This window comes from Bufo gargarizans, chromosome 9 (assembly GCF_014858855.1).
Source record: "Bufo gargarizans isolate SCDJY-AF-19 chromosome 9, ASM1485885v1, whole genome shotgun sequence".
Taxonomy (NCBI): Eukaryota; Metazoa; Chordata; class Amphibia; order Anura; family Bufonidae; genus Bufo; species Bufo gargarizans.
The window spans coordinates 182,028,853-182,099,743 of record NC_058088.1 but is presented as its reverse complement, the minus strand read 5'-3'; the positions used below and the strand labels follow the sequence as shown (position 1 = coordinate 182,099,743).

The window sequence follows — 70,891 nt, the reverse complement described above, 5'->3', positions numbered from 1 at the left end:
GCCGCTGCGGTTGATAAAAAATATCAAAACTGATTTTTTTATCGCCGCAGTGCGTGTAAAGTGAATGTGCAGCGATCAAAAAAAAATTTTTTTTGTCACTGCGGTGGGGCGGGCGTGGGCGAACGCACGTGTGGGCGACCGATCAGGCCTGATCGGGCAAACACTGCGTTTTGGGTGGAGGGAGAACTAAAGTGACACTAGTACTATTATAGATCTGACCGTGATCAGTTTTGATCACTTCCAGATACTATAAAAGTACAAATGCTGATTAGCGATACGCTAATCAGCGAATAACGGACTGCGGTGCGGTGGGCTGGGCGCTAACCGATCCCTAAACTACCTAACCAAGGGGCCTAAACTATACTGAAACCTAACGGTCAATACCAGTGAAAAAAAAAAGTGACAGTTTGCACTGATCACTTTTTTCCTTTCACTAGTGATTGACAGGGGCGATCAAAGGGTTAATTGGGGTGATCTGGGGGCTAAGTGTGGTGTAGTGGGTACTCACAGTGATGATGTGCTCCTCTGCTCCTCTGCTGGAACCAACCGACCAAAAGAAGGAGCAGAGGAGCACAGCAGCCATATAACCCCATCATATTTACTAATATGTGGGGTTAAATGGCTGCTGATTGGATTTTTTAAAAATCAGCAGCCTGCCAGCCAATGATCGTGGCCGGCAGGCTGCTGACGAAATACTTGGCTACGAAATGCCGGCCCGCGATGCGCATGCGCGGGCCGGCTGTGACGTAATCTCGCGTCTCGCGAGATGACGCGCCGATGCGTCCAGGAGGAACAAATCAACCACCTCCCGGACGCATCGGTGCGTACAGCGGTCGGGAGGTGGTTAAAGGGAACCTGTCACCTGGATTTTGTGTATAGAGCTGAGGACATGGGTTGCTAGATGGCCACTAGCACATCCGCAATACCCAGTCCCCATAGCTCTGTGTGCTTTTTATTTGGAAAAAACCCGGTTTGATACATATGCAAATTAACCTGAGATGAGTCCTGTCCCTGACTCATCTCACGTACAGGACTCATCTCAGGGTAATTTGCATATGTATCAAATAGTTTTTTTTTACACAATAAAAGCACACAGAGCTATGGGGACTGGATATTGCAGATGTGCTAGCGGCCATCTAGCAACCCATGTCCTCAGCTCTATACCCAAAATCCTAGTGACGGGTTCCCCTTAATGACCAGGCCACTTTTTACACTTCTGCACTACACTACTTTCACCGTTTATCGCTCGGTCATGCAACTTACCACCCAAATAAATTTTACCTCCTTTTCTTCTCACTAATAGAGCTTTCATTTGGTGGTATTTCATTGCTGCTGACATTTTTACTTTTTTTGTTATTAATCGACATTTTTCACTTTCAGTTGTATTTTTTTTTTTTTAAACTACATTTCTATATAAATTTTTCGCTAAATTTATTGTTCTACATGTCTTTGATAAAAAAAAAATGTTTGGGTAAAAAAAAAAATGGTTTACAAACTATGGTACAAAAATGTGATTTTCCGCTTTTTGAAGCAGCTCTGACTTTCTGAGCACCTGTCATGATTCCTGAGGTTCTACAATGCCCAGACAGTACAAACACCCCACAAATGACCCCATTTCGGAAAGTAGACACCCTAAGGTATTCGCTGATGGGCATAGTGAGTTCATAGAACTTTTTATTTTTTGTCAAGTTAGCGGAAAATTATCATTTTTTTATTTATTTTTTCCTTACAAAGTCTCATATTCCACTAACTTGTGACAAAAAATAAAAACTTCCATGAACTCACTATGCCCATCACGGAATACCTTGGGGTGTCTTCTTTCCAAAATGGGGTCACTTATGGGGTATTTATACTGCCCTGGCATTTTAGGGGCCCTAATGCGTGAGAAGAAGTCTGGAATCCAAATGTGTCAAAAATGCCCTGTGAAATCCTAAAGGTACTCCTTAGAATTTGGGCCCCTTTGCCCACCTAGGCTGCAAAAAAGTGTCACACATGTGGTATCTCTGTACTCAGGAGAAGTTGGGGAATGTGTTTTGGGGTGTATTTTTACATATACCCATGCTGGGTGAGAGAAATATCTCTCTATAATGAAAACTTTGTATAAAAAAATTTGGAAAAGTTGACGTTTAGAGATATATTTCTCTCACCCAGCATGGCTATATGTAAAATGACACCCCAAAACACATTCCCTAACTTCTCCTGAGTACGGCGATACCACATGTGTGACACTTTTTTGCAGCCTAGGTGGGCAAAGGGTCCCAAATTCCTTTTAGGAGGGCATTTTTAGACATTTGGATCCCAGACTTCTTCTCACGCTTTAGGGCCCCTAAAATGCCAGGGCAGTATAAATACCCCACATGTGACCCCATTTTGGAAAGCAGACACCCCAAGGTATTCGCTGAGGGGCATATTGAGTCCATGAAAGATTGAACTTTTTGTCACAAGTTAGCGGAAAGGGAGACTTTGTGAGAAAAAACTAACAAAAAATCTTTCATGGACTCAATATGCCCCTCAGCAAATACCTTGGGGTGTCTTCTTTAAAAAATGGGGTCACATGTGGGGTATTTATACTGCCCTGGCATTTTAGGGGCCCTAAAGCGTGAGAAGAAGTCTGGAGTCTAAAAAATGTTACGCATTTGGATTCCGTGAGGGGTATGGTGAGTTCATGTGAGATTTTTTTTTTTGTCACAAGTTAGAGGAATATGAGACTTTGTAAGAAAAAAATAAATAAATAATCAATTTCCGCTAACTTGTGCCAAAAAAAATGTCTGAATGGAGCCTTACAGGGGGGTGATCAGGGAGTGTATATGGGGTGATCAGGGGGTTAATAAGTGACAGGGGGGGGGGGGTAGTGTAGTGTAGTGGTGTTTGGTGCTACTTATTACAGAGCTGCCTGTGTCCTCTGGTGGTCGATCCAAGCAAAAAGGACACCAGAGGACCAGGTAGCAGGTATATTAGACGCTGTTATCAAAACAGCGTCTAATATACCTTTTAGGGGTTTAAAAAATCGCATCTACAGCCTGCCAGCGAACGATCACCTCTGGCAGGCTGGAGATCCACTCGCTCACCTTCCGATCCTGTGAACGCGCCTGTGTGCGCGCGTTCACAGGAAATCTTGCGTCTCGCGAGATGATGCGCCGGCGCATCAAGGAGGAATGAATCGACCGCCTCCGGACCGCAATCCTGTGTTAGGCGGTCCGGAGGCGGTTAAAGGGGTTGTTCACACTCCATTCAGCTCGGAGATTTATCAAACTGATGTAAAGGAAAACTGGCTCAGTTGCCCATAGCAACCAATCAGATTCCACCTTTCATTTTAGACAGCTCCTTTAGAAAATGAAAGCTCGAATCTGATTGGTTGCTGTGGGCAACTGAGCCAGTTCTACTTTACACAAGTTTGATAAATCTCCCCCTATGTATAGAGCTGAATGGAGTCCACTCCATTCAAGCAGGCAGCATGGGCCCTCTTTTTGTGATCGTCGGGGGGCCAAGTGGTCAGACTCCTTTAAGTTGCCTTAAAGGGAACCCGTCACCAGGATTTTGTGTATAGAGCTGAGGACATGGGTTGCTAGATGGCCGGTAGCACATCCGCAATACCCAGCCCCCATAGCTCTGTGTGCTTTTATTGTGTAAATAAACCGATTTGATACATATGCAAATTAACCTGAGATGAGTCCTGTATGTGAGATGAGTCAGGGACAGGACTTATCTCAGGTTAATTTGCATATGTATCAAATCGGTTTATTTACACAATAAAAGCACACAGAGCTATGGGGACTGGATATTGTGCTAGCGGCGATCTAGCAGCCCATGTCCTCAGCTCTTTGCACAAAATCCCGGGGACAGGTTCCCTTTAAAGGAGTTATCCGACTGTAACTGATGACCTATCCTCTGGTCAACAGCATCTGATCAGTAGGGGGGTCTGACACCTGGGACCCCCACCGATCAGCTGTATGGAAAGGCCCCGCTTTCTTCTTGCTGTTTACCCCAGGCCAGGGATGTCACGACCACCAGTCACGCGACCAGATCACATTGGCTCCAGTGTCTTCTCAAACAGCTAGAGAACTGCGAGTGATCTGTCAGCTGTCTGGTCACATGATCTGCCCTCAGTCACGTGACTAAGCTGCCAACGTGGGGCAGAACCCCCCCCCAATAGGATAGTTTATCAGTTACAGTCAGATAACCCCTTTAATTGAACAACCCCTTTAAGGGTTCATGCACAGGAACGTATTTTATTTCCGTGTCCGTTCCATTTATTTTTATTTTGTTGTGGACCATACGCGGAACTATTCATTTCAATGGGTCGGCAAAAAAAAAACGAAGTTACTCCGTGTGCATTCCGTTTCCGTATGACCGCATATCCGTTCCGCAAAAAATATAACATGTCCTATTATTTTCCACATAATGGACAAGGGTAGGTCTGTTCTATTAGGGGCCAGATGTTCCGTTCTGCACTGATGTCACACGGACGTCATCCGTATTTTTTGCGGATCCGTGTTTTGCGGAACGCAAAATACATACGATCATGTGTATGAGCCCTAAGGGTGTGAAACTACAAATCCCAGCATACAGTGGTCCTTGATGAGTAGTAATTTGTAGGCTCATGCACACGAACATATTTTTTGTCGTTTTTTTTTTTTTTTTGTGGCCCATATGCAGAATCATTCACTTCAGTGGGTCAGTAAAAAAAACGGAAATGACTCCGTCTGCATTCCGTTTCCGTATGTCCACATGACTGTTCCGCCAAAAAATAGAACCTGTCCTATTCTTGTCTGTTTTGCGGACAAGGACTGGCATTGTCACAAAGGATCCACAAAAAACAAATACAATACGAATGTCACACAGACGTCATCCGTATTTTTCGCAGATCCATGTTTTGAGGAGCGCAAAATACATACGATCGTGTGAATGAGCCCTAATGCTAGGGGCGACATTGGCAGGAGGACATTACCATTGCAGCCATCACATGATCGGTGCGGATTCCAGTAGCTGGACCCTCACTGATCTAATATTTACCCCTTAGGGCCCTTGCACACGACCGTATGCCCTCCGAGACATACGGTCCCGTGCGCACAGCATCATAGATTACAATGATGCTGTGCACGTCGGGCCGCCCGCGAGAATATTGTCCCGCACTCATGTGATCTTAGTGCGGGACAATAGTCCGCTCCCGTGCGCACAATCAATGCCGCTCACAGACCGTATGTCTCGGAGGGCATACGGTCGTGTGCAAGGGCCCTTAACCACAGGAATGCCCCTTTAAATCCCAGCCTCACAGGGAAGGTCTGTCTATAGGTCTATAACCAATTTAAAAGGTTTGTCTCCCCACAGACCGCCCTTACCATATTAGAGGCGCTGCAGCAGAATCAGGTCATCAGCGGCATCGGGCGCATGCGCAGATGACGCCGTAGACAGTATACTGCACATGCGCCCAAAGCCGATGTTTAGAAAGCTGGTGTTTTAGTGGTTCCAAACTAGGGACGAGTTCCCTTTAAGGGGTCCCCCAAGGTAAAATCAACTAAGGTCCACAATGCATTTTGCATAAAAAAACGGAAGGCCCTCACTCGCCAGCGCTCAGTTTCAGTGCTGAGGGTCTGGTCCCGTCCATGGCTACATGCACCGCTGCCACCATTCACAGGCCTCGGTTGTCACAAGAACAAGTGAACATCTTTCTTTTTTTTAAGGCCCTAATGCACACGACCGTTGTTGTGTTCCGTTCCGCAAAATGGGGTTCCGTTGTTCCGTGATCCGTTTTTGTTTCCGTGTGTCTTCCTTTATTTTTGGAGGATCACCAGACATGAAGGAAAGTAAAAAAAGTCTCAGGTTTGCAAATGATAGGAAAAAAACGGACGCGGAAGCACGGACGCGGATGACAATCTTGTATGCCTCCGCGTTTTTTTTGCGGTTCCATTGACTTGAATGGGGCCGCAAACCGTGTTCCACGAAAATAATAGGACAGGTTATATTTTTTTGACGGACTGGAACCACGGATCACGGACGCGGATGGCAATCGGTGCATTAGCCGAGCTTTCAAGTCAATGGGTCCGCAGAAAATCACAAAAAACGGAACAACGGACACGGAATAAAGCAACGGTCGTGTGCATGAGGCCTAACTTAAACACGTTCCAGGTCTGAGTTGATTTTTACCTTGGGGGCCGCTGTGCCAGATATACGTTGGAGTTAGTAGTGACCCATATTAGGCCTCAAAACACACCACGGTCGTGTGCATGCGGCCTAAGGGTGGTGCTGTTTATGGACCTAAAAAGCCATGTTTTTCTAAGGCTACATGCACACGACTGTATGTGTTTTGTGGTCCGCAAATTGCGGATCTGCAAAAAAAAACGGATGACGTTCCGTATGACATCCGTTTTTTTTGCGGATCTATTGTACTAATGCCTATCCTTGTCCGCAAACTAGATAAATAGGACATGCACTATTTTTTTGGCGGAGCAACGGAACGGACATACTGATGCGGACAGCACACGGTGTGCTGTCCGCAAAACGGATCGGACACGGAAACAAAATACCGTCGTGAGCATGAGGCCTAATCCTGGACAATTCCTCTAAAATCAACCACCAGGGGGATTACTAAACATTCCTATGCAGCTAACTCCCTCTAGTGGTGGCTGCCTACACAGCAGGTAAATGACAACACACAAGCTATGGGGGGGGGCGTGTCCTGGAGTGTATTGCGCTGAGGACGTTGGCAGCTTAGTCACGTGACCGAGGGCAGACCATGTGACCAGACTGCTGACAGAACGCTCGCTGTTCTCTAGCGGCGCTGACCACGTGACCCTCAGTGAGGGAAAGAGCGCGGCGGCACAGTGGAGTCCCCTAGCGGCCGGGGGCTCCCCCAAAGAGGGGGTTCTGTGGGTACAACACCCAGCTCCCTGACACCCAGACCCAGGAGCAGCCTTCGCAGGTAGTATAAGGAAGGAACTGCAGCAGTCTGCCCTGCTTTACAGCCTGCACCCAGGTTGTGTCTGCATAAGTGAAGTGCAGTTCTGAAGCACACCACCCACCTTATGCAGGGGCTTAGTAAATATTGCATTTGCCCCTGTAAGTATAAGGGCAGTAGCCGGACCGCTAAGGATGGGCCCTTGGTGACCCCCCTTATTCGGTGAGGATACGTCCTCGGTGCCCCCTTCACAGTAATGATGCCAATTTAGTGCTCCCCAACATAGTATAATGGCCCCATAAGTTTGATGCCCCCTTAGGTTCCCTCAGCGGAGTGAACCCTACTCAGTATGAATACTCACCTACTCCACGATGAGCAGTAGAACATGTCCGCTCCGCTCTTCTGCTTTGGGCAGGCGCGGTGACATCGCCACACCACCGGCTGCCAGGGAGCGGTAGAGAAAAGCTGGCGGCTCCTTGCTTCAATGTTGTACTCAACTGCATCTTCAAGACGCAGATACAAGTGAAGTAGGGCAGCCGCCTTGGGACCTTGGGACAGACTCCAAATTTGGGGACTGTCCTGCTGGATCCGGGATGGTCGGAAGGCATGGGTATATAGTAAAAAAAAAGAAGTGTACTGTGCGATATGTTTTACAATGCGACTCCTGTAGGGACTATCCTCCTGTACACGGTAGGACGGGGTTGGCAATCTTCGGCACTCCAGATGCTGCTCTGGAACCACAACACCCAGCACGGACGCTTGCTCAGCTGTTCTTGGGAATTCTGGGGTGCCACAGGTCGCTGATCCCTGCCGGAGGTGAAATGTCTGATTCCAACCGCTTCCTAAAATTCTTATATCAGAAAATGTACATCTGCAATATGTGCCAGTAAGTGTTGTCATAGTACTGCCACAAAGCACATGGTAGAAGAGGCAGTACAAGTGACTTGTGTTTAGGGAGGAGGTGGGGATTGTTCCTCTCCTTAATTTTTCCAGGACCCATTGAAAATGAATGGGTACAGAACTGGTCCAGATCTGTTCCGCATAAAACGGAACAGATCAGGAAAGAAAAAACAGACGTGTGATTGGACCCTAAGGGTACATGCACACGTTCAGTATTCATGTGCGGAGAATCTGCACTGAAATCCGCAGGTGTTCGCAGGCAAATCTGTGCGGTCAATCCGCATTAATTGGTGCGGATTCGGTGCGGATTTTTCTCAAGTGAATGAAGAAATTCCGGTCAGGAAAAATAAAATAAATTGACATGCTGCAGATTTTAAAATCCGCACCGCAGGTCAAAATCCACGCGGAAAAAATCTGCATCATGTGCATTGAGAATTTCAAATTCTCATAGAATACAATGTACATGACCTACGGTGCGGATTTTCCGCACGCAATCCTGATCGTGTGCATTTAGCCTTACAATGTCGTCTTTTCTTCTCTCTCTCTTTTTACCTAGAACTCCTCTGGGAATTAGAGGAAGATGCAACAGCGGATTTAAGTCACCGGTAAGTATGTCGTGACACCATGATAAGGGCTCACGCACACGACCGTATGCCCTCCGATATGTCCCGGAGCGGCATACATCGAGCGCACAGCATGATAGGTTACTATGATACTGTGCGCATCGGGCCGCCCACGGGACTATTGTCCCACACTGATATGATATTATGAGTGCGGGACAATAGCCCCGCGGGCGGCACAGTGCGCTCCCGTGCACACAATGTATGCTGCTTCGGGACATATGACCCGCTCACGGACCGTATGTCTCGGAGGGCATACGGTCGTGAGCCCTAAACCTGACAGTCAACATCTTCCATGACGTATTTTAAAGAAATAAAGAGGCCTATTAAAGGGGTTGTCCGGCTGTATAAAATTTCCCACTACTTTGCGGACCCTCTCCACATAAAGGCAGTGGCCGCTCAGCCAATCACTGGCCACAGTGGTGACCGACCTCAGCAGTGATTGGCTGAGTGGTCATTTCCTGTGTGTTAAAGGGGATGTCTGGTTTCAAGAAGAAGCCAGACCCCCCCAGGGGATGTAATAAAGAATCATCGGAGTTGTCCCGCTTCAGGTACAGTCACATCCAGGGGGGACTCCATTGATATCAATGGGCCTGTTTTTAATGGATGCTTAGAAAAAAGGAAATTACAGGGGTTTAAAAAAACAAACAAAAGAACTCACCTCCTTAACTCGCACGTGAGGGAACACCTGTTCTGCGCTGGATGTCACATGGTCACACTGGGAGCGTCGGGTCCTGCAGCGGCTGACAGTGTATCCGTATTTAGCAGCCGTCGTGAGCATGTAACCTTCCTCTTGAAACCAGACAACCCCTTTAAGAGGGACCAGAAGTAGAGACCGAGGAGGGGAAACTATGAAGACAACCCCTTTAAAAATTTGTGGCTTTGCTGTGGATTAAAGGGAGTGTACCAGAAGCGCCATCGTATTTGGCAGCCTGGAATCTCCTGTGTAGAATAACCTGCTCGCCTGAGCTGAACACGGCATTGCTGGGGCTGATGGATGTGATATGTCCGCGGCCAGGAGCTCCCCCGCGTGTGATCCGTGTAACAACCTCTTACTTCCCATTTATCTACAGGTTCAGTCTCCAAGTGTCAGCAGAACGCCCGCAGCTCCTGAAAAAACCCTGCAAAGAGATATATCAGAACTGAAGCAGAAGGAAGCCTCCTTAGATCAGGAAATAGAGCAGCTAGAAGCCGAGTAAGTCCCTTCTTATCTGGACAGTACATCTGATCCTTAGTATGGGGCTGCTCTTTCCATATCCCGTATATAGGGGTGACCTCACCTGATGCATGTGTTGGGTACTGGTCCTATATGAAGGGCGGTCCACTGGTGACCACAGCCATAGTGTCTAGCACATGTATAGGTTGGGTGGTCACCCAGACAAGGCTATGAGGAGGACATCAGGAATATAATAGCGTCACAATATATGATAGATCATAATAGGAACTGCTCATGTTCTCTCTCCAGTGGCTGCTGTATAGAAGAACTGGACCGGCACATCTCCCTTCTTCATGAATACAATGAGTTAAAGGATACAGGACAGATGCTGTTAGGCCAACTAGGTAAGGATTCAGCCTAAGACTTTTTTAGGTAAGTGGCTTTTTATTTTAAGCAGGGATGCCCAACTTGCTGTCCTCCAACTGTTGTAAAACTACAACTCCCAGCATGTCCGGACAGCCCTACAGCAAGGTATGGTGGGAGTTGCAGTGTTACAACAGCTGGATGGCGGCAGGTTAGGCATCCCTGATTTAAAGAGGTTTTCTTGGTGTAGAATATTGATGACACATCCTCAGGATAGGTCATCGGTATCAACTCCCAGAAAACCTCTTTAAGTTGCTGTCACGTACCAATGTGAGGAAGTGACATTGACATGATCGGAGGTGTAGATAATAGACACGCGGCACTCACCAGGGTCGTTTGGATGCTTTATTTGCGGTACAGCAAAGTAGACTTGGTGTGCACTGGCTGGGGAGCGGACAGGTCCAGGTGTGTGTAGGCGGTGACGGCCGTTTCGCGCAAGTCGCGCTTCCTCGGACCGCTGCTCATGTGCAGGCGCACTGACGTGCTTTTTAAGGGCTGAACCAGGTCATCGCCATGACGACCATGGACGCTCCCCAGGTGCGCACTGTGAATCAAACAGAAGGGGATCATTACAATGTTATACAAACTGGCTGCAGATTACTGCAGCATGATACTTTGTAGCACACCCTTATGTCAAAAGGAGGGGACAAATTGCCCTAGCATGAAGGAGAGAACAGTGAGTGCACTAATAGGGGAGACATACACTTAAACTATTGTGCGGGAGCTGGTTCCACATGGAGGACAAGGTGAAAGAGATTAGAAATAAACGCCTGGAAAAGCTAATAATCAAGTTATAGTGGGTATGCAGAATCTTTGCTAATGGTAAAATATATTGCTGCCTAACCTGTGAAAAATAGAGATTTCAAAGGAAGACAGCCATGTCGTTTTTGTCATTTAGACCGTGTGGTCCCATAGCTCCCGTTTTGATGATCCATCGAGCCTCCCGCTGCAACAGAAGGCCTGGTCTGGTCGGGCAGCGAAATTCAGTGTGTGCAGTTTGTGGAATATATCAATAATATTAACCAGATGAATATGAAATTTACCCTCAACTTCGGAGGTGACAGTCTAGAATTTCTGGACGTCAAGGTCTCCGTGGTGGATGGTATCCTACAGACCACAGGCTTCCGTAAGCCCACAGCCACCAATTCGCTGCTCCACCAGACCAGTTTCCATCCCCCTGCAGTTAAGGAAGCTGTCCCGTACGGGCAGTTTATACGCCTTCGTAGGATAAATAGTACAGAGAAGGACTACTTCAGGCAGGCCCACCAACTCAAAGAGAGGCTGCTTGAAAGGGGATATTCCAAGAGAGACGTCACTGATGCGATGTATTGAGCGGCCCTCCGCCCTAGACATAGCCTACTTAGTGACCAGATCCACAAAGACAACGAAGATAGATTCACTTTCATCTTCAAGTTTAGTCCAGCGGCAGATATTGTCAAACGAGCGGTACTCAATAACTGGGACCTACTGAAGGGTGACCCTAGCATGGGAGACATAGCCTCCCAACGACCATTAATTGCCTTTAGAAAATGTCACACCTTAAGAGATAGGTTAGTCCACAGTACATTAGGACGGTCCCGACAGCCCAACTGGCTCCAAAGTAGGAGACCTAAAGGTAATTTTAAGTGTGGGATGTGTTCTTTCTGCCCCTATAACTCACAGGGGAAATCCCTGTCTCTGGGAGGCGTCACACACAGAGTGAATGACTTCATTACATGTCGCACCACCCATGTCGTTTACGTCATATCTTGTACCTGTGGCAGGTTTTACATCGGTAAAACCATCAGGCCCCTATTTGAGCGCATACGGGAACACCTCGGTTCCATCAGGACAGGACATGGTTCTCCGCGCCTTGTCGACCACGTACGCTCAACCCACAATGGTCATCCATCGAGCCTCTCCTTTGCTGGGATAGAGTAGGTGGGCCCCATCCCTAGGGGTGGTGACCGCCACCGCCTTCTGTTGCAGCGGGAGGCTCGATGGATCATCAAAACGGGAGCTATGGGACCACACGGTCTAAATGACAAAAACGACATGGCTGTCTTCCTTTGAAATCTCTATTTTTCACAGGTTAGGCAGCAATATATTTTACCATTAGCAAAGATTCTGCATACCCACTATAACTTGATTATTAGCTTTTCCAGGCGTTTATTTCTAATCTCTTTCACCTTGTCCTCCATGTGGAACCAGCTCCCGCACAATAGTTTAAGTGTATGTCTCCCCTATTAGTGCACTCACTGTTCTCTCCTTCATGCTAGGGCAATTTGTCCCCTCCTTTTGACATAAGGGTGTGCTACAAAGTATCATGCTGCAGTAATCTGCAGCCAGTTTGTATAACATTGTAATGATCCCCTTCTGTTTGATTCACAGTGCGCACCTGGGGAGCGTCCATGGTCGTCATGGCGATGACCTGGGTCAGCCCTTAAAAAGCACGTCAGTGCGCCTGCACATGAGCAGCGGTCCGAGGAAGCGCGACTTGCGCGAAACGGCCGTCACCGCCTACACACACCTGGACCTGTCCGCTCCCCAGCCAGTGCACACCAAGTCTACTTTGCTGTACCGCAAATAAAGCATCCAAACGACCCTGGTGAGTGCCGCGTGTCTATTATCTACACCTCCGATCCTGTATACTTGCACCACGCTGAGCACCACACTATCTGGGTCTTTATAGCCGCAGGTCTTAGGAGTTCCCGATTACAAGAGGCGGGAGGGCGTTGCCAGCGGGAGCAGTGCCGCTGTCTTCCTTTGCTTTTCTCCTTTCCATTTGCTTGACATTGACATTATTGGAGGGGGGGGGGGGTACACACTTTTCTATGCAAAAATGTAAGCCATGCCATAACTATGTGGCACCACCCTTAAAGGGTTATTCCGGTTATAACAAGTTAGCATTTAGCCACAGGATAGGGAATAACAGATCGGTAGGGGTCCTACGGCAGGGACCCCCAGCGATCATGAAAACTGGGGCCTCATACCCAGTGGAGAGTGGAGCCCCCCCCCTAAAATAAACAGAGCAGCTGGTTGGAAATGCACGCTGTCGCTCCATTCTTTTCTATGGGAACGCCGGAGATGGTCGAGTGCTGTACTCGGCTATCGCCGGTGCTCCCATACAAATAAATGGCTTGCGTTTCCAACCAGGAGAACTCGACAATAGGCCCATCTTCCTCTATTTTTCCTTTTGATCATTGACCCTTATAAGTAAGCTCTATATCCTATATCCATTTTTATGATGGCACCTGTCAGTTCCTATGAATGTGGGATAAGGAATTTTTATGTTTCCATATCGTACATATTGCGTTGCCGAGAGTCGTAGCCCTGTGGCCTACTTTGGCAATAATGTCTGAAAAACAAAAGCTTAGGGCAACTGGGTCAGAAGCCATAAGTATTTGGATTCACTGACCCCCTGTTGATGCACGTTATTAACTTGTGCTTTGTCCACAGCTGTTCTTCGAGGAGTCACCACCAAAGATCTCTACGCAGAATTTGGTCTAGACTTGGATGATTGAGGAGGACAGATGATGAATTTCATCTTTACCCCAGTTCACTGTTGTAGTGAAGCCTCCTGAATGAGGACTGTACGTACTATCTATGCCAAAGGTTTTTCATGCCCATGTAAACAGATTGCCCTTTTATCAGAGCAGCTCCCATCAATTTCAAAAATGGGTGTGCCTGTAGTATTCAAAAATAGTACTGACGCAAACAGCCATGGTTATGCAACATCCTAGCCAAGTTTCATTTAGTTGAATTTAATGCATCCTTACGGTACTTTCACACTTGCGTTAAACTTTTCCGGCATTGAGTTCCATCCTAAGGGCTCAATACCGGGAAAAAACTGATCAGTTTTATCCTAATGCATTTTGAATGGAGAGCATTCCGTTCAGTATGCATCAGGATGTCTTCAGTTCAGTCACTGTATGGTTTTGGGACGGAGAAAATACCGCAGCATGCGGCAGTATTTTCTCCGTCCAAAATCCTGGAACACTTTCTATTGAAATGCATTAATGCCGGTTCTGGCCCCAAGTGTTCCAGGAAAAACTGATCCGGTTTTGCGGTAAAAATGTGAAAAAGATAAATACCGGATCCGTCTACAAATGGTATCTGTTTGCATACAGATTGCTAGATCCAAGAACGCAAGTGTAAAAGTACCCTTATGGGATTGGCGGTCACGTGACGCCACGTCAATGCCTAACCATGTCCGAATTTGTTGGATAAGCCCCTATTATTGGCTGTGGTTAGCTTCTGAATGTCTGACCCTATAGGATAGGTGCTGCTAGTTTGCACATTTTACCTGCGGTCAATCTTTCGAGGCAGGTTATACTGAAAACCACATAGAAATGTAATAATTTATAGGTTTGTTAATTAAAATAAATTATTTATAGTTGATCGGTGTCATTTGATGGGTTAAAATTGGATAATATGATGTCCACAGCGATGAGAAAAAAATTAATAATTTGAACATGTGCTTCCCCTTTTCGGCCACTGGGCGGCAGTAGCAGTCACAAGGTTACGTAGATCTGAGGATGGAAACATATACTGTACAGTGTATAGGACTATTCATGGGGGGTATACAGACCCCCAGATTCTTTTGTCGCTTGTGCAAATTATACTTACAGGAGTCTCAAGCAGAGAGGACCCCTATTTACCCATTGCAGCATTTTAGGCTATCACTTGACCAAAAATCAAACCAGTCACTGGCTAAAAGATTGCACATAAGTGGCACGAGATTTCTCTCTGCTTGGGACGTCTGCAGCTGTAATTTGCATTGACAGTAGGAAAGATTTTTTGGGCCCGGCCTTCTAACCTGACGGCAGGGGCTGATGTGGATTGTTCCCCTCACGCATTGCACCCGCGCGGAATTCTCACCTGTGTGAAAGGGGCCTAAGAATGGCTTCCTAAGGGCCAGTCTCTAGCTGACTTAGAGGATGGGTCATCCGCCGTGACGGCATTATCTCACCTTGTCATTGGGTATGGTGTTAGCTGACACATGGATGAAAACAAGAATTGGCAGGGGATGAAATGCACCAGATTGTTAAACCTCAGTGCAGTATAAATGTTACGATCTTAAAGGGGTTGTCTGAGTTTTGAAGAAAAAAAAATAAAGCATTGAAAATCTGATGGTCAGTAATATAAACATACCCTAAGCAAGTTTTAGGCAAAAAATATATATTTCCTGATTTCCCTAGTTCTGTTCTGGCCCCTTTGTTGACATGCAGTTGCAGAGCTGTGGGGGTGTGTGACAACAATCTCTGAGGTTTTCCTCATGAATATTTGTGGGTGTCAACAAAGCCTGCCTTTCTCCTCCCCCTGCACTGCAAAAGGGAGTGAATAAAAGTGTTGTCTGACTGCTGGGATACTCATGTTGTGTGTGTGGGACTACAAGTCCCAGCTGTACAGTACAATGACATTGCTGATACGCACAGGATCTTCCCCCTACCTGTTCTTGTGCAATGTTCTGCAGAAGAGTACAGAGGAGTGAACTCCTGTCTCTGTCAGCTCTGTGTCTGCAGGGTGAGGAGGGAGGATCCTGTGCAGAGCATATATCTCTTTACTGCCTGGAGAAGAGGAAGCCCTACAGCTGCTCAGTACGTGAGGCAGAGCCTCCAGCCCTGAATCTGTGCTGCTGATGGTAGAAGGGGTTAAACTTTGCTGAAGAATCCAGTGGGAGGAGACATAGAGCAGACAGCAGATCCAGATTGACACTGTAGGGGGCGTGGCTTGTTGCTCCAACCAGCACAGCCCACAGTGACTTTGGTGCAGAGAGGCAGACCTGCTCCCTTCGGCTTGTGCGCGGAACGTCATCAGAGCAGGGAAACGAGATGACATCACAGGTCTTGTGACCCTCAGCTAACTAGGCGAATGGGGCCACTGCAGATGAAGTAAGTGAACTCAAAACCCCTTACATTTGCTTAGTTAAAAACTTACAAAAAAAAAAAACTTGGACAACCTCTTTAACCCCTTAACGACCCTTGACATACTAGTACATGACTTGCTGACCTTTGACGTACTAATATGTCGTCATGATTGGGCGGGCACAGGAGCTGTGCGCGCCTGATCGGTGCAGGGACCCGGCTGTATCCGCAGTAAACGTTGAAGTCCCTGTGCTGGGAGAAAAATAGTGTGGGGGGAAAAAAAAGTTTTATGAAAAAAAAAATATATATATATCTTTCCCTTTACCAAGCAATTTTTTAATAATTAATAAAAATAGACATTAGATATCGCCCTGTCCATAACGAGCCGCTCTATAAAAATATCACATGACCTACCCCCTTAGGTGAAAGCCAGGAAAAAATAAAAAACTGTGACAAAACTTGCCCCAAAAAGTGTAATATTGAACAATCAAAAATAAATCTTATGTACCCAAAAATAACATCAACTCTTTCCGCAAAAAACTATCTCCTACACAAGATGATCAGCAGAAAAAATACTAAAAAATATGGCTTTCAGAAAGCGGTCTTATTGAGGGATGTAGTTTATACAATGGGGTGATTTATAGGTGGTTTCTATTATGGAAGCACCAGAAAGAGACTTCATAACTGAACTGGTCCTTTAAAAAGCGGGTGTTGGAAATTTTCTTAACAATTTAAAAAATTGCATTTTAAATTATACCTCATCTAACATAAAAAAAAAAAAATAACATAAAGTAGACATATGAGAAATGTTAAAGTATTTTTTGGCGTGGTATCGCTCTCGGTTTTAAAAGCAGGGTAATAGAAATTTAGAAAATTGCTAATTTTTCTACTTATTTTTTTAATAAAAAAAAAATGAAATATATTGACTCAAATTTACCACTGTCATGAAGTACAATGTGGTCCTTAAAGTGATAAAAAATGGCTGTGTCCTGAAGTGGTTAAAGGGCTTGTGTCTAAAGCACAGAAGATGCAGCAGCGCTTCTCAGCTGATCTGCGTCTTCCCTCTGCTCTGCTTTTTGCAGCACGTGGAGTACAGATCCATAGAAAGTATATAGGACTATATACCGTATTTTTTGCCCTATAAGACGCACCCAAAATGTGGGGGAAATGTCAGTGCGTCTTATGATGCGAATACCATTATGGAAGCTCTCATTAGTACAGGACGATGGTGAATCCTGGGCTCTGTACTCACCGCTTCCTGGTCCTCGGCCACTCTGAGCTGTGACTGCGCACAGTGTGAAGACGTCGGCGCTCTGTGACCTCATGCTGTGCGCGTCGAGTCACAGCGCGGCAGGAAGAAGAAGAGAGCTGGATCCTGGCAGTGGCGGTATCAGGAGTGGAGAGGTAAGTTGTTTTATTTTTTTTGCACTGAGGCATTAGGGTTTCATCTGAGGTATGGGGGTCTGATCTGAGATCTGAATGGGGGGTTCTTATTTATATTGGGTCTCTTAGGTGTTATTGGGGTCTGAGCTGAGATCTGATCAGGGTCTTATTAAAATTGGGGCTCTGAGCTGTGGTCTGATTAACATTGGGGGTCCGATCTGAGGTCTAATGAAAAATATTTTTTTCTTATTGTCCTTCTCTAAAACCTAGGTGCGTGTTATAGGGTGATGTACTCTGCATGCTGCCAGCAGAAGGTGCAGATCGCTCTTTAGGTACCCTTTAAAGTTATCTTACCTGGAACAACGTCAGATAGGTGCTGGTTGAGGTATCTCTTGAACTGATTGCCCAAAGTTTGGGACAGAGCACCCACAGCCGCCCTCCCTCCATTCATTTCTATGGGAGTGCCGAATATAGCAGAGTGGCATGCTCAGCTATTTTCGAAAGTCCCATAGAAATGAATGGAGGGAGGGCGGCTGTGTGTGCTCTGTCCCAAACTTTGGTCAATCAGTTCTAGAGATACACTGAACATTGGTGGCAATGGTTGTTCCAGGTGAGGCAGCCCTTTAAATATTGATGACCTAACGGGATAGGTTATCAATATCGGATTTGTGGATGCCCAACTCCTGGCACCCCACTGATCAGCTGTCTGAAGGGACTGGGACCACTTTATAGTTCCCTAAGCACAGCGCCGTACATTGTCTAGTGGCTGCGCTTGGTATTGCCGCACAATCCCATTCACTTCTTGGGACTGAGCTGCACAAAGGCCGTGTGACGGATGAACGTGACGTCACTGGGGATAAGGAGACAGCAGCGCTCCCTCTTCCAGCAGCTAGGGTCAGACGCCCACTAATCTGATACGGATAACCTATCCTGATCATAGGTCAGCAATATTTAAATGCCATAAAACTCCTTTAAAGGGCATCTGTCAGCAGTTTTGTACCTACGACTCTAGCTGACCTTTGGCATGTGCGCTTAGCAGCTGAGGGTTTTATTATATGCAAGGAGCAACGGGGGCGTTACCATTACACCTGGAGGGCTCTGCTCTCTCTGCAACTGCTGCGCCCTCTGCACTTTGACTGGATCAGGCAGGGTAAAAGTGATGATGCCTGCCTGGCCCTGTCAATCAAAGTGCAGAAGATGTGGCATTTGAAGAGAGAGCAGAACCTCTAGGTGTAATGGTAACGCCCCCGTTGCTCCTAGAGGCTCATTTGCATATATTAAACATAATTATTCTCAGCAATGCGGGCACATATGAACATGGGACCAACACAGATGCCTTCAGCTGCCAAGTGCACATGTAACAGGTCAGCCGGTGTCATAGGTACAAAACTGCTGACAGATGCCCTGTTCACAAGATGGGGGATACCTATCAGATTGTTGGGGGGTCCTACCTCTGGAACCCCCACCGATCACGAGAGTGAGTTCCCTGGGACACCATGAAATGAATAATGGCAGGTGGAGCATGCGCACTGCCGCCCCATTCATCTCCATGGGAGTTCCGCAAATGGTGGAGTGCTGAACACGGCTGTCCCTGGAAGTCCTGTAGAAATGACTGCAGCGAGGGGGCGCATGCCGGACCAGCTGCTCTGTTTGTTCCAGGGGGTCCCAGTGTTAGGACCCCCAACAATCTCAGTTATAGAGCAGGGATGCTCAACCTGCGGCCCTCCAGCTGTTGTAAAACTACAACTCCCACTGTGCCCTGCTGTTGGCTATCTGGGCATGCTGGGAGTTGTAGTTCTGCAACAACTGGAGGACCACAGGTTGGGCATCCCTGTTATAGAGGATAACTTGTCACAACCCCAGGGACCTACCCTAAGTGGTCGGAAGCCCCCTTATTAGGGTGTGACCACTTTGTAAATCAATAAAAAAATAAAAAATATTAAGAATCGACTTTAATACAAAAAGACCTGATTTTAAAAGAAAATATTCATTTTGTGCCTGCAGCTCCTGTGCAGACTTAAGTGTCTCCATGGTTACATGATATAAACCAGCCCTAAGCAGTCCGATCCAGCTGATACTACTGTCCTCTAATTGTGAGCATGCTGGGAGTTGTAGTTGTACAGAAGCTGGAAACCACTGCTGTACGTGAAGCCTTTTCTAATTCTCAGTACAGTCTAATATGACACGCTGCTCCTCAGTCTGGCCATCTGCTATCGATTAGTCAGGTCTGACCACGTTCCCGCCGTGCCTTGCGCGCGCCGTCTCTCGACAGGTATTGAGGGGGTACAGTAAGTGGGGTTCGGACTACACTTCCCAGCGGATCTGGTCGGCGGCGTCACGTGATGCGCGGAGGGCGGGGCCTGCGGTTTGTGTCTGTATGAAAGGGCTGCTCCCGGAAGACCGAGCACACCGGAGGAAGAGTCCGCAGTCTCCCGGCTGGGAAGGGCATTGGACAGGAGGCTGGGAGTTGTAGTGCTGGCGGATCGCCGGCTTCTGCCGCAGGTTAGTGTGAGGCTGTAAGACGTGGAGGGTGGGCTGCCCTGTGAGCCTCCAGCTGTGGGGGCACTGCAAGTCCCAGCATGCCTCACAGCTTCCACGTCCATACATCCTACCAGTCTAATGCAGTGACCCCCCCCCTTCTATATCTATATATATATATATATAATACCGGTCCATGTACTGCAGAGGAGGCTGCTCTGTCTGTCTGTAGTATAGGCTATCCTCTGCCTCATGTCTGATTCCAACAAGCTTTATTGGCAGGACAATACGTATTAGCATAGCCAAAGCAAAATCTGTCTTGTATCTCTCTGGACGTTGCCTATGATCTCTGGCACTGTACAGGGCAGATTATTATTAGTGTGCTCCAGTCTTCTGCTCCCTTACCCCGGCCGCTCCAGTCTTCTGCTCCCTTACCCCGGCCGCTCCAGTCTTCTGCTCCCTTACCCCGGCCGCTCCAGTCTTCTGCTCCCTTACCCCGGCCGCTCCAGTCTTCTGCTCCCTTACCCCGGCCGCTCCAGTCTTCTGCTCCCTTACCCCGGCCGCTCCAGTCTTCTGCTCCCTTACCCCGGCCGCTCCAGTCTTCTGCTCCCTTACCCCGGCCGCTCCAGTCTTCTGCTCCCTTACCCCGGCCGCTCCAGTCTTCTGCTCCCTTACCCCGGCCGCTCCAGTCTTCTGCTCCCTTACCCCGGCCGCTCCAGTCTTCTGCTCCCTTACCCCGGCCGCTCCAGTCTTCTGCTCCCTTACCCCGGCCGCTCCAGTCTTCTGCTCCCTTACCCCGGCCGCTCCAGTCTTCTGCTCCCTTACCCCGGCCGCTCCAGTCTTCTGCTCCCTTACCCCGGCCGCTCCAGTCTTCTGCTCCCTTACCCCGGCCGCTCCAGTCTTCTGCTCCCTTACCCCGGCCGCTCCAGTCTTCTGCTCCCTTACCCCGGCCGCTCCAGTCTTCTGCTCCCTTACCCCGGCCGCTCCAGTCTTCTGCTCCCTTACCCCGGCCGCTCCAGTCTTCTGCTCCCTTACCCCGGCCGCTCCAGTCTTCTGCTCCCTTACCCCGGCCGCTCCAGTCTTCTGCTCCCTTACCCCGGCCGCTCCAGTCTTCTGCTCCCTTACCCCGGCCGCTCCAGTCTTCTGCTCCCTTACCCCGGCCGCTCCAGTCTTCTGCTCCCTTACCCCGGCCGCTCCAGTCTTCTGCTCCCTTACCCCGGCCGCTCCAGTCTTCTGCTCCCTTACCCCGGCCGCTCCAGTCTTCTGCTCCCTTACCCCGGCCGCTCCAGTCTTCTGCTCCCTTACCCCGGCCGCTCCAGTCTTCTGCTCCCTTACATCGGCCGATCCAGTCTTCTGCGTCCTTGTCATCCCCCGGCCGCTCCAGTCTTCTGCTCCCTTCCCCGACCGCTCCAGTCTTCTGCTCCCTTACATCGGCCGATCCAGTCTTCTGCGTCCTTGTCATCCCCCGGCCGCTCTAGTTTTCTGCTCCCTTACCCCGGCCGCTCCAGTCTTCTGCTCCCTTACCCCGGCCGCCCCAGTCTTCTGCTCCCTTACCCCGGCCGCCCCAGTCTTCTGCTCCCTTACCCCGGCCGCCCCAGTCTTCTGCTCCCTTACCCCGGCCGCCCCAGTCTTCTGCTCCCTTACCCCGGCCGCTCTAGTTTTCCTCCCCGCAGTCTGTTGAACCCTACACATGGTAATGGCTGTGGTGGCTGTATACCCTCCAGAAACAGAAACCCTTTAAGGGAGCAGTGGAAAGGGACAGGGGACATTAATGAAAGCTGTTATTATAGGGTAATTACAGATCTTTTGACAATCAGACAGACTAAGGCCCCTTGCAGACGAGTGTGTCCGGATGCGTCCCGGTAAACCCGCACGAGTAGGTACGCAATTGCAGTCAGTTTTGACTGCAATTGCGTTCCGTCGTTTAGTTTTTATCGCACGGGTGCAATGTGTTTTGCACGAGCGTGATAAAAAACTGAGTGTGGTACCCAGACCCGAACTTCTTCACTGAAGTTCAGGTTTGGGTTCAAGGTTGTGTAGATTGTATTATTTTCCCTTATAACATGGTTACAAGGGAAAATAATAGCATTCTGAATACAGAATGCATAGTACAATAGCGCTGGAGGGGTTAAAAAAATAATAATAATAATAATTTAACTCACCTTAGTCCACTTGTTCGCGCAGCCGGCATCTCTTCTGTCTTCTTTTGTGAGGAATAGGACCTTTGATGACATCACTGCGCTCATCACATAATCCATCACCATGGTAAAAGATCATGTGATAGACCATGTGATGAGCGCAGTGATGTCATCAAAGGTCCTATTCCTCAAAGAAGAAGACAGAAGAGATGTCGGCTGCGCAAACAAGTGGATTAAGGGGAGTTCAATTTTTTATTTTTTAACCCCTCCAGCGCTATTTTACTATGCATTCTGTATTCAGAATGCTATTCTTTTCCCTTATAACCATGTTATAAGGGAAAATAATAATGATCGGGTCTCCATCCCGATCGTCTCCTAGCAACCGTGCGTGAAAATCGCACCGCATCCGCACTTGCTTGCAGATGCTTGCGATTTTCACGCAACCCCATTCATTTCTATGGGGCCTGCGTTACATGAAAAACGCACAAAGAGGAGCTTGCTGCGATTTTCACGCAACGCACAAGTGATGTGTGAAAATCACCGCTCGTGTTCACAGCCCCATAGAAATGAATTGGTCAGGATTCAGTGCGGGTGCAACGCGTTTAACTCACGCATTGCACCTGCGCAGAATACTCCCCCGTGTGAAAGGGGCCTAAGGCCTCATGCACACGGCCGTTGCTGTGATCCGCATCCGAGCTGCAGTTTTGGCGGCTTGGATGCGGACCCATTCACTTCAACGGGGCCTCAAAAGATGCGGACAGCACTCAGTGTGCTGTCAGCATCCGTTGCTCCGTTCTGTGGCCCCGCACACAAAATATAACCTGTCCTATTCTTGTCCGCGCTTTGCCGACAAGAATAGGCAGTTATATTAAAAGCTGTCCGTGCCGTTCCGCAAATTGCGAAACACATACGGACGCCATCCGTGTTTTGCGGTTCTGCAGTCTGCGGACCGCAAAAAACAGAACGGTCCTGTGCGTGTAGCCTAACTCAGTTATACATGCCTAGCTCTAATAAACTAGCAAAAAATATATAAAAATGAGTTACACTTTAAGACGTTGGTTTCCAACCTGCAGCTCTCTAGCCGCTGTAAAACTACAACTCCCAGCATACCTTAATGGCCTGGTCAGCAATTCCATAGCGCCGCTCATCACCCACAGGGCACTGGTGAATTCCTTTCATGTCTACTGGTCCATTCACCAGACCATTGACAGGATCCAGACCTAAATAGGTTGTACTGGTGGGGAACAGTGCCACACCTGTACATGGGCTGTGCCTGGTATTGCAGCTGTACGCCTTAATACAGGGTATATGGTGCCGAAAGCAGACTTCCTTTAAAACTCAGCTTTATTTTTATTTTTTTAGATCATTGACCTCAACCTTTGACTTCCTAAGCACTTGTAAAGCTACAACTCCCAGTCTGTGGCTGTTAGGGCCTGCTGGGAGTTGTAGTTTTGCTATAATAAGATATAGGGGTTGTCCAAAGCAGACCCCATTTTAAAACGGAGCAATTTCTTTACGTCACTGGTCTCCTCCTTTGCGCCAAGCTATTGCAAAAGTACAACTCCCGGTCCGGGCATGCTGAGAGTTATAGTTTTTCTATAATATAGGTTGTCCCTAGCAGAACCCCTTTTGAAATAGAGCAGTTTCTTTAGGTCATTGGTCTCCTCCTTTGTTCTAAGCTATTGCAAAACTACAACTCCTAGTCTGTGGCTGTTGGAGCATGCTGGGAGTTGTAGTTTTGTAACAGCTGGCGAGCTGCAGGTTGGAGACCACGGCTGTCAATTGCCAGCCTGCCAGCCTTTGACAGCAGTTATAAAATGACAGCTCCCAGGTAATGTTGAGAGTTGTAGTACGGCTGCACTGGAGCAGTCGGTATATTCAGACTTTGACCTATCAGGGGTTAATTCACTTGTGTTGGGGGAGATTATCTCTGCCAGGTACAACCAGTATGGCTTCCAGTATGGTCACCCACCTTTCCAAGACGACGCTTACTGGGGGACACTCGGCCACTCTGATTTGGGGGGACATCCAACTTTGCCGGGTCCCTGTGGATCATTAGATAATGACTGTGTCTCTCGGGGGGTTAATAAGGGTCAACAAGCTTTCCTTCTTAAGTTTCGGTCATTGCCTCCGTGCCAGATTAACCTTTTAATACCCAGCGCCCTCCGCAGCTGCTCAGCGAATGGCCCTTTCCATGTTTGCCCTGGCATAACCCGGGCAGTGCGTGGCTCCCCGCCGTCACCTCTCGCCTACTTTAGTGATGGCGGAGACCCGCTGACTGTGACTCATTAACCCCTCATGTGCGTGTTTCGCAACAGGCGTCGCACAGTTCAAAACCAATGTGAACTCTCACCTAGATTTTGCAGAACTAGTTGAGAGTTGTCGGCCCAAAATAGTTAATCGCCTCCGGTGTGCCATTGTAACGAGGGCTTGTCAGAATATTTCATAAGAGCACCCCACCCCACCACCCACGGCCTTGTCTTCCTGGGAAAGCTGGGTGACAACCAAAATGGCCGACATACAGCGAATACAAGCCTGCCTGATGACCTGTGGAGGAAAGCACACTTACCTGCTGTGTTCCAGCTCCTTTAGTCCACCATTGTGCTCCGGTCCCCGGCTTGTAGACTTCCAGCATGGATAGGGGTCACGTGTGCTGCTGCAGTCAATAACTGGCTGCCGCAGTAACATGTCCCCAAGCGACACATGACCCAGTGACACGCCACTTGGGGGGACACGTCACCACTGCAGCCAGTCATTGACTACAGCAGCGCATGTGACCCCCCCCCCCCAACATAGACTGTAGTGCAATGGTGGACTATAGGAGCTGCGGTAGAGGGAGGAGATAAAAAGCTGGACAACCCCTTTAAGAAAAATTATGGGTGAAAGGAGCTTTAAGGGCAGCGAGCAGGAGCAATTGATTGCAGGGGGATTGACGCGTTTATACGTTGATGTGCCAGGTGTCATGCGCTGCTGCAGTAGATTCGGTATCTATAGTGGTGTGGGTGGTGAAGGGGCTGCTGCGGGGGGTATATGTTTACAAATGCTTGTCCATAGGGATATCGGTACCCACCCGCTCCACAGCTTCAGGGGGAATTGTATCCTCTCTCTCGCAGTGGATTCATTTCTCGCTTTTCCTGGCATCTTACGCTTTCGCCGGCCGCATAGAAAACTCTTTGTTGTGGAGGGATTGCTTGTTTCGTGGCCTGCACGATGGATGCGTGTGCCCACGTGTTGGGCCGGGTTCTTCTCTGTAACCCTTTCCCTGCAGGTGTTCATTCCAGTTCTACCTGTAGTTTTAACAGTGAATCTTTTGGGATTTCTACAAATCAGTCATCAGTCATGCTCTGCTCTAGTAGGGCCTGACGTAGTATGTTCTATCCTGAAATCTGAGAAACAGAATGTGGTGCCGTGAATGTTTTTTTATATATTTTTTTCCCATCGGTAGGTTTTTGGTCTGTTATCCATGGAGAATTCAAAGCCCCCCCCCCCCCCCCCCCCCCGTCAAGTAGTCGCCCCCCCCCCACAACAGCAATGTCCTCATAGTTCTCCTTTGTGACAGTAGAAACTCAGAGTAACACCATTCCCTCCAACCGTATGAAGTGACGGCCTGAGAGTGCTGCGCCCCATCCCCAAAGAAGTGACGGCCTGAGAGTGCTGCGCCCCATCCCCAAAGAAGTGACGGCCTGAGAGTGCTGCACCCCATCCCCAAAAAAGTGACGGCCTGAGAGTGCTGCACCCCATCCCCAAAAAAGTGACGGCCTGAGAGTGCTGCGCCCCATCCCCAAAGAAGTGACGGCCTGAGAGTGCTACACCCCATCCCCAAAGAAGTGACGGCCTGAGAGTGCTGCACCCCATCCCCAAAGAAGTGACGGCCTGAGAGTGCTGCGCCCTATCCCCAAAGAAGTGACGGCCTGAGAGTGCTGCACCCCATCCCCAAAGAAGTGACGGCCTGAGAGTGCTGCGCCCTATCCCCAAAGAAGTGACGGCCTGAGAGTGCTGCGCCCTATCCCCAAAGAAGTGACGGCCTGAGAGTGCTACACCCCATCCCCAAAGAAGTGACGGCCTGAGAGTGCTGCACCCCATCCCCAAAGAAGTGACGGCCCGAGAGTGCTGCATCACGTCCTCTATGAAGTGGCGGCCCTATTAGTGCACTCCCCCCTCCTTCTTTATGAAGTGGTGATCCTATAAGTACACTCCCCCCCCCCCTTCCTTATAGGACCGCCACTTTATAAGTGCACTCCCCGTCCTTCTCTCTGAAGTGGCGATCCTATAAGTACACTGCCCCCTCCTTCCCTATAAAGTGACGGTCCTATAAGTGAACTCCGCCTTCTTCCCTATAAAGTGACGGTCCTATAAGTGCACTCCCCCCTCCTTCCCTATGAAGGGGCAGCCCCCCTGAACAGTGTAGGTGAGCAATATGCTGTTTCTATTAAGTCTATTTCCTTTTTAAAACCATTGCAGGCACTGGTAGAACAGGAGCCCGCAGCAACCAATCAGATTGTAGCTTTCATTTCACCCGAGTGCCTTAGGAAATGTGATCTGTCATCTGATTGGTTGCTATGGGCAACTCCTCTTCACCTGCACAAGGCCCGTATTAGAAAATGCAAGCATGCTCTGTGAGCTCTTCAATAAACTTTATGTATAATAAGAACAGCTTTTGACAATGGCATGATCCCAGTGACACTTTGGGCGCTGTCACCAATGACCCACCTTGCGGCGTCTCCGGACGCTGGAGGCATTAATGTCTCTGCTTATTCATCCTGATTGGGAGTATTGGTGTATTACAGATGTCTGACATTCTCTGTGTTATGGCGCAATCCTTATCTCTGCCCTGATAAACAGGAGTGTTTTTTTATTTTTCTGATCTGCCTTTTGCCCGTGTCCTGCCCCACAGCAGGTTGACCCGATCTTTGCCCCGTGTGCCGGGGGGGGGGGGGGCTGATATAAGTAGAGATATTGGAAGTCATCTTGCCTTTGCTCGTTACAGGAAGATGCTGCGTCTGGCGTCCTGCTCGTCTCTGCTGCTGCTCTTCAAGGCTGTGGTGGGGCTCCCCTGGTTCCAGTCGCTTGGTGCCGTCTTCGTTTTCTACCTGGGCACCGGAGGATGGAGGTTTATGAAGGTTTTCTACAAGACCATCGGTCGCGACCTAAGGTAGGAAAAAAATGGCTGTACGGACCTGTCAGTTCCTACACAACAACAGTGGTTTTCCGCAGCCCGATGTGCCGCCGTGACGCGCGCCAATAAATGATCCATCAAGTTTATCGGCTTTCATTTAATGAGCTGATGGATGAATGATCGTCATTGCTTTCTTCTTTCCCCGGAGGGGGGGGGGGGGGGGTTGGATACAGCAAAGGAAAGATGACTTACCCGCTTCCCAGCGCTCCTTCTCCTGCTGGCCTTTGATGCTCCGCTGGGCTCCATCGATGTCATCATCCCCCATGACATCTCTGCAGCCAATCACAGGCTGTGGCGATGTCCGGGTCCCATTCACTGGGCTCCATCGATGTCATCATCCCGCATGACATCTCTGCAGCAAATCACAGGCCGTGGCGGTGTCCGGCGCCCATTGCCTCATGACAAATGGTCACATGGCGCAAGGGGAGCCAGACACTGCCATGACCTGTGATTGGCTGCAGAGATATCAAACGGGATTGACATAGATGGAGCATCACAGGCCTGGAGCAGAGAGTCGGGGGGCGGGAAGCAGGTAAGTCATCTTCCCGTTGCCGAACCCCTGCATTCTTGCACAACCCCTTTAAAGGTCCAGTCCCCCAACAAACAAGCACTTGCTGATTGCTGCCCTGTTTACACTGGGCAACGCTAGTCTGCCTAATCATTGGCCCTTGTAATGAGCGTCCATTGACAATCTAGAAAGTTGATCTGTGGTGATTAGCTACACTGCCCTGTTAACACACAAGCCAGTATTGTTCCCTGCGATCAGCCATTTTAGCTTGCTTAAAGGGGTTGTCCATGGTTTTTATATAGCATAGGCCAGCAATGTCAAACTCCTGGACAGTCCCTTTAAGCACTCTGACACCCTGCATCCCTGCCTGTTAGCTGCTCTTAAGTAGCTCCACAGCTCCACCCATTCTGTAGAGGTAGGAGGTGGTTACTGCAATGCTGCTCCCATTGATGTGAATGGTAGTCACAGTGGAGGGAGCTGTGTAGTTTTGGTAGGGGTGCAGGGTGAGGATAGGCCAACAGTTAAAAATCTTGCAAAACCCCTTTAAATCTTAGAGAACCCCCTTTTAAAGAAGCTGGGTAACCAGCTTAGATGAGGACCTTAAAGGGGTTGTCCCATCTCACCTTTTCCATGGCCATGATGGGACTAAGTGCTGACCAGTGGAGGTAAACCTATCCACTGTTTCCATAACTCCCATAGCAATGAATGGGAGCTGCTGGTCTAGCAGAGCAGGCTACGCCGTTTCCGTAATTGCACCCGTCGCCCGTACTTAGTCCCATCTCGCCACGGGACAGCCCCTTTAAAGAACCTTCCCCACCCCTGGTCTAATTTCCTGACTCGTCCTCTGTCAATTACCAGTATGTTTTATCTGGCCCCCAGTTTACTTTCTGGAAACACTGGGTGATGGTGAGCAACATGGCTCCCAGAGGGGGTTGTCATGTACCGGAGATCCATGACTCCACCCTGCATGGATAGTGGGGTGTCTGACAAGTTACCATTCAGAGCCACGGGAAAGTTTTGGACAAGTCTTGATGGGGAGACATTATATGAATGACACGGAGGACCTTCCGCCTTAAGAGACTTGTAGATGGACGATCAGACAAGCGTCTCTTTGTGTCGGTGGATGCAACGCCTTCTGCGAGCGGCTGAATCCTAATGTGTCATCCATCAAAAGAGCGATGAAGAATCCGGATCCTCAGTACAAAGTCTTCCTTATTTATAGCCCTTTCACCACCAAATCGTGATGCCCCTGTGTGCAAACAATGGCCATACTCCTCGGCATTGCTGCCCACCTACACTGAGAGCAATGGCATTGTCCACCACGGGCAAGGCTATGCTGGTTAAAGGATTAGAAACACATGGCTGCTGTCCTGTTAACCTGTGGACAGGAGTGGGGCTGTTTTATGTGTGATTATTGCAGCTTAGGCTTTCACTTCAGTAGAGCTAAGCTGCAGTACCAGATACAACCTGCGGAGAGGTGTGGCGCTGCTTTTACAAACAGCCACGTATTACCGTAACATAGATGCATTTTAGCACTTTTTTTTTTATTTGAATGACAGTGACCGTGCCAGGCAGTGTAAACATCATCACGCCTGTCCTTTTCAAAGTGCAGAGGGCGCAGCAGTTGCAGAGAGAGCAGAGCCTCTAGGTGTAACGGTAACGCCCCCGTTGCTCCTAGAGGCTTATTTGCATATATTAAAACATTATTTTTCTCAGCAATGCGGGCACATAGGAACATGGGACCAACACAGATGCCTTCAGCTGCCAAGTGCACATGTAACAGGTCAGCCAGTGTCATAGGGACAAAACTGCTGACAGATGCCTTTTTAAAGAGTTTTTCCAGATTCCTCAGGCTAGGACATCAGTATCTGATCATCTGTTTGAAGAGACCAGTGACGTCACGTTCATCAGTGATGGATAAATAGTCCAGCATTTGGGACTAGGGAGGAGGGCTCATCTCCACAAACAGGGACACACATGGAAGAGAAGTTAACTCCTGCAGCCCCACTGAAGTGGGACCATCCCCTGGGAAACGAGCCATACCATTTGAGACGAGCATTAACCCCTATACCACCAACGTTATTACCCCAGCATTAACCCTTTGGTTACTTCAGCATTAACCCTTTGGTTCCCATATTTACCTCTATACCACTAACTTTAATCTGCTACCACCAATATCATTTAACCACTGCATTACCCTGATACCCTTTCTCCTTAAACCCTTGCAGTGCCATTATACCCAGTAGGGACAGTGTGTAACCAGGTGGGTGGGTGCTGCTAAATAACGTGTAAGTGTATTTTTAGGTAGAGTTTGGGAATTGTGTAAGGCTACTTTCACACTCGCGTTTGGTGCGTATCTGCACAGACGGATCCGCACCAATAATGCAAACGCTTGTTTCCATTCAGAACGGATCGGTTAGACTTTTTTTTTTTTTTTTAAAGAATAATGCAAAGTCAAAACGGAGCCGTCTTGACTTACATTGAAAGTCAATGGGGGACGGATCCGTTTTCAATTGCACCATATTGTGTCAGTAAAAAAAAGGATCTGTCCCCATTGACTTACATTGTATGCCAGGACGGATCCGTTTGGCTCCGCATCGTCTGATGCATTCTGAACGGATCCTTATCCATTCAGAATGCATTGGGGCTGAACTGATCTGTTTTGGACCGCTTGTGAGAGCCCTGAAACGGATCTCGCAAGCGGACCCCCAGAAACGCCAGTGTGAAAGTAGCCTAAGATATTGTACTGTGTGTAGTGTAGTTAGGTTGTATTGTAGTATAAGTATATAGATTTATATGTCCATTGATATAAATATATATAGTTATAGCAATAATTAGACTGTAGACGTTATTGTTTTAATAATATACTTTATTCATAATACATAGTCTAAATTTGTAGTCATTTATTGTAGTAGTCGCGGCCGTAGTAGTAATTCGCACGTAGTTCAGGGTAAGGTAAGGCAAAAGTGGTAGTCTCTTTTATTGTATAAATAGTCATCACCAGACGACTGACGCCTATTTATTAATATTAATTATTGAGATTACCCAAAATATCAATAATTAATATTCCTTTTAACAGCTGCAATACCAAGCCCAGCCACTATACAATGTATGGCGCTGTGATTGGTGTTCCGTGAAGAGGCCGCAGTGAGCTAATTGGTGGCGGACCCCACTGATTAGATAATGATGACCCATGCTGAGGGTAGGGCATCCATATTTTCCTACCTGAAAGCTCCTTTAACACCCGCGCCCCCAAGGACTCTGCTGAGCCAAGGATACCTAACCATAAAGCGCCATAGCAAACACAAATTGGTTGTATAGACCCATAGGGAGTCTGGAGGTGCGGACATTAAAGAATGACAACCACTTGGATCCGGTCGTAGATCTTAACACCTGCTTACCGATCGAGGATGACTAACATGGCCACCATGACAGCCTCCTAGCTCTCTGACTCCCCTCCTGCGGACGATCCTGCTTATGTAGTGATCTGTGTCCTCGGTATATTACTAAATAATGAGGCACATTTCCCATTCAGGAGTGTGGGGCAGCTGGATGATGCCCCTTGTAATGGCAGCCATATTGGTCGTCCCCCAGTAATGATTATCCCGGTGCATGGAATATCACAGGGGCCACCCTTTGTCCCCTCAGTAGATCAGTGGAATCGGCCTTGGACCTGATTTTCCAGCATAGATCTGAGTGGTGCAGATAAGCCCTAGACTTTGCTCTGTGCCTGGGACACTCACGTGTTACCTAACGTGTAATTGTGGTTTGCAAGGGAGCCTGTCAGCAGGAAGGTGCCACATCTGTAACCTACTGTAATAAGGTGCGTGCCATTGCGCCATCTAGGCTGCAGCCCAAATCACCAGTCAGGAGGGTGAATGGTAGCTCATCATGTCTGCCCTTCCTTCCACCTGTGAGCCCCAAGGGGTGACCTTACTTACACTCCAGCTTCCAGATCAGCCCTGTAGAGGGTGTCGTCCGTGATGACCGCAGCGGAGGATGATTTGCTGGTTTTGTCAGCGGCAGTGACCTTTGATGGTGTTAGTGAGTGCAGTCCATAGACCAGTGTCACACAGCAGCACAGAGGGTTTTAGGAGAGGAGTATAATAGTCTTCTGGGAGGAAGAGAGCTCTCCATTCTTGATTAGTGATTTATGTAACAGCGGAAGAAGTGGATATTTAAAGGGAACCTGTCATCAACGTTATGGTGATCTCACTGAGGGCAGCATAAAACAGTGACAGAAATGCTGATGTCAGCGGAGTGTCACCCATGAGCTAAAAGTGGTTGCCGAGAACCGGCATCAGAATCGTTGCAGCCCAGCCCTTGAAAAGAGTCAGATCTACCTGAGAAGAGTCCTGGTTATTATAATCTCCTGCTCTCATCCATCTGCTGATGATTGGCAGTTCTCTCCTATAAAGAAAGGGAGAAAACTCTGTAGAAGCCGGTCAGTCATCAGCAGGAGAGCAGGAATAACTGAATAACCAGGACTCTTCTCAGGTGGCTGGGACTCTTCTCCAGGCCCAGTCTGCAATGGTTGTGATGTAGGTTCTCGGCAACCACTTACTTTTAACTTATCAATGACAGAGCGCTGAAATCACCTCACCTGTCTCTACTTTATACTGCCGTTAGTATGGACAGCATAAAGTTGATGACAGGTTCCCTTTAAGACTGACATCGGTAGGCAGTGTATTCCAGCAGCACAGAGTCTTTCAGGAGAGGAGTGCTTAGATCAGCCGTTTAGATCTCATTTGTCACTTAGGCCTCATGCACACGACCGTATGTATTTTGCCATCCGCAAAAAAAACGGATCTCCAAAAAATACAGATGACGTCCGTGTGCATTCCGTATTTTGCGGAAAGGAACAGCTGGCCCTTAATAGAACAGCCCTAACCTCGTCAGTAATGCGGACAATAATGGGACATGTTCTATTTTTTGCGGAACGGAAATACGGCTATATACGGAAACAGAATGCACACAGAGTACCTTTTCGTTTTTTTTGTGGACCCATTGAAATGAACGGTTACGCATACGGTCCACAAAAAAACCCGGAACTGACACGGAAAGAAAATACATTTGTGTGCATGAGGCCTTAGAAAGGAAGCTGAATTGGGACTACAGCTCTCCATTGGGCGTTGTAGTCCCCCAAATTATTGATTTGCTTGAAGGCTAGAATTCTGTGGTGTGTCCCCGTCCACCATCTCTGAAACACACTTCCCATTGTTTTTTATGGGAATTTGCATTGTCATCCGTAGTCAAAGGAGCGACATTTCACTTGCCACATGCGGAGGAGCCCCATTTAAAGGGGTTATCCCCTGATGAATGCAAAAAAGGAAACTCAGACATCGTACAGTACAGGACAATCTCTTTCTAATAAAGCTGGAACCAGCCCGGGACCTCACATGGATCCAGAGATCTCCCCATTCACTGCTCTAATTGTTCTGCTGGATTTATTTCAAGCTGGCAGCTCATGAGGCGTGTGTCCTTTCTCGGGAGGCGTGTGTCCTTTTCTCGGGAGGCGTGTGTCCTTTTCTCGGGAGGCGTGTGTCCTTTTCTCGGGAGGCGTGTGTCCTTTTCTCGGGAGGCGTGTGTCCTTTTCTCGGGAGGCGTGTGTCCTTTTCTCGGGAGGCGTGTGTCCTTTTCTCGGGAGGCGTGTGTCCTTTTCTCGGGGGGCGTGTGTCCTTTTCTCGGGGGGCGTGTGTCCTTTTCTCGGGGGGCGTGTGTCCTCTCTGCTGTACCTGGTGGCAATTGAAGGATGGAACTGAGCATGTGCGTCCACCTCATTGAGCAGTACAGAGAAACTAGAAAAAGGGCACACAGCAGGTGGCGCTATACAGATAGATTTTATTGAATAACTCAATGACTATACAAAATTTTAAATTCCATGCAATTACAAAAGTATTCAGATACAGGTGCTGGTTTGAAAAATGCTGAATATTTTTCATGGGGCCGATCCGCAGACATTCAAACAGCAAATCCGCAGCTGAAAGCAAAGGGTCGCCCTCAGGTTTCTGCTGCGGATTTATCCACATGTGGGCTGTAACGCACATTGCATATGTAATATAAAGCTCCAACTTGGGCTTTGTATTTGGAGGAAATGTATAGGCCAGACAAAGAACATGACCTCTCTCAGGCCCATGGGAATCAGTGGAGCCATTGGGAGCGTTCCCCCAGTGCCTACGATGAAGGAGCGCGGTGTGAACCTTCTCCTCACATGACGTCCGCTTCTCTTCTATTTTGACAGAGGCGCCTTTACCCTTGTCCGAGTGAAGTTGCAAGTGAAGAGACACCTGCGAGAGAACAACACCGTCCCCGTCATATTTAAGGAATGCGTCAGACGTCATCCCAACAAGACGGCGCTGATCTTTGAGGGCACCGGGGCCTCGTGGACCTTCCAGGAGCTGGATGAGTTTTCCAACGCCGTGGCCAACTTCCTGTACGCCGAAGGTTTCCGGTCTGGGGACGTCATAGCGCTGTTCATGGAGAACTGCAATGAGTATGTCGGGTTTTGGCTTGGCATGGCCAAAATAGGGGTGGAAGCCGCCCTGATCAATTTCAACCTGCGTCTCGATGCCCTGGAGCATTGCTTCAGCGTCTCCAACTCCAAGGCCGTGATCTTCGGACAGGAGATGTCCCAAGGTGAGGAGGTCATTGAGGAGGTCTGTAGGGAAAGGATAACTGGAGCGACTCTTATATTTACAGGGTATCTATATGTGGGTTTTTTTTTTCAGCAATGATGGACGTCTACGCCATGATGGGAAAGTCCGTAAACCTTTACTGCCTCGGGGAGTGTGATCGCTCAGCACTGCCCCCTAGCACAGAATTCATAGCGTCCTTGCTGCAAAGCGCTTCCCGTCTTCCTCCAAAAGACCCCGGGAGAAGTTTCACAGGTAAGTGCCGAGTTAAAGATCCTTCTCTAGTACAGTAGCATCCTCTCCTTACTCCGTTTGCCCCCTTCCAGTAACAGCACCACTCTTGTCCTTACGCTGTGCCTAGTATTGCAGCTCAGCCCTATTAAAGGGTTATTCCCATCACAGACAATGGGGGCATATCGCTAGGATATGCCCCCATTGTCTGATAGGTGCGGGTCCGCTGGCCACCACCAATGAATGGGAGCGCACTGCGCATGCACGGCCCCCACTCCCATTTATTTCTATAGGGCCGACAGAAATGACTGAGCCAGCGCTCGGCTATTTTTGGCGGCCCCATAGAAATGAGGTGGGACCCTGAACCTATCAAACAATAGGGGCATATCCTAGCAATATGCCCCCATTTTCTGTGATGGCAAAAGCTGCAACGCCACACACAGCCTATGAGTGTCGCTATTTCTGGCTGTTTCAACCATGCAACCCCTTTAACACCCTAATGCAATTGGCTACAAGTTGTAACGCTGTGATTAGAAAAAAAGGGGTCTGTGGTATTGCAGCTCATCCACTGTTCTGACTGGCCTATTGATATACATGTACCATATGTGCATCTCCACCTTACCAGTCACTAGTTTTTTTCTGGAGGAAAAGTACTTTTAATCTATATGCAAATGAACAGTGAAGTGCACCAAGGGCGGGCCCAAGTCACCCTGTGCACCCTTGCTCCTCCTGCTTCCTGCCCCTCAAGCAGACCTCCAGCATGGCCAGGCCTGAAGAGCGAATTCATACTTACCTGATTCCTTGCACTGGTTTCCAACTCCTTCGTCCCGTCCAGGCCACTGCAGCTCTCCGGTCCTCCCCGTCAACATTTTTTGATGCGAGTCACATGGACTGCTTTAACCAATGACTGGCTGCAGTGGTGACATGTCTTCCATGTGTCACTTGACCCACATTGAACTGGTTGTTATTGCTGGAAAACCTGAGAGCTGTAGCTGCCCTGGGGTAGTGAAGGGGCCGGGACCCAGCGGTAGTGATCAGGTAAGTACTATTCTCTCTCTACAGGTCTGGCTATGCTGGGGAAGAGGGGGGGTCTGCCTGGGAGGTCCCCAGGGGTGAACAACCCCTTTAAAGGGAACCTGCCACCTCAAAAACGCATATAAAACCGCCAGCGCATTACCTTATCGCAGCCCCCAGTCTGTTCATAATCATATGTTTGATCCGGTAATCTGATGCTCATTTGCCTAAGAAAAAATTTATTTTAAGCGCCATCAGCGCTATCTTGCCGGTCAGCTTCAAGTCAAGGTAAGCACGCTCCCTAGCCGTCCCCTCTCTTGTTTGATTGACAGCCAGAAGTCTCGCGCATGCGCGGTGTGTTCCTTGGTAAGGCGCGATACCGGCTGCCGCTGTTAGCCGACTTTTAGCGGCGTACCGCGCATGCGTGAGACTTCTGTGATCCCTGCCGCAGTTCAGGTTGTCAATCAAACAAGAGAGGGGACAGTTAGGGGACGTGCTTACCTTGACTTGAAGCTGACCAGCAAGATAGCACTGATGGCGCTTAAAATATATATATATTTTTTTTTTTAGCAAATGAGCATCAGAGAACCGGATCAAACATATCATTAGGAACAGACTGGGGGCTACTATAAGGTAATGCTGGCGGTTTTATATGCGTTTTTGAGGTGACAGGTTCCCTTTAAGCCCTGACTTGACCAGTGTATTCCCATATACCATATTGTGCATCTCTTTACCTGGACATACATTTTTGATAGCTGGTGGCCAAATGCTCTTTCCCTCCCAGCTGCCCCATACACATGCCACCGCCAAGCGTGCATATATTGTGAATGGGGAGAGGGAAGTAAACCACTGGCAGCAACATATCTCCCCTAAAACAAGCATGTTCATATACAACCGCCTCATCCTCCTCTCCCCTGACATCTGCCTTCAGGAAACCCTCCATACAAATTAGGCTGGGTTCACACTGGCGTCCTTAATTCCGGCTGTCTGTTCCGTTGGGGGGGAAAAGACTGCTGGAATTAACTTAATTCTGGCATACATGGTGGCCCTCTGCCGGATAAAGTATGCTACTTGCAGCATTTTTTGTCCGGCCAACAGTCGGCACATACGCCAGTAAGCTGCTGAGTGAATGAGGATCCGGCGGTGCGCGGTGGTATCCGGAGGCAAAACCACAGATGTGAACCCAGCCTTATCCTGTCAGCCTGCAAACAGTAATACATGGTCCAGCTTTACTTATCTCTGTAATTTGAATCTTTTCCAGATAAGCTATTTTATATCTACACCTCTGGGACAACAGGGCTTCCTAAGGCTGCCATAGTGGTGCACAGCCGGTAAGTAGGAGAGCTCCGCTCTGCGCGCCGCGCACTCTTCACCATGGTCCCATTATTTACTTGCCCTTTCTTTGCAGATATTTCCGCATGGCTGCCTTGGTGCACTATGGCTTTGGCATGCGATCGGACGACGTGATTTATGACTGCTTGCCTTTGTACCACTCCGCAGGTAATCGTACAGACTAGGGATGAGCGAATCGACTTCGGATGAAACATCCGAAGTCGATTCACATAAAGCTTTGTTCTAATACTGTACAGAGCAGGAGCTCCGTACTGTATTAGAATGTATTGGCTCCGATGAGCCGAAGTTATTGCTTTGTGGAGTCTCGCGAGACTTCGCTCAATAACTTCAAAATTTTAATTTGTACTGTAAAAAAACATTTCCCGAACTCGGGTTCGGTTCCAAGTGGTGTTTTAATGTATGCAAATGAGTCTCTAGGAGCAATGGGGGTGTTGCTGTTACACCTAGAGGCTCTACTCTCCCTGCAGCTTCTGCACCCTCTGCAGGTTTTCACTGCCTGGCACTGTCAATCAGCTGCAGAGAGAGCAGAGCCTCTAGGTGTAATGGCAACGCCCCCGTTGCTCCTAGAGTCTCATTTGCATATATTAGAACATCATTTTTCTCAGCAATGCGGACACATATGAACATGGGACCAACACTGATACCTTCATCTGCCAAGCGCACATGTAACAGGTCAGCCAGTGTCATAGGTACAAAACTGCTGACAGATGCCCTTTAAACGTCTTGTTTCAGCAGGTGCACTCAGAGTTCTTTAGGGCCTTTCTTTAAAGAGAACATGTCACTATGACAGACATCTAGAACATAGTTACCAAGTCAAATTCGGGACAGTAGAACCGACAGTAGTCGGACCGCTTGGTAACACACCAAAATGCCCTGGAAAACCCATACAACTGCCATTGGGGTTCAGCTTACAAAACCCACCTCCTTTCACAGATCATGGGCTTCTCGGAATTCTCCTAACAGAGCTATAGTTGAGTGTAATTGAATCTACTAAGCTGCCCCCCAAAAAGGGTCTGAAAGGAAGGGTTCCTGGGCCTGCGGACAGTGTATCACATGATGCCTCTCAGCCAGTTAGCAGCTCTAAAAAGGATCATGTGACTTCACAGAACTAGGAAGTACTTTCTTCTCGGCCCTCCTGTTTGGCATTTTAAGGGGGGGATACTTGTGGGTGTAACTGTATACACCAGTGTCTCTCTGTTAGGGTGTCATACTGATGCCCTCATTTTAATGCATTTCTTGTAGTGGCAGGTTCTCTTTAAAGGGGTGGTTTGTAAGATTGATGGCCTATTCTCAGGATAGGTCATCAATATCTGATTGTCAGGGGGTCTGACGCCCCGAATGCCAACCCGTCAGCCTTTTCAGAGTAGCGCCTGAAGTTCACCGAGCTGGTAACTGCAGTGCTGTTCCTACCATTGCTCTTTGGAAACAACTGATCAGCAAGGTGTGGGATACCCACCAATCAGATATTGATGGCTTGTCCTGAGCGTAGGCCATCTGTATTAAAATCCTGGACAATCCCTTTAAGACTAGGTTCAGATTTGTTGGATTTGCAGTGCAGAGTCTGCACATTACAGTACAATATACGCAGATGTAGTTTTACAATCGGCATCCATATGCAGCAGAAATGTCACCTGTTCTGCATACAGGAGTGAATTTACACCACTTCACATGCAGATCTTGCTGCGCATTGGCACCGTGATCGGCTGTGTAAATATCCCACCGCATCTGAACTTGTGCCAAAAGGGGCAGACATATATTTTTTCAGCTTTCTGTTTATCCCTGGCAGGTAACATTGTCGGCATGGGTCAGTGTGTTCTCCTCGGCCTGACGGTTGTCATTAAAAAGAAATTCTCAGCCTCACGGTTCTGGGACGACTGCGTGAAATATAACTGCACGGTGAGAATCCTTCGGGTTTTTTGGTTTTTTTTGCCGTCAATATCCTCCCCCGTCAATTTCGTGTTCCTATTAACATGGCTGCTTTATCGACAGATTGTCCAGTACATTGGCGAGATCTGCCGCTATCTCCTGAACCAGCCAGTGCGGGAGGCCGAGTCCCAACATAGAGTGCGCATGGCATTAGGAAACGGGCTCCGTCCTGCCATCTGGTCCGAGTTTGTGTCCCGGTTCGGGGTCCCACAGATCGCTGAGTTCTACGGAGCGACAGAATGTAACTGCAGCCTGGGCAACTTCGACAACAACGTAAGCGTGGCGCGCGTGTGTGTGGTTATGTGCCGTGTGAGCGGAGTGACCCTCTGTCTCATAGGTAACCGATCCGTGTGATTCATAGGTTGGGTCCTGCGGATTTAACAGCCGCATTCTGCCCTTCGTATACCCCATCCGACTCATGAAGGTCAATGAGGAGACAATGGAGCTTATCCGCAGTCCGCAGGGTCTTTGCATCCCCTGTCAGCCAGGTAAGTGCAGATCGCAGAATACAGTATATTATTAAGGGCTTGTCTGGTGAAGAAACAGTTTCTAAGGAGTTCTGGATTAATAGAGGGGGTTTCACAATTCCAGGACCCTCATTTATTAGCCAGCGCAGAGAATGACTAGAAGGAGCGTATTTTGACCGAAGGACCCAGCAGGTCCATGCGTAACCATTGAAGCCCCCAGAGCCACGTCATCGATATCCAGTCTGGGCACTGTACTGCAGGTCAGTACCATTTAAAGGGGATGTCCAGTTTTATGATATTGATGACCTATACTCAGGGTAGGCCATCAATATTAGATAGATAAGTGCTGTCCGACTCGCCGATCAGCTGTTTGAAGGGACAAGCGCTGCATCCTGACGCTGTCTACATTTCAGCGGCGGCGCAGTGTAATTACAGCTTTCTCTCCTGTTCACTTGTCAACGAGATGACAAGCTGTATCTACACGGGGAGCTGATCAGCGGGGTGCTGGGAGTTGGATCCCCGCCGATCTGGTATTGATGACCACTCTTAAGGATATGTTATCTTTATCAGAAAACTGGATAGCCCCTTTCAGGCTAGGGCCACACGGCGACGCATCGCAGAAAATTCACACAGCAAAAAATGATGTGCAACTTGCGTTCGCTATTTTAGGACTATGCTTCAGGCAAGTGACAAGCAAGTCGCAGATGCACAACTTGCGATACAAAATCCATCAGGTCTGGATTTTCTGGGGCTGTCGTGTTTTATGTTTCCGTGTAGCCCTATAGCCTAAGGCCTCATGCCACAACCGTGTCTGTATTGTGGTCAATGAAATACGGCTATTGCCTGCACTACGGGCAAGAATTGGATGTGTTCTATAAATTGCGGAACGGACATGCGTATGGGCTGTCCAATTTTTTATTTTTTTTGTGGACCCATAGAACTAAAGGAGTTCGTGTGCAATCCACAAGAAAACATAGATCGGACACAGATGGCTGAGTACAGTCGTGTGTATGAGACCTAAGTGAAAGAGACTGAGCTGCAGTACCAGACGCAGCCACATTTGTATGTGTGGTAGCAGAGCTACTTTCTAAGTTCTAGAACAGGCATGCTCAACCTGTGGCCCTCCAGCTGTTGCAAAACTACAATTCCCAGCATGCCCGAATAGCTTACAGCTATCAACCTACAGCCAGGCATGGTGGGAGTTGTAGTCTGGAGGGCCGCAGGTTGAGCATCCCTGTTCTAGAAGATCCTAAAGGTCGCCATAGGATGGTAGGTATTCCTCACGACTCAGTCCTCCCCCATACACATGCAGTCTTGGCTTGACTGAGTGTGCGTGTGTTCTTCATGGAGCGAGGGGAATAGGCTGCCTCCAGACTTCTGGATCAGATGGATTTCTGCACCGATGATCTGCCATTAGATGACTGGCCAGTCCTGCTGAAATCGGTGGGTTTGGGCAATCTTCATCTAAGGTGTATGGCCAGCTTTAGTCGGGGTCACCTTCGCATTCCTAAAGCAGGGACTTACCTCTGTGCCTTGTTTGGTTTGTATCACAGGAGAACCTGGGCAGCTGGTTGGCCGTATTGTCCAGTCAGACCCACTGCGAAGATTTGACGGTTATGTGAACGAGTCGGCCACTAACAAGAAGATAGCCAAAAATGTTTTCAAACATGGAGACATGGCTTATCTCTCCGGTAAGAGTTCTGCCCAAATCGTGGAGAAGTCTTTGTGCCAAGGTTGTCTGCTTTTCTGACCGTCGTCTCGTCTCTACTGCAGGCGACGTGCTGGTGATGGATGAGCTGGGTTACATGTATTTCCGGGATCGTACAGGTGACACATTCCGATGGAAAGGGGAAAATGTGTCCACCACAGAAGTGGAAGGAATCCTAAGTAGGCTCCTGGGGCAAGCGGATGTGGTGGTCTATGGAGTAGAGGTGCCAGGTATGTGGCTGGATCTGGATCTGTATTTGGGGGGGGGGGGTGATGTTTGTTCTATGCATTCAAATCACCTCTTGTTTGCGTCCTAGGAACGGAAGGGAGAGCTGGAATGGCAGCCATTGCCGACCCTGATCATAAAAGTGATCTTGAAAAGTTTGTCAAAGACCTGAAGAAGGCGCTGCCTGGGTACGCATTCCCAGTCTTCCTCCGATTACTGCCAGAAGTGAACAAAACAGGTGAGGGCCTTAGTTATTGGATACCACCTTGAGTATGCTTGCCCCCCCCCCCCCAGAACAAATGATTCATAGGGCCCCCTCTCCACCTCTTGTCATTGCACACACAGCTCATATCCATAAGGTCCAATAGGCTATTTAGGAATCAACCGGTACATAATAGATCCCAGAGGAAAGTGATTGGCTTAAAATTTAGAGCCTTTTTTATTTTTTTAGGTCATCAGTATCTGATTGGTGGGGGTCCGACACCCTCGCTGATCAGCTCTTTGAGAAGGCACCGGCATTCACAGTAGTGCAGCGACTGTCTCTCTGCCCGCCAAGCACACCGCCGTACATTGTACAGGCTAAGGTGCGATAAGGCGCCGGCGCTAACATGAGTGCTAGTGCCATCTTAAACAGCTGATCGCCTTGGAAGACCACCACCATTCAGATACTGATGGCCTATCCAGAGCATTGGATGTCAGTATAAAAGTCTCAGAAGACCCCTGTACAGAGGGTTGGGGCCTGGTATTTTGTCTGGATCATCCCTGATCATTCTAATCCTGACTGAGGTCGTTTGCTAAGAAACCTAAAGGTGGCCGGCAGTTCATTCAGGAACCCTATTTATGCTGGTAAATTAGATCTGTCAGTAGTTCCCTTCCCCTCCAGCAGGTGTCGCTGTTGGTACAAAAATCAGTTCACGGATTTGTGAACCATCTGACATTTCGGTTCCCCCACTGAGACCCCCCCGACACCTGCTGGAAACGAAAACTCTGAGCTAAAATCAATGCAGTATAACAGGCCTACTGAAATGGCGGCCATCAGTCTCTTCCATTGATTTGTAATGCCTGGCAGGAAGTGGAAAAGGCTGCCTCTAACATCCCCTATCCCGCTCCCTGCCTCCACAGGAACATACAAATTCCAAAAAACAGACATGAGGAAAGAAGGCTTTGATCCCCACGTGGTGAAAGACGCCTTGTACGTCCTGGATTCCCAGCAAGGAAAGTACATCCGCGTGGACGATGAAATCTATAAAAAGATCCAATCGGGGAAGCTGAAGTTGTAGTCTCCAGGTTTTCAGGGCTTTTTTTTTTTTTTTTTGCATTTTTTTAAATTTCGCTTTGGTTCTGATCATGTGACACAGATCGGGCCCACGAAGCAGACCGGATTCTTACATCTCCAGAGATGATGTTTGTTCACGTACCAAAGTATTACGGTATCTGGGAAATGGAGGCGGCATGTGAGAGATTTTAAAGGGACTTTTTTTTTTTTTTTATTGAAAAACTGAGCTTTTCTAATTTATTTTGTAGTCCAGAGTTTTAATTAGCCTGTTATCTGTCCAACACTCCGGTTTTTGGCTTGGACAAGACCTGCACTGACGAAGGGAATACGACGTGAACTTTCTATCAGGCAATACTGTGATTGGAGGAGGGGACACAGCGCAGATGGCAGTGACGCCATATTGAAAAAAAAAAGGAAATGTAGGAAATTCACGGACCAATACATGGTCCTGATCCGTTCAGGACCTCGCTGCTCTTCACCCTGTCAGCTGTGTTATAATCCGGGTTGGGTGAATGGCCGAACTGTCTACACTTATACCTCTGTCTTCAGTACTTTTCCAATCCGGATGATATCAAGCCATAACATAGACTCTATCCTGACAACCCCGAGCAGCGGCCCAGGATCCAATTTCTGAAACCCCTGACAGAACACTTGTGCCAGAGAATACAGCTGACCGGCCTTATAGTGCTTTTTAACCCTTTCGCTACCAGCACCGTACATGTACGATGCCCGCTCGCGCATGCAGCGGGCATCATGGCCGACAAGTCTCTGCTGTTGCAACCGGCAATAATGCCAATCGCGGTAATTAAATGCTTTAGATGCCATGATCAAGTGAGATCAATCAGGACTTCAGTACTTGCGCCGAATGCTCTGAGTCTCTATGAAGATGTCCACCAGATGGCAGGCCAAAATAAGAAATGAGCAAAATGCTAAGAAGTTGTCAATTTTAAAATCCCTGATAGGTAAAAATAAAAAATTAAAAAAACATTATTTATAAGGTCATTTATGAGCCTTAAAATGATGACAAATTAAAAAAAATAAAAAAAAGGTAAAAAATATATAAAAAATTAAATCACCCTCCTTTCCGTATAATAAAAAAAAAATATATACCGAAATAACAATAACTATAAACATCCTGGGTATCACCACGACCGAAAACGCCCATACTATAAAAAAAAATCCAATACGGCGAATGGAGTGGAAAAAAGGGTCAAAATGGCCGATTTTGCTATTTTTTTCAATGCTTCTCTTACCCCAAAAAATAAATAAAATGTAATCAAAAAGTCACGCGCACTCCAAAATGGTATCAATAAAAACTATGGATTCTCCCGCAAAAAATGAGCCTGTAAACAGCTCAGTAGACATAAATTTAAAAAAGTTATGGGGGTCAGAATATGGTGATGTAAAAATTTAATTACTTTTTTTTTTTACACTATTTAGACATAAAAAAGCCTACATATGGGGTATCGTTGTAATCGTACTGACCCAGAGAATGAAGGGCATGGGTCAGTTTTGCTGCAAACGAAACGCCGTGGGAACAAAACCCATAAATCGGTGGAGGAATTGCGTTTTTTTTTCTTCCAATTCCACCCCATTTGGATGTTTTTTTTTACCGCTTCCCACTACATTTTATGCCACAATTTATGGTGGAATTAAAAAGTATAACTTGTCCCGCAAAAAATAAGCCCTCATACAGCTATGTCAACGGAAATATAAAAAAGTTATGGCCCAAGGAAGATGGGGAGGAAAAATGAAAATGAAAAAACCCTCCGGTATCCTAAGGGTTAAAGGGGTTTTCTGGGATTTTCATACTGATGGCCTATCCACAAGATAGTTCATCAGTACGAGATCCGTGGGGGTCTGACTTCTGGCACGACCGCCAATCAGCTGCTTGAGGAAGCATTGGCGCTCACGGAGCTCCGGGGTGCGTCCCGGCCTCCTCCCAGCTTACCAACCACAGGTCCACCCCTTGTATAGTGGCTGTGCTTGGTATTACAGCTGAGCCCCATTCACTTGACTGCGCCATGTGCCTGATGAGCATGACATCACATAGCCAAGGAAGAGGCCTAAGCGCCCACAGAACATACCAGCCTCTTCATACAGCTGGTGCCGGGAGTCAGACCCCCGCTGATCTGAGGATAGGCCATCAATATCATAATCCTGGAGAACCCCTTTATGGCTCTGCTTTTATTTTATGCCAGAAACAGTGCCCCTCATGTCTTGTGCTTGTGTTTGGTATTGCAACTGCTTTCCATTTAAGTCAGTGGAGCCATTGCAATATCAGACACGGCCCAAGGAAAAGAGTGGCGCTGTTTTTGTTTTCTTTTATTCTAATTCTGGGCTCTCTTTGTGCTCAGACAGGGCATAGGTTAGTCTTCCGTTTAAGTGAGGTTATATCCATAGTCACTAACGCTATGAAAGTAATTCTACCAGATGCATTAGTTCCTCTGGCTCTTCTCTTGGTGCACTTATTCCAGTGGCAGCCATCATGTTTGTCACTGCTCTGTCCCCAGTGTTTGTTACTGTGTTAAAGGGTTTTTTCCAGTACTTATCCTCAGGATAGATCATCAGTATCGGGTTGCTGGGGGTCCAACACTGCGCACACCTGGTGATCAGCTGTTTTGGGCAGCCACAAGTGTTGGAAACTATACAGTGGATGGAGCTGCTAGCACAAGGTTCCGCACACTGTGTAGTGGCCGTGTAAGGTACCGCAGCTCAGCGCTGTCATGTGCGCCGGTGCCAGAAACTACACCGTGTCTTCTGCTTCTGGCTCCAGCCACTGTGTTTCCATCTCCAGCGGCTGCCCAAAACAGCTGTCTGGTGGGGGAAGGGGGGCAGGTGTCCAATCCCCACCGATCTGGTATTGATGACCTACTGTGAAGATTGGTCATCATATCAAAGCACTGGAAGACCCCTTTAAAAGGTAAATCCACCAATTTGCTGTGGGGTTTTCTCTCTTCTGTGTACACCAATGGGAACAGAGTTCTGGGGGTCACCACTTCTAGCAATCAGCAAGGAATGGTTGGAACGTTCAGCAGCACCCTATCTAGGGATCTACCGATTATCGGTTTCACCGATATTATCGGCCGATATTCAGGATTTTCAAAGTTATCCGTATCGGCATCTAACCTTGCCGATAACGAATCCCGAACATGGATCGTGCTGCTGTCAGCGTGATCCATGTTCCCGCAGCAGCACAGAGGAGAAGGAAGCAGTGTCTCCCTCCCCCCTGTGCCGTTGCTGTCGCTGCCACCAATGGGAGGAGAGGGGAGGGGCTGTGGCCACTGCGCCACCAATGATGTTAACTCACTCATTCATTCAAATTCAACAGGAGGCGGGAGCTGGCTGCAGAATCGTATAGCCGCACCCGACCTCTAGGACAAGTAGCTGCGATCCGCGCCAGTTAACCTCTGCCGCACCTGAGGGGTTAACTGCCGCGGATCGCAGCCACCGCTCATAGAGGTCAGTGCGGCTATATGAATCTGCAGCCAGCACCCGACTCCTGTATTTAAATTAATGGGTGAGTTATCTTAATTGGTGGCGCAGTGCGCGCCCCCCCCCCCCCAACCCCAGTATTAAAAACATAGGTGGCGCAGTGCGCCCCCCCCCGTTATAAGTCATTGGTGGCAGTGGCCACAGGGTCCCCTCTTCCCTCCTCATTGGTGGTGCAGTGGCAGCTTCTGATCGGAGCCTCAGCAGTGTAAGCCTGGGGCTTCGATCGGTTACCATGGCAGCCAGGACGCTACTGAAGCCCTGGCTGCCATGGTAATCTCCCTGCTGCTGTGTGCACAAAGCACAGAGCAGCAGAGAGAGTGTAAAGTGCTATTCACTCCGATAGAGATCTATTAGGGTGAATAGGACAAGGGTTCTAGCCCCTAAGGGGGCTAATAGTAAAAAAACTAAACACAAATACCAAAATATTAAGTATAAATGAAAAAGAAAGATTTACAAAAAAAAAGCTAAACGTTAACAATAAATATGTTAATTTTCAGCAGATTTGTGTAGGAATTATTATTTATTTATTTTCCAAAAATGAAAATGCACAGAATATCGGTATAAATTATCGGCTGTCTGCCTGAAAGTTCACAGATTATCGGTATCGGCTCTAAAAAAAAATAAATCAATATCGATCGATGCGTAACCACCCCAAGGGGCAAGGTTTTGTGTGGAGAAGGCCTTAAAATATATTCAGCGTATGGTAGAAATATATGTGAACGTATGGAGCGGTGAGTATGTCCTTCCTTCTTGTGGTGACCTGATCATGGCTGCTAGGGGTTGTCCTCCATCTTCTGCTTGTCTGGAACGCTCCCCATTGCTTCCACCACCCAGCATTGCATGTAGTACATGTTTCCCATCCTAGTTCTGTAGCTCATAGATGATGGCGGCCAATGGCTTCTTATAGGCTAGCCAGAGGTCCTAAGGAACAACTTGAAGGGGAACTCCATTCAGAAGGTAGCCTAGGTTGGGACAACGATGCAACCTCTTTGTTGGATGGGGATTTTGCAGCGTCGACCATCTTTGTTCCCTCTTTCATTTGCATACGAGACTGTAGCCTGCATTATTCCAGAATGCCAAACTATGCAAAATAATGTTCTCTATGTCGTACCGATTTATTATCGCCGAGATCATGGTCACCGTGGTGACCGCTTCCATTTTGGATGAAAGGAGGGTTCTGATTGGTTGCAGCGGGCAACACTACTGTTTTTTTTTTCTCCTGTCAGATTTTGTGTACACGACTGTTTGGCGTTGTGTCATAGTAGCAGTGTTACATTATAGAATTCTATTCATTCTGAAGCCACGTGAATGCTGGATACTTGTCCCATGTGACAGAGCATATCAGTGACTACGCCATGATCACTAACATATATGTGTGCTTGTAGATGGCAAGAGAGGGGGATCTATACGGAATATTTGGGGCAGGTGGTCCCAGACGCCTCTTTACTTCCCATGTTAACCCCCCCCCCCCCTTTCCTTCTTTCGAAACCTGTGGATCAGGGTTGCCCTGTGCCATTAGAAGCTAATATGTGCCCAGTCTAACCTGGGGCGCCATAGTTGCCGAAGCTGCGGCTTTTGGTTTCTGTGAGGATATTGCTGCTATCTCCCCGTTTTTTTTTTTTGGATGGTGTTTTGGATGGTGGGGAGTATTATCTATGGTTAAAGTAGCAACATATCTAAGTATCTCCCCTGATCTGCCTCTTTTGTCAATATGTTAAAAAGTCTATTCAGACATTAGTCCCTGGGAAAGCTGGGTGATCACCATTAATCCATTACAACACTTACGCCTTTTCCCACCCAGCTTTTCCAGGCAAATCCGCCAAAATCTAAATGGCGGCCATATTGGTTTTCAGTGCCTGAATAGAGTTTTTTTTCTTAACTTGACAACTCTTATTTATTTCAGGGAGAAATTGTTCTTCAGTTTATAAATTGCATGTTGAGTTAATATCACTTCAGTTATATTTACCAGGGAAATAGTGTTTAATGTGTGTAATATTGGGGTGGAGGGGGGTGTCTGTGCCAGGGAACTAGTCAACGCGCAAGGGTTAAGCTGACATAACGGTTTCCTAATCAGGTGTCTGGTCTACTCTGTCTTAGTTTCCTAACCTGCAGCTGTTGGGGCACGATGAGAGTTGTAGTTTTAGTTATACTAGCTGCAGGATGGGGAATACTAAGCAACTAGGCCTCAGTTATCAGAACGGTCTGTGTTGCCCATGGCAACCAATCAGAGCACAGCTTTCATTTCCCCTGAGCAGTATATGGAATGAAAGCTGAGCTCTGATTGGTTGCTAGGGGCAGCCCAGACAGTTCTGATAACTGAGGCCTAGTTTGTGTACATTCCTATCACCAGCTCGCACTCTGCTCTGTAAAACATGTTGTATTATCAGGTGGCTTCAGTTATATCGCAGTGTACCCTCCCAACACCTAGCAGGACTCAAATTGTCTGCTGCCCCCCCCCCAAAAAAAAACAAACGTGTATTCTAATGTGCTGACCTGATGAACTGACAAGAAGGGGGGCCACAAAATGTATTTAGGGGTCCAGGCCTATGCTGTAATGATATCTAGCCATTTTCCATTGGGCTGTACACAACAACTGATGCTTAGGGGCTCACACCCAAAGCATTGCATTACCGGCCAAGTGACAACCAATATGGCGGACGTTACTTTTCGTGTACATTTTGAGTCCTGAATAGCAGAGCCGCTTAGTGATGTGGAATTAATTACCTAGATTTACCATTCAGGGCCGGTTAACAACCCCTGAAACAATGGTTTGCCTCCTTTATTATGGCAGATGTCATCATAAGGTCCCAGAAGGACCCCCCACCATCCAATGTTGTTAAATGGTACCCCATAAATCGCCCCCCTCCCCCCAGTGTAGTCTAACCATACAAATAATATGTTGTCTTAAATACACTGTATGACGAGGATTTTCAATGTGCAATAAAAAATTTAAAAAAAGGCCAATTATTGTTCTTTTTTTGGGGTGGGGGAGGGGTGATAACTACATGCAATTTCCTGATATGTAATGTTTATGCGAGCACTCAATGTAAAATTTGCTCTGGAATTTTATTCCTGCAATACCCACATTGGCCACAAGGGGCTGTACTTGGCCTGTGCTATAAGTGGGTTCTCACAGTGTGAGAGGAGGTAAAACTGCACCAACGGCTGTAAGACGGACATCGCTGTTCCCAGGCACAATTCATACTTCTGTATGGAGGCCTTATAAACCTCTATTTCATCTAATGTAGAATCTGAAAACGATTTAGTGTCCCCTGTTTGGAATTTAAAGGGGGGTTTTCTACATATTCGGATTCCGTTCAAGTGAATGGTACAGGGCTGCAGTACAGGATGTGAACAAGAGTGGCGCTGTTCCTAAAAACGGGAAGGAAAAAAAAAATCATAAAACCCCTTTAACCAGAACCCACTATGGGTGGCCATGGCTATCCTACTTGACAAGCTGAGGGAGAGGTAGCCAGGGGCCCACGTATACCTGGAGAGTGACCGCACATATATATCAACCTTTTCTTCATGGAGGGGACCCAAACTCTTATCATTCTATGTATGGACACCTACCTAGTGCCCCCCCCCATGCTGCCTCCCTTCCTTCATTCTGCCCTCCATCAGATTCCTTTCAAGATGGCTGTCCCACCGCCCTCAGATGGACCAGAGCCAATGACATCGGCGCAGTGTCCATCAAGGTGAAGGGGGGCTTAGATTTTGCCTGTAGATGGTGGCCGCCATCTTGAATCTGATGGAGGGCACCAGGTATGCGTCAGTGTACCCTTAAAGGTCTATCCTGGGGATTTAATAAGTAGTAGTCACCATACCCCTGGTCCCCTGACAGCTGAGGGTCCTAAACCTGCTTGATGATTTACAGGTACGCATAGAATTCAATGGAGTTTTCCATAACTCCTATAGATTTTAATAGAGAAAAAAAAACGCAACCCTCTCCATAGAAAAATGTCCGCTGTGAAACGGCAAGAGAGTCAGGGGACCCTCTGTTCTCCTAAAAAGGGGACTACCCCTTTATAATCCCTATCCTAAAAACATGGCTCTGCATGTAGATGGCGCCTGCTAGCCTAGTCCTAACTGGTAGGTGAGCCAGAGGGGGCGCTATACTCCCTTCATCTTCCACCCAGAACCCATTTTGGGGAGGCAACCTGTTTTTGCCGTGCAAATGGCCTGCAGCCCCAGTGAGGAGCCGGAGGGGGGATAAAGGCCAGTTTGCGGCTTTAGTGTCACTTTCAGTCTTTTTTTGGAAGGTTAAATGGCTGTTTAGAGCGGAGCATTGAAGGCCGAGCAGGGGGCGCATTGTGAAGGGCTTCTCCGCCATTGTTGAGTCTTTTTCAATGGTTTCTTGAATAAGAATGCTCCGGGGCCCCCACTTTTTTTATTCCTCCTCCCTCAGCCGGAACAGAAGTGCTTGGTATGGGGGAGGCCTGGAGTTTCCTGCAGGTTGTGATGGTATTCACAGCCTCCATCGCTTCAGCTAACTCTTTTTTCTTTCTTTCTCTGCAGTTTAACCCGGGCAGAGAGACTCACTGATCTCTGCTTGACACCCAATTACCACATGAATGCGCTGGAGTGGCTGAAAAAGGCCTCTCACTTTTGCTGACCCCCTCGCTCCTTCTGCTGAGAGGCTGCGGATCAAACAAAGCGACTGCGGGCAGGCCTCCATTGTCACCCCGGCCGAGGGGTCCTCCTCTCTTCCAGCACCCCATTGTCTGCGCTTTTATTAAATGCTTTCACTGCACAGGATGCAAACAGCTGTTCCAGGACGGCCGTGTGCTTTATGCAGAATACGCGGGCGTCTATTTCTCCCCTTTCCCTAGGACTGCACGCCCCTTATTACCTATTAATGCCAACTTTTGGGGGCCTCATGCAGACGACTGCACGACAGCAATCAGCATCAGTTGGCGGTCTTGTATAATACTGTATTCTTGACCATGTGTTCTGTATGGGTTCCTGGTGCCATGTTTCTCCTATAGAGTGCAAAAAACCGCCTATGGTATCAGGCGGAGGTGCGGTACCTCTGTGCGCCAACATTACCGACACTGGTATGGTGGCATAATACAAGCGCGTGATTCCCTTCCATCACGTTGCGGGTAGATTCATGTATACCCTACTTGTACAAATCCGCATGTCTGCCTTTGCGTTGCAAAAGGTAAAATACTCGGCAGATCCACATGCGGCTTTTGCCTCAGAATAGTAGCAGTACGTGTTAGGCTACTTTCACATTAGCGTTTCCAATTCCGCTATTGAGATCCGTCATAGGATCTCAATAGCAGAGGAAAACGCTTCCGTTTTGTCCCCATTCATTGTCAATGGGGACAAAACTGAACTGAACAGAGTGCACATAAAATGCATTCCGTTCCGTTTGGTTGCGCTTCCATCACGGACAGAATAACGCTGCAAGCATCGATGTGGTGTGGAGCAAAAGGATATGTCCTGACACACAATGTAAGTCAATGGGGACGGATCTCTTTTCTCGGACACAAAAGAAAACGGATCCGTCCCCCATTGACTTTAAATGGTGTTCATGACGGATCCGTCTTGGCTATAGAAGACATAATACAACTGGATCCGTTCATGATGGATGCAGGCAGTAAACCAATTTCCAGATGGGAAAACCAGTCTGATTACCACGGTCATACTGTTGTATTGTTAGGGCTTGTGCACACATCCGGAAACTGCAGGTCCTCAAAACACAAATTCTGGCCATTTGCGTGGAATGGAACGTCCTGCCCATAATAAAACAGTCCTATCCGCATCTCTTGTGGCCCCATTGAAGTGAATGATTCCACATCTGATACGCAAAGAATTCAGATCGGAGGCGGACAATAAACCACGGTCATGTGCATGAGGCCTTAGACTCTTTTGCGTTTCACAAGTCCAGATCCGATCCGTATCGGCGACTATAATAGTTGTCGCCCACTTTCTCCAGGAAACCATATACTGTATCTAAGAAACGGCTGAATAGAATCTATAGGGGGAGTTGTCCAGCATCGGCAATACCAGCCCATCAGCCCATGAGCAAGGGTGGCGCTGTTTCTGGAAAAATTTGGCTTTTTTTTTTTTTTTTTTTTCAATATTGGATAACCCCCTCTAAAGGGGCCCTCTGACCTTAGAGCCGAATGAGAGCGTATACTCACCTTTTAAAGGGATTGTTTCACTTAAGCGAATCACATTTATCATGTAGAGGAAGTTAATACAAGGCACTTACTAATGTATTGTGATTGTCCATATTGCCTCCTTTGCTGGCTTGATTCAGTTTTCCATCACATTATACGCTGCTCGTTTCCATGGTTACGACCACCGTGCAGTCCAGCAGCAGTGGTAATGCTTGTACACTAAAGGAAAAAGCATCAGCCTCCCTGGTTGCCGAGACCGCGGGCGCACACATAGGCTGGTGCTTTTATCTATAGTGTGCAAGCATGACCGCTGCTGATGGATTGCAGGGTGGTTGTAACCATGGAAACTAGCAGTGTATAATGTGATGGAAAAATGAATCCAGCCAACAAAGGAAGCAATATGGATAATAACAATACATTAGTAGGTGCCTTGTAGTAACTTTCTCTACATGATAAATGCCAGTTGCTGAAGTGAGACGACCCCTTTAAATCTTCTCACATGACTCCCCACTAGTGGTCACACTTTAGGGACCATGGTTGAGTTTTCCATATCTCCCAGTTAGGCCCCATTCACACGAATATATTTTTGTTCTGCATCCTATCCGCATTTTTGCAGATTGGATGCAGGCCCATTCATCTCAACGGAGTCACAGAAAATGCAGACAGCTAAGGGTGCATTTACACCACCGTATGTATTCCACGGATGACTCCACGTTTGTTTTAGGTTTTTTTTGTGGACCTATTGTAACAATGCCTTTTTCTTGACCGCAAAACGGTGTATAGGACATGTTCTATCTTTTTTGCGGCCGTATGGATGCAGAGCAAAAATACGGTTGTTTGAATAGGGCCTTCATGATTTGACTCCTCCAAATCTACCCCTTTGTGCCAACTTTTGAGGAGGCGGTGCACCTAGGAAAGTGCGCCCCAAAATAGTGATACCGGACTGTCACCCCCCCCTCCCCATTTACGAATATTGCTAGTGCTCCATGACATGTGCCCGCTGCAGTCTAGCTGTTGTCAAACTACAACTCCCAGCATGCCCCATTCACTTCTATAGGAGGTGTGAGAACAGCCAAGCCAATGTGCATGCTGGGAGTTATAGTTTCACAACAGGTCGACTTCTGCAGGTTGCAGACCCCTGACAAAGTGTGAAACCACCCTTGAAGGGGTTCTTCTGTTAAGACCCCCAGCAAACGGAAGGGGGCCATTTTTCCATCGGTTACAAAATGGAGTATGCCGAACCTGCCGCTCCATCCGATCAGGGGAACGAGGGATCGGTAAGTCTCCCAGCAATCGGACCCCCAGTGATCGGTTTGTCAGCCCCCTGTCCTATGGATAACGGTTAACTTCTAAACACTGCTGAAGATTTGTTACAATGTATCAGGGCAGGATGAAACATTTGTGCATTTATCTCCGAGCATTTCCCGCACTGATCCTTTATGGCAGAGCTCAGTCGAAACAGGAAACGATAATGCTCCCATTCAGACAGCAAGCAGAGCTGTTGAAAAGGAATTGCAATTATGTTAGAAAGTTGCAAAACTTTTTTTTTTGTATTGTGCAATGATGAGGCTTCATCTGCATAAGACAAATCCTTCCTTCCAGTCTGTGAAGTGAGCAGCAGGTGCAGATTGACGGCCCTAAGCCTCGGGGGTAATTCCTTCGCACCCTCAGACATCTATTTGTACACTAATGACGCTATTGTCTCAGGGAAGGGATCAGCAAGTCCGTTGTGATGCAAAGTGCGGTCATTGTGAAGCATTCCTCCCATTCCTGGCTGCCATCACTACGCTCACAGGTCTCCTCACTCTTTGGTGAAAGGCATTATTTTGACCCCTGAGATCTTTTGCCTCCTTTCAACATTTTCCTTTCAGCGATTTCCTTGGGATCAGCACTCCTTCCTCTGCTCTCCAGGAGCTTAGGGTTAGTTTATACACATTAGACATACCATTTCTACAGTTTTCATTTTTTTTTTTTCCCCCAAAACAGCGCCACTCCTGTTCACAGGTTATAAGCAGTATTGCAGCTCGGCTCCGTTCACTTCACTGGGACCCAGCTATGGATCAAAGACAGGCCGCGCTCAGGTCTATGGACCAGCGCGTTACACACAATACGTTACATTGATTTTGTTCTTACTGGTCAGAAAATGGGCCAAAAGTCTGTGTCGTACTACTTGGAAATGTCCATGATGACATTAAAGGGGTTGTCCGGGACGAACTAACTCTTCAGTGATGCCTGCAGTCTGCCTCCGCTACTCAGAGATTCGTTCTTACCTGCTCCTCACCACTCTGGTCCTGTGAGATGGCTTCCACGTGTCCATCTTCTTGTCCGTGGCTTGTTTACCGGCTCTACTACTGCCAATCTCTGCCTTAGGGCTCATGCACACGACCGTATGTATTTTGCCATCCGCAAAAAATACGGATGACATCCGTGTGCATTCCGTATCTTGCGGAACGGAACAGCCGGACCCTAATAGAACAGTCCTATCCTTGTCCGTGATGCGGACAATAATAGGACATGTTCTATTTTTTGGCGATATGGACATACGGAATGCACACGGCGTACCTTCCGTTTTTTTTTTTTGCGGACCCGTTGAAATGAATGGTTCCGCATATGGTCCACAAAAAAACGGAATGGACACGGAAAGAAAATACGTTCGTGTGCATGAGCCAGGCATGGTCACCTACTCTGCCGCAGCCAACCACTGCCTTCAGTTGTCACATAGGCATGGTCACCAGCTTTGCTGCAGCCCACCTCTGTCTTCAATGGTGACCCAGGCATGGTCACCTGCTCGGCTGCAGCCAACTGCTCCTTCGGCTGTGACACGGGCATGGTCACCTTCTCTGCTGCAGCCAACTGCTCCTTCGGCTGTGACACGGGCATCGTCACCTTCTCTGCTGCAGCCAACTGCTTCCTTCGGCTGTGACCCGGGCATGGTTACCTGCTCTGCTGCAGCCAACTGCTGCCTTCAGCTGTGACCCGGGCATGGTCACCTCCTCTGCTGCAGCCAACTGCTGCCTTCAGCTGTGACCCGGGCATGGTCACCTCCTCTGCTGCAGCCCACCAGTGCCGTAATGCGGACAATAATAAGACGTTCTATTTTTTTTGCGGAGTGGACACTGAAACAAAATATGTTTGTGTGCATGAGCCCTAAATATTTTTTCTTTTATTACCTATGTAGAAAAAAAAAAATGGCTGGAATCTTGGGCTTAGATACCGAAGGCTAGAGATGAGCAAATCCATTTGTACAAATTGATTTCTTCATATGAAAGAGTTCTTCACCTGCAAGGGGCTGCCCCCACTGTTAAAGAGGCTCCCCCTGCTGCTTGATTAACAGGGTGGACATCCCGCCCCCATGACGCTGCTCCCAGTAGCGGAGAAGGTACAGAGGCTACTGCTCCAGCATCAGCAGCAGAGCCCCTGCGCTTGCGCTGCAACTCGGAGCTGAGGCGATATGTTGGCCCTGTTAACCAAGCGGCAGGGGAGCGGCCCCTCGCAGGTGAAGAACTTTTATTTCATGTAGGAATCGATTTGCTCATCTCTACTACAAAATGAGTTATTCTTTGTAGACGTCGCCCCCCTTCGTCTGCTCATCATAGAAACCAGATTTACAGCATTGGGTACTCAAAGCCGTCAGAGAGTCTCCTCATAACTGTTATCGGCCCCCATAAATACTGTCAGCCAGTCCGGCAATGCTTATGGGGCTCTCTCTGGCCTGACAACGTTTTGCGGAGCAGTCTCAGGCTAAGGCCTCATGCACACGACCGTATCTGTATTTCGGTCCAGAAAACAATGGATCCGCAAAAAATTTATAACATCCGTGTGCTCTCCGCATTATTCTCTCCCCAATCAATAGACATGGCTATTCTCGTCTGCAATGCGGTCCAGAATAGGACATTTCGTATAATCTGTGGAACAGACATGCGGATGACATCTGTCTGGGTCTGTGCGCAAAAGATTCGGATAGCACATGGATGGAAAATACGGTTGTGTGCTTGAGGCCTAACACTGTTTAAGGGCATGACTCTTAAAGGGGTTGGCCTATCTCATTCATTGGTGGCATATCGCTAATATATGCTACCAATGTCTGATAGGTGGGGGTCCCAGAGGTGTCCCCAGAACGGGCCCACACAGTCAAGGAGAGTTCATAAGCGGCCACCCTCCATGGTCAGCTATTTTCGGAAGTCCCATAGAAATAAATGGAAAACACACTGCATAAGCGCTGCCACCGCTCCATTCACTTCTATGGGGCTGACCGAAATAGCAGTTCCATAGAAATTAAAGAAGGGCGGCCGCGCACGTGCAGTCCACTCTACGGGCTCCGTTCTAGAGATAGGTGCAGGGAGCCGCACCTGTCAGACATTGGTGGCATACATGAGATGGGCCAACTCCTTAAGCTACAAGCACATGTGTTTTGTGGTCCGCAGATACTTTCCTGTCCTCCACTATTGTGAAAGTGTCTAATTTGTCCACAAATGGACAAGAATAGGACATGTTCTATCTTTTTTTAAGGGACGGACATGCGGACAGCACACAGATGACATCACCAGAGGGCTCCCGTACATCACAGGATGGGACTTGTAATTAAAGGGGTTGTCTCACTTCAGCAGGTGGCATTTATTATGTAAATAAGGTTAATTCCAGGCACTTACTAATGCATTGTGATTGTCCATATTGCTTCCCTTGCCGGCTGGATTCATTTTTTTTCCCCATCACATTATACACTGCTTGTTTCCATGGTGACGACCACCCTGCAATCCATCAGTGGTGGTTGTGCTTGCACACTACTATAGGAAAAACCGCCGTCCTATGTGCGCTCCCATGGTCCTGGCCACCAGAGAGTCCGCCACCTTTTCCTATGCTGTCCAAGCACGACCACCGGTGCTGGATAGCAGGGTGGTTGTAACCATGGAAACGAGCAGTGTATAATGTGATGGAAAAATGGATCAAGCCGGCAAAGGAAGCAATATGGACAATCACAATGCATTAGTAAGTGGCTTGTATTAAATTTCTCTACATGATACATGTAATTTACTGAAAGGAGACAACCAGGGGTGGGATTCACATTTTTTTTTAACAGGTTCCCTACTCAACGGTGGAAGCGTTCGTCTCCAGCTACCGCCGCCAGAGCCAGATTCAGGCGGTAACACGGTTCTCCGATCCGGCTGTAATTTTAACAACCGGATTTATAGAACCTGAGGGAACTGGCTGAATCACACGCCAGGAGACAACCCCTTTAAGTTTGCTGATTTCTATCCGGCCACGGGGTGTCAAAGGACCTGACGATCAATCGATTAGAGACTGCAGCCACCCATCTCTCCAATACTCCTGATTGGCACATCTGAAAACTTATACAGACGCAGGCGGTGTACATTATGACATCCCTTCAGGAGTCTGGGAAAGCTGGGTGACTGTTCCTTTAAGAGCTGCTATGGCGGCCATATTGGCTCCCACCCAGCTACAACTAAAGAAACAAGAGGACGGTGAGCAGCCTGAGCTTGGGGAAAAGCAAATGGCTGAAGAATATTTATTGGCCGAGGCTAAGACGGCAGGCGAAGGGATAAACTGATGGGGGAGGGTGATACATCAGAGGATGAGCCGCACACCCTATGAATAATTCACGGGTCATAGGTAAGAATGAATAACTTAGAAGGAGCCTTTCTGGAGGCTCCTGCATCCCGTCACCATGACAACCGGCCGGGAGGCGAGCACTTCCGGTGTGGGCAGGCGATGACTTCCGGCGCACATGGCAAGATGGCGGCGCCCATGGGTGTGCTGCTGGAATTTGGGTGAGTGGCGGAACTGGCCTTTTATTCCTTTGTAAGGGACTTATAGCGGGGCTGAGGGGTAGCATCCTGGGGGGGGCGTGTATAGGCCATCATGGCCGCTCAGCAGGGGGAATACAGCCGCTGCCATTCACTCCTGCAGTGTAGTCATCCATCCCACTGTGGGATCTCTATGAGACGAGGTGTAGCTATATATACATGCATATGTACAGCCCTAGAATATGTATGCATGTAGGGCTGTCACAATACCAAAATTTGGATTCGATTTCGATACCATAAAAAAGTATTGCGATACTCCATACCATGAAGAAAAAATAAAACGCAAAAAAAACGCGTGCATTCTGCATTTTATGGAATGTCCGGCCCATAATCGAACAGTCCTATCCTATTTTTTTTGGGGGGAGACAGGGTGACAAACAAAATTGTGAATTCTGCGTTTTTCTGTTACGGCGTTTACCACATAGGAGATTTTATTTCTTAAGTTTGGACTTTTCAGACGTGGCGATATGTGATATGTTTATTTATTGTTTATATATTGTATATGTAAAACTGGGAATTTACATATATATGTGATTTAGGGCCCTTTCACACCTGCGTTATAGTCTTCCGGCATAGAGTTCCGTCGTCGGGGCTCTATGCCGGAAGAATCCTGATCAGGATTATCCTAATGCATTCTGAATGGACAGTCCGTCCTTCAGGATGCATCAGGATGTCTTCAGTTCCGGAACGGAACGTTTTTTGGCCGCAGCAAATAGCGCAGCATGCTGCGCTTTTTGCTCCGGCCAAAAATCCGGAACACTTGCCGCAAGGCCGGATCCGGAATGAATGCCCATTGAAAGGCATTGATCCGGATCCGGCCTTAAGCTAAACGTCGTTTCGGCGCATTGCCGGATGCGACGTTTAGCTTTTTCTCAATGGTTACCATGGCTGCCGGGACGCTAAAGTCCTGGCAGCCATGGTAAACTGTAGTGGGGAGCGGGGAGCAGCATACTTACCGTCCGTGCGGCTCCCGGGGCGCTCCAGAGTGACGTCAGGGCGCCCCAGGCGCATGGATGACGTGATCGCATGGATCACATGATCCATGCGCATGGGGCGCTCTGACGTCACTCTGGAGCGCCCCGGGAGCCGCACGGACTGTAAGTATACCGCTCCCCCGCTCCCCACTACTACTATGGCAACCAGGACTTTAATAGCGTCCTGGGTGCCATAGTAACACTGAAAGCATTTTGAAGACGGATCCGTCTTCAAATGCTTTCAGTACACTTGCGTTTTTCCGGATCCGGCGTGTAATTCCGGCAAGTGGAGTACACGCCGGATCCGGACAACGCAAGTGTGAAAGAGGCCTTATACTTAATATTTTGGTGGGGTTTTTTTTTTTACTTTTTTTTTTTTTTACTTTTTATTTAATAACTATTAGCCCCCTTCAGGGGCTAGAACCTGGGATCTTTTCATCCCTGGTCCTATTCACCCTAATAGAGCTCCCTGCTACCCTGTGCACACAGCAGCAGGGATGTTACCATGGCAGCCAGGGCTTCAGTAGTGTCCTGGCTGTCATGGTAACCGATCGGAGCCCCAGGCTTACACTGCTGGGGCTCCGATCACAACTGCCACTGTACCTCCAATGAAGAGGGCGGAGGGGATCCTGTGGCCACTGCCACCAATGGATTTAATACTTGGGGGGGGGGGGGGGTGCACTGCGCCACCAATGATAATTAACCTTTAATACAGATACAGGAGGCGGGTGTTGGCGGCAGAATCGCATAGCCGGCACACTGCCTCTATAACAGGGAGCTGCGATCAGCGGCAGTTAGCCCCTCAGGTGGTGGCACGGTGGCCACAGTCCCTCCCCTCCTCCGCCCCTCTCTCGCCTCATGGGAGGGACTGCTTCCTTCTCCTGTGCTGCTGAGGGAACATGTTCTGTGATACTAGGCTGCTAGAAATGTACAATTTCAGTAATTAAAGTATATTACAAAAATGGTCAGTATCACTGCCCCTATACATTACAAAATAAAATAAAAAAATGAATTACAGTTACACTGTAAAGAACAGCTCTTTGGCCATTCTGTCATATTTGACAGCTAGAATTGCTCTGCGTGCGGCACTATCCTTGCTGTCAAGGTGACAGGCCGAGCATGCATGTGTTCTGAGTGGGTTGAAGAGAGTAAGGCGCTGCCAGACACAGTCTAGTGGCAGTTAATCTGAATGAAATGAAAAGGATTGGGCATATTGAATTCTAGCTGCCTGATCCTTCCCCTGCCCCCCAGCATCAGGAGAGCTCCCTATAGAGATGGTCAGCGGAAGTCGCTGGGTTTGGCAGACATTAATCTGATGTCAACGGCCAGTTTAAGAGGAGGGACTGAAATGCTGAGCGGCATCGGGAAAGTGGAAGGGATTTTAAGAAATCTCATCCACACGCTGCGCACGAAAACCGGATTGACCTGCGGTGCGGATTTGAAATCTGAAGCCCGTCTCCGCTGCAGATTTACCCTGGGTTCAGACCTGAGCGTTTCTGAGACGCACGTTTTACGCGCGTATTTGTCGCGCGTTTTTATGCAGTTATTGACTGCAGTGTTGTCCAATGAGTCTATGGGCCAAAACGCCGACAAACGCCCCCAAAAAAAATCTCAAGAACTTGTTTATGCGTCGGGCGTTTTACAGCGCGTTTGAACGCGCTGTAAAACGCTCAGGTGTGAACTTAGGGTTAATGGAGAGGGTGAAATCCACTGCTATTTCTGTGGCAGAAACCACAGGTAATGTATGCGGATTTGCCGCAAAAGGAGCTGTGAAAAATGAAAGGAGGACTCTAATTGGTTGCTATGGGCAACTAAGCCAGTTTTCTTTTACACCAGGTAAATAAATATCCCCCATAATTTACATTTTACCACTAAAACCCCCAAAGCTTTAATCGCTGCTGCTCCAGTGGTAACGCAGCCATAATACGGCACATGGCCGCTGCAGCCAGTGGCTGGCCTCAGCAGTAGTCCAATCAATCATAAGTCACTTACTCACCTTCGTAGCCTGTAACTACAGACCGGAGGTGCGGACCGAAGCGGCAGGGATTAAAGGGGTTATCCAGGAATTTGATATTGATGGCCTTATCTCAGGATCAATCAGCAAGGGTCCGACCCCCAGCACCCCTACTGATCAGATGTCCGTAAAAATGCGGATCTGTTTTTTTGCGGACAGTTCAGCATGTCCGCAAAAAAACGGATTGCATTCCTTTTTTTTTTTTTTTGCTGATCCATAGACTTTAATAGGGCCATGTGTATAAGACATGTTTAATTTTTTTTGCTGAGCCGTGCGGTGCAATGGAAGAAAAGGGCCCCATAGAAGTGAATGGGACAGCATCTAATCCACAAAAAAAACAGATCCGCATTTTTGCGGACAGCATACGGCCATCTGAATGAGCACTTATTCTGTGGATAGGGGATAGGTGTTATTAGTTACACCCCCCCTTTAATATAAGGGATCTCTTGGTAATAGTGGAGAGGACCCGTCCTGCATCACACGGACCACCCAGTGATTTGACTAGGTAACGTGCTCTGCAATCCTTGGTGACTGTCTTCCTCTTGCCATCTCTGGCAATGGAAGCGGAAATTCTTACGGAGTCCACAATAGGTACCACCAGCCCATCACCAATATAGGGAGTGTTTTAGGGGGTAGCATGAAAGTCTGAAATTATCTAGGACTCCAGCTGCTTTGATACTACAACTCCCAGCATGCACAGTTGCTCATCTGTTCTTGTAACTCCCATAGTGTGTGTTGGCGTTGAGTGGCAGCCAATGACTTCCCAGGGAGTCGCCCCAGTCACACAACTGTCCCTGCACCGAGTCCCTGTGAGAAAAGCGCATTACCAATGTTTGCGTCATTGTCATAGAAGTGAAAGGAGGATTCTGGGAGTTGTAGTTTCAGAAGAACTGGCGTGCCGGAGGTTGCTGATCCCTGATCTAGGACGCCGTCTAGCGAACTGCATGGCCAACAGTTATACTCTGGAGGGTCTGAGGGTTTTCTTTGTGCCTGTGGCAGTCTAAGGGCTGTAGTACACCAACAGATTATCTGCCCAATATCTGTCCAATCATACCAATGATTGGTCCTAATAGGCCATCTGACCAATGATTGGTCAGATAATCTGTTGGTGTAATACAGCCCTAAGTTTGGTTCAGCAGATCCACGGAGGATCAGGGCCTTGCAGCTTTTTTGATACATTGTAGACTGGATAGGATTTAAAGGGTTTGTCTGGATGTTTAATATTGATGACCTATCCTCAGGAGGTCATTAGTATCTGATTAATGGGGTCTGACTCCCAACACAATGAGAGCCACGCCCACTTCCAAGGCTAGTGATGTCACGTGCATCGGTCACATGGCCCTCGGCCCAGCTCAGTCCCATTCCAGTGAATGGGCCTGAGCTGCAATACCAAGCACAGCCACTATACAATGTACGGCGCTGTGCTTGGTGATCTGGAGCACCGTGGCCTCCTCGGACATTTGATCGGTGGGGGTCCTTAGGATTGGTCATCAATATTAAACATTTGGAAAAAAAACCATAAAAAAATGGCGAATATCTCATGAATATGGCGCATGGCAGAGTGTAGCAGATGTATCAGAAAAGTGGCACAATTGGGCACCGTATATATTATTCGCTGGTCATTTTTTAAACCAGTATTTGACTTAGACGATCGCCTCGCCCTCCACGTCCAGGAGTAAATCATCCCGCAGCCGCCTTCTCCCCCCCCCCTCAGACAAAACTTGTTTCACTTTTCCTTGGTACCCTAGAGAGCCTGACATAGAAATGCTAATCCCGGCCCCGTGTCCTGCTGGAGCCTGCGGGGAATCCTTTGTCTGCGCCTGGCTCCGCTTGTGAGCGACACCCCCTCCTCTGTGCTCGCCATGTCAGCATATCTCATGTTTTTATTATCTGATTTCAGAGGTGGCGCTGAGCTGCTGTTCCAGGGAATCAAAAAGCACCACGTGACCCTGCCCGGCCGACCGGATCCTTGTGAGTATCCCCCACCCCCCGTGATATGCCATGAGATGGTTCTCGTCCACATTTGGGGCAGTTGCCCGCTTGACGCCCAAGTTTTTCACTATGGGGCACAGATCTTGGATCAGCGCCTAAGAGGCGGAGACGAGAACAAGCGCTTGCTTGGCGCCGGGGCGTGACAAGAGATGTAAGTGAGCGCTGTGATGTCAGCGAATGTTTATTGGGAAGCCATGATGATGGAGGCGGCCTAGAAGAGGACAGTCCCGGAGAACCTGTCGGAAGCAATCGCCATCGGCCTCCAGGTTCTCTCTCTTGCCCGTCTCCGTGAAATTCTGCATAATGCGGGGGTGGGCCTCTGGCGCGAGCCATTTAAACTGATTAGGATGCAGTTCACATGGAAGCTGATGCCAGCTGTTCCTCTGCCCCCCTCCTGCTAACTGACCGGCACTGTTTGCTGAGCGCTGAGCCCCCTGTGCGAAATTGCTTTTGAAAAGGATCACTTTCTGGTTAATTAAACAAAGAGTCAACACATCTGTGAAGTTTTCTGGAGTCCCTATTATCCTGGTATTGATCCCCCCTCCGTCCCACCCAGTGATTCGGATTCTTGAATGGCTACCTGGGTCTGGGGCGAGAGCTAAACTGGTCGAAGGCAAATGTAACTTAAAATGATAGCAGGTAGCTGCGTCTGGGAAAGCTGGGTGACGGCCAATATGGCCGCCATGACTGCTCCCGCCTCACCCAGACTCCTGAATGGGAAATTTGCCTTGTGATGCACAGTGATTGAGGATGGGGGGAGACACCCAATTTTTTTTTAATTTTTTTTATCCAGCCTTGATATGGAATTTAGATAACGTTTCGGATGCCTTAGTCACCATCTCTGTAATGACTCCTGTTTTAGCGGTCACCCAGCTTTCCCAGAAAGAGACATAACTATGAAAAGCCACATTTTTATTTTTTTAAAGGGAAGGTGCATTGTCTGCGCTTTCACCTGATGGAGTTGTACTGTACATTGATTGTAACAGATCTGTGGTTACTTATTAGACAGAGGGAATGGCCCCTTCCCAGACTGGGAACAATGGGAGAAGCGCAGTGATGCTGGCTTCTCCATGGTAACTCCTCTATACAATGGCTTCCCTGGACCGAGAATGTGGGCGGGTGGGGAACCAGGCAGAACTCTCTGACCCTCCCGAGTCAGGCTGATAAACGATCCTTCCTACCCCTGCGCCTGACCCTGCAGTGACCAGCGCCGCTCTTCATCATATACGTACAGCTCTCCGCCCTCTCCGCAGCGGGCGTCATCTCCAGTGCACCATATTGGAGAAGGGGGGGCACGTTTCTGCCGGTGCACTGATCCATGACATATGAACCGTGTGTGAAAGACTAATGGGTGTCCTATATATTACACCTCACTAAATTGGTTTCTGCCAGCAGATAGGGGGGGGCCCCCCCCCCCCCCCCCGCTTCACTCTATATGCCTTTGTAATGGGCCCCGACTCTCATTTCCAGATGGTTCCTTGGAAATGTGCCTTTTACTCTTAAAGGGGTTTCCAGTAATAGTATACAGACAAAAAAAATCGTAATCTATTTCTATGAAATACCGCCTAGGGGCGCTACATTGGACTCTGTCAGTTCAGTACCATTGGACATCGCTTCACATGGGCAGGACGTTCTGTCTGTCGGCTGGCAGCCATTGGTCATCAGCTTTTCTGGCTGATAACAGGGAGCAATAGACCGCATTCACCGACACAGCAAATGGAGATAAAGCAGGCGGTAGGTGTGCGGAGATAAAGCAGGCGGTAGGTGTGCGGAGGTAAAGCAGGCGGTAGGTGTGCGGAGGTAAAGCAGGCGGTAGGTGTGCGGAGGTAAAGCAGGCGGTAGGTGTGCGGAGGTAAAGCAGGCGGTAGGTGTGCGGAGGTAAAGCAGGCGGTAGGTGTGCGGAGGTAAAGCAGGCGGTAGGTGTGCGGAGGTAAAGCAGGCGGTAGGTGTGCGGAGGTAAAGCAGGCGGTAGGTGTGCAGAGATAAAGCAGGCGGTAGGTGTGCGGAGATAAAGCAGGCGGTAGGTGTGCCCATTTTCCGCACGCAATCCTGATCACTTTAGGATAGAGGGGTCTGTTAGGTATTTTACGGCCACTACGCTGAGAATATTGCCGGGTAGGCCTGCACTTTTGCGGCCGCTGATTGCCTCATTATTGCAGAGAAAAAGAAGGCAAATGAACTGCCATGTGGCCCGAGGGTGTTCCTCAGGCAGGTAAGTGCTCCTCCAACGCCACCCAATATTGCTGCCTTCGCCTTGATTGACAGCTCCAACAATCTGTGACTTGCACACTGTACTGCACATGCACAGGGCATCAGTGAGCCCATTACCCACAGCAGGGAGACTACCGCGCATGCGCAAGATTTCATTGCCCAACATAGTGATGCTGCAGATTGGTGGTGATGTCACTTGTGGCCAAGGGGGTGGCATGGGGCATGTTTACTTAGGAGAGCTGGAGCACTTGCTTGTTGGGCTGGGGACTACCTTCAGGGCACTTGTCAGTATTTGCAGAATGAAGCAACATTTTTTGCAGTAATGAGGCGGTCATAAAGGTACGGTTTTATATGTGTTTGAAGAGAGTGTGTCAGCACTGATAAAACGGGCGCAGTGCCTTGTAGAGCTAGCTCAGCTGCATGTAGTGATACTGTTCACGTAGTGATCTGTTGCTTCATTCTGGAGAAAAAGTACTTTTAATTCATATGCAAATAAGCCGTTAAGTGCACAGAGGGCGGGCCCAAGGCACTCTGTGCACTTTTGCTTCCTCTGCCAGTCTTTTAGTGCTGCCAGTGTCAGACTGTGCAAGGACACATGCTCAACTGGTAACACCCAGCTGGACCTTCATTGCAAACTGCTAGCAATTCCTTCCTAACTTCTAGCAGGAATTAGAGAGGAACAGCACAACATAGGAATAGATACGCCAGAACTGTTATTACATGGGGGATGCAAGTAGTTGAAAGAGACATGTCAGGAGAGGCGACAACTCCACTTTCAGTACCTTATCTGACAGCAGATGACTCCCCTCTCCCTATTGAGAACACATGCCGAGCATGCATGTATGTGGAAGGAGAGACACAAAACTATATGTAAGGAGAGAAAGAAAATGGGAGGTTGGAAGGGGGGGGGGTTACTTCTGAGGTCTGGGGCGAGAGATAAACTGGTCGATGCAAATGTAACTCAAAAATTTAAATACATTTAGCTGCATCTGGGAAAGCTGGGTGACAGCCAATATGGCTGCCTTGACTTCACATGAGGTGTGTCCTTTCTGCTGCAGCTCTCTCCCTATCACAGCTCAGGGGTCGTGTCCTTTTCCGCTGCAGCTCACTCCCTTTCACAGCTCAGGAGGCAGTTAAAGGAGGGAACTGAGCATGTGCGACCACCTCAGTGATGTGGACAGAGAAATAAGAAAGAAAAAAAACAGCAGGTGGCGCTGTACACACACATTTTATTGAATACCTCAGTGGCTATACAGCATTTTTAGTTACATTCAATTACAAAAGTATTCACATCCAGCTGCTGGTTTGAAAACTGCAGAATATTTTTTTGTGCGGTAGTCTTGTCTTTCGGTTCGGCCTGTGCTCCGCGGGCAGTGTCAGACATGTAACCCTCTTCTGTTTCCTGTCAGGGGACATCAGGCAGTTGCTGGTTTGGATAAAAGAGAATTTGCTGAAGGAGCGCCCCGAGCTATTTATTCAGGGGGATACAGTGTGAGTATGACGGACACTTTATATTCACCACGATCCTCTTCTTTGCTGTCCAGCAGACGTCTGTATAACCCTAGCTTGGTACTAGGTCTCCTTCACAGGAAGCTGAGATATGGGGAGCTGTTTGATGAGAGCATCATCCCTGACCACAGTGTCCATGTCACAGACGTATACAGGTGTGAGGACCCCATATCTCAGACGGTTCTCTGGAACATTCAATAGCTTATCCCGAGATCCAAGACCCCCACCGATCAGCATGAAGAGGCCCCAGCACATTCACCTAAGGATAGGCTATCAGTGATGAAGGCCTGACGACCCCTTTTAACCACTGTCGTAACCAAATTTTCTTTGGAATTAGACTTTATTGCTAATAATGCATATTTAAAGGGGTTTTCCAGGTGGATAACCTGAAAAGAAGCATTACTCACCTCCACTGATTCCCTTGGCTCCTGCTGCTTTCTATTTTCTGCCACTAGGTGACTACCAAGGCCAGTGAGTCCACTGAGTGGACATTTCCCAGCATGTTGAGCCAGGACAGGAAGTGGAGAGCAGCAGGGATAGGGGGAGGTGAGTAATGCTTGAAGTGGAAATGAGTGGCATGCCCATTTATATAAACCCTATGGACTTTCTGTGACTCCATACACCCCTCAGAGTGGCAAACAGAGGGCTGAGCTCTCCTAACCCTTCGGTTCAGCGAACAGTGGGGGTCTCAACATCTGATTTTTAACTACTGACCTGCTTGGTCGCCACTCTCTGACATTCCCATCTTCTTTGTCCGCCATTTTGAAATACCCAGTCACGTGACACACATTAACTGCGTTTCCGTTCCCCACAGGCGGCCGGGTATCCTGGTTCTCATTAATGACGCTGACTGGGAACTGATGGTAAGCATGTAACAATGGTTTCTAGGCCTCTGCCCGCGTGGTGAACCCTCGTTGGCCCTGGCACTAATTGGACTAATGTTAGGGGTATGAATGCAGAGTAAGTCGCCATGTTCCCTTGCGGCCTGGCAGCGGGGCGGGACGATACAAGCATCCCAGCATTGCTTTCTCCCTCTGGGTTACAGTGTGTGTCAAGGGCAGGAAGGCCACCCATTGACTTACATTGTGAGCGACATAAGAAGGACACACAATGAGGGGTTTCACTTCCCCGCCCATGAAAACAAGGCCCGTTAACAAAATGGTCGCTCCGTGGGTGGAACGCTGACCTGTTTAATTTAGTCAGCTTGATGAGCTATGTGCTGAAGAGGCCAGCCCCATTGTAGGTCAGTTTTACTTTTTTGTTTTAAAATAGATTTTTTCTTCTTCTTTTTTAGGAATTTTCATTTGGAGTTTTCTGATGCTCCCTTCAGAGACTGGGATCTGTATGGGGGGCAGCTTTCTAATGTATACCCTCTCCCATTTTAGCTTAGGGCCGAGGCTGTGATGCTTGTAGAGGGCTCTGCTGCAAGGGTTAAAGGGGTTGTCCAAGATTAGAAAGAAAAATTACCGCTTTCTTCTAAAAACAGCGCCACATCTGTCCACCAGTTTTGTCCGTTACTGCATCTCCTTCATTGCAGTGGAGCTGAGCTGCAGTACAGGAACCCACCTGTGGACAGGTGTGGCGCTGTTTTTGGAGAGAAGCAGTCGTGTTATTTTAGTCCTGCACAACCCCTTTAAGTTGCACATATACACAAGATTAAAGGGGTTATCCGGTAATTTATATTGATGATCTGTCCTCGGGATAGGTCATAAATATCAGATCCGCAGGGGTCTGACCCCCGACGATCAGCTCTGTGAGCACCGTGACCTCTTCCTAGGACATGTGGCGTCACTTTCATCGGTCACATCATGGCCTAGCTGCTGCTCCTCCACCCCATTGAATTAATTGGAGCTGAGCTACAGTACCAAGCACCGTTGCGGCGCGCTGCTGGGAGCTGGCTGCACCCACCAGAGCTCCGGTAAGCGCAGTGGCTCCCTAAAACAGCTGATCGGCGGGGGTGCCGGCACTCGGACCCTTGCCAATGTTATAATGATGACTTATCCTAAGGATAGGTCATCATTATATTTCCCTGGATAACCCCTTTAACGTTGACACACAATATGTATGCTGGTCTTTTGACTATATATTAACTCCTGGTACCGTAGACTATATATATTGCTCCCGGTACCACAGCCATATTTTGATAGACACTGGGAATGCTGGGTCACAGCCGGTATGGTTACTACTCCACTTTAAAGGGTCTCATCTCGCCGTTACTAAGGTGAGATGAGACAGAGTCCTGACCACCAGCCGGCTGGGAAACAACAGAGCGCTCCAGCACTTACATCTTCAGTACCTTCCAGGGGAGCTACGGAAACAGAGTACACAGCAAGCTATGGCGATTCCCTAACTCCGACACGGCATAGCTTGCTGTGTACTCTGTTTCCGTAGCTCCCCTGGAAGGTACTGAAGATGTGAGCGCCGGAGCGCTCTGTTGTTTCCCAGCCGGCTGGTGGTCAGGACTCTGTCTCATCTCACCTTAGTAACGGCGAGATGAGACAACCCCTTTAAAGGAGTTGTCCAATGACAACAACCTATCCACAGGATAGAGGATAAGTGGCAGATTGGTGGAGGCTCCTGACGATCATGTCCATTCACCAGAATGGGGGCCTGTGTTCCCCTGTTTCAGCGGGTCGGCAAACACACATGCGCAGTGCTGCTCCAGTTATCTCTATGTGGCATAGCTGAGCGCTTGTACTCTGCTATCTCTGGTAGTCCCATAGAGTTGAATGGAGCGGAAGCACGCAGCGTGCCTGCCGATCCGCTCAAACAGGGGGCACGGACCCCCATTCTAGCGGTCGGGTTCCCGCGGTCAGGCACTTATTCTTTAGCCTGTGTATAGGGGATGAGTTGTAGTGGGACAACCCATACACATTAGATAAATGTCTGCTGAACCTGTCGATCTAATGTGTATGGAGGAGATAAAGATCTCTGGGGAGATAAGGAACGGGCATGTTGGATTTCAGCTTGTGGGAATAAGTCTCTGCCAGAATTGTCTGGTATTGGCCTCATTACCTCTTACTATGGAAAACACATGCATGCTCAGCCATTCGGGGTGCCCGCCTCTCTGTACACTGTAAAGTCTTCCATGGATGATCATGTAATCTATAGTACAGGGATCCGCATCCTCCGGCACTCGAGCTATTACACTCCCAGAATCCTCCTTTTCAATTCCATGAGAGTTATCAGAATGACCAAGTGTTCATGCTGGGAGTTGTAGTTTTACAGCTGCTGATCCCTGCTATAGTAAGAACCCAGGCCCCCTATATAAAAGGGTATGTCTTTGCTCACGCGTGTTTCCATGTCACGTCTGCAGGGCGAGCTGGATTACAAGATTCAAGATCGAGACAACATTGTGTTCATCTCCACGTTACACGGCGGATAGAGGAAGACGTCTGCTTACGGGGGAGAGGGGCATCCCTGGCATCTTCATCAACACATGTAATGTGGCGTTTTTTCTCCGTGAGGTGGTACATACATGTGACGTCTGCCAAGCCTCATCTTATGTCACGTCTTCAAGCTAATAGGTCAGGCCCATCTGCTCCGTGACGTCTCGTCTACCGGTGGCCTTATAAACACGCATCCTAATTAAGGATATTATATTTCTGGACGCCGTCTTCTACTTCACTTCATTCTTATTAAATATGACGATTTTTTTTTTTTTACCGTCCTCTATGGAGTCACTTAATTGTCCTACATTATAATCAGAGGGAAACCAATCCCAGGTTAAAGGGGTATTCGGATCGAAGACGTAGGATACACCATACATTTTCTAATAGGTCAGAATACCCCTTTAAGGGTCCATTCACACGTCCGTGTGTGTTTTGCGGACACGGACATCGGCTTTGTGCGTTCCGCATTTTGCACTTAATAGAAAATGCCTAATCTTGTCCGCAATTGCGGACAAGAATAGGACATGTTCTATTTTTTTCGGCAACGGAATTGCGGACCCGGAAGTGCGGATCCGGGCAGCACATTGTGTTGCGATATAGAAATGAATGGGTCCGCAATTCCGTTCCGCAAAATGCAGAACGAAATTGCAGACGTGTGAAGAGACCCTAAACGGTTCTTTTTAAAAAATAAAAATAAATCCATATTACGGTCATAAACAGAAGCGGCCATCTTGTGCGTGCTGACGACACGCTGTGTACCTGTGGTAAATTTAAGAAAAAAAAAAAATGGCCTGACCTTGGCCGCCTTATAAACTGCATTACTGGCAGGACTCCGCTCAGGGCATAAAATGGCGGCATATTGGGAGATCTATAACCCGACCTTCTCTATTCTCAGAATACCAGACTGAATTAAGCTGCTGCTTGGCAGCAATCAGTGTAAGAAAAGGAAGAAAAATGGCTTTCCTTAGTTTTTTTGTGAACCTAGTCTTCCCCCAC

The 70,891-nt window shown here is 48.2% G+C and overlaps 3 protein-coding genes across 4 annotated transcripts; all 3 read left to right on the top strand.

Moving 5' to 3' along the window:
- Positions 1-4,401: 4,401 nt before the first annotated feature.
- Positions 4,402-13,874, top strand: SWI5 (SWI5 homologous recombination repair protein). The gene is made up of 6 exons (XM_044269038.1): positions 4,402-4,411; positions 6,808-6,919; positions 8,352-8,400; positions 9,489-9,610; positions 9,881-9,975; positions 13,433-13,874. Exons 1-6 carry the CDS (start codon positions 4,402-4,404, stop codon positions 13,495-13,497), a joined length of 453 nt encoding a protein of 150 aa, XP_044124973.1. The 3' UTR covers positions 13,498-13,874.
- Positions 13,875-19,397: 5,523 nt separating this feature from the next.
- Positions 19,398-50,465, top strand: LOC122946715 (long-chain fatty acid transport protein 4-like). Of its 2 annotated transcripts, none has more exons than XM_044306496.1 (13): positions 19,398-19,725; positions 26,827-26,991; positions 33,765-34,159; positions 34,252-34,410; positions 36,662-36,731; positions 36,809-36,900; positions 38,540-38,649; positions 38,743-38,952; positions 39,041-39,167; positions 40,700-40,837; positions 40,920-41,084; positions 41,171-41,317; positions 42,202-42,568. In XM_044306496.1, exons 2-13 carry the CDS (start codon positions 26,831-26,833, stop codon positions 42,357-42,359), a joined length of 1,932 nt encoding a protein of 643 aa, XP_044162431.1. In that variant the 5' UTR covers positions 19,398-19,725; positions 26,827-26,830; the 3' UTR covers positions 42,360-42,568. The 2 variants fall into 2 exon arrangements, with proteins under 2 accessions (XP_044162431.1, XP_044162432.1); XM_044306497.1 differs by lacking the exon at positions 42,202-42,568 and adding an exon at positions 50,369-50,465 and having other exon boundaries at positions 19,399-19,725.
- A 7,224-nt stretch (positions 50,466-57,689) lies between these two features.
- On the top strand, positions 57,690-70,168 carry LOC122946409 (ubiquitin-related modifier 1). Its single transcript, XM_044306019.1, has 5 exons — positions 57,690-57,767; positions 62,692-62,762; positions 66,404-66,485; positions 67,318-67,366; positions 69,820-70,168. The coding sequence occupies exons 1-5, from the start codon at positions 57,709-57,711 to the stop codon at positions 69,886-69,888; spliced, it is 330 nt and encodes a 109-aa protein (XP_044161954.1). The 5' UTR covers positions 57,690-57,708; the 3' UTR covers positions 69,889-70,168.
- Positions 70,169-70,891: the final 723 nt, after the last annotated feature.

Coding starts and splice junctions, on each gene's coding strand:
- SWI5 (XM_044269038.1), top strand. Junction 8,401..9,488: donor ACAGCGGATTTAAGTCACCG/GTAAGTATGTCG, acceptor ATTTATCTACAG/GTTCAGTCTCCAAGTGTCAG. Junction 9,611..9,880: donor ATAGAGCAGCTAGAAGCCGA/GTAAGTCCCTTC, acceptor TTCTCTCTCCAG/TGGCTGCTGTATAGAAGAAC.
- LOC122946409 (XM_044306019.1), top strand. CDS start 57,709: ATGACTTCCGGCGCACATGGCAAGATGGCGGCGCCCATGGGTGTGCTG. Junction 57,768..62,691: donor GGTGTGCTGCTGGAATTTGG/GTGAGTGGCGGA, acceptor ATCTGATTTCAG/AGGTGGCGCTGAGCTGCTGT. Junction 67,367..69,819: donor ACGCTGACTGGGAACTGATG/GTAAGCATGTAA, acceptor TCACGTCTGCAG/GGCGAGCTGGATTACAAGAT.
- LOC122946715 (XM_044306496.1), top strand. CDS start 26,831: ATGCTGCGTCTGGCGTCCTGCTCGTCTCTGCTGCTGCTCTTCAAGGCT. Junction 34,411..36,661: donor CCCCGGGAGAAGTTTCACAG/GTAAGTGCCGAG, acceptor AATCTTTTCCAG/ATAAGCTATTTTATATCTAC. Junction 41,318..42,201: donor GCCAGAAGTGAACAAAACAG/GTGAGGGCCTTA, acceptor CTGCCTCCACAG/GAACATACAAATTCCAAAAA.